At 39.3% G+C, this 72,089-nt stretch overlaps 4 protein-coding genes across 4 annotated transcripts; 1 reads left to right on the forward strand and 3 right to left on the reverse strand.

Moving 5' to 3' along the window:
- Positions 1-13,057: 13,057 nt before the first annotated feature.
- LOC121984652 (cytochrome c-type biogenesis protein CcmE homolog, mitochondrial-like) lies at positions 13,058-14,089 on the reverse strand. The gene has a single exon (XM_042537713.1). The coding sequence runs from the start codon at positions 14,019-14,021 to the stop codon at positions 13,236-13,238; it is 786 nt and encodes a 261-aa protein (XP_042393647.1). The 5' UTR covers positions 14,022-14,089; the 3' UTR covers positions 13,058-13,235.
- A 994-nt stretch (positions 14,090-15,083) lies between these two features.
- LOC121984651 (ranBP2-type zinc finger protein At1g67325-like) lies at positions 15,084-19,391 on the reverse strand. The gene is made up of 8 exons (XM_042537712.1): positions 19,234-19,391; positions 18,989-19,031; positions 18,119-18,237; positions 17,418-17,637; positions 17,107-17,204; positions 16,967-17,027; positions 16,217-16,329; positions 15,084-15,468 (listed from the first exon to the last, which is right to left on the reverse strand). The coding sequence occupies exons 1-8, from the start codon at positions 19,246-19,248 to the stop codon at positions 15,322-15,324; spliced, it is 816 nt and encodes a 271-aa protein (XP_042393646.1). The 5' UTR covers positions 19,249-19,391; the 3' UTR covers positions 15,084-15,321.
- Positions 19,392-32,303: 12,912 nt separating this feature from the next.
- LOC121984655 (cyclin-P4-1-like) lies at positions 32,304-34,161 on the reverse strand. Its single transcript, XM_042537715.1, has 2 exons — positions 33,746-34,161; positions 32,304-32,700 (listed from the first exon to the last, which is right to left on the reverse strand). The coding sequence occupies exons 1-2, from the start codon at positions 34,099-34,101 to the stop codon at positions 32,424-32,426; spliced, it is 633 nt and encodes a 210-aa protein (XP_042393649.1). The 5' UTR covers positions 34,102-34,161; the 3' UTR covers positions 32,304-32,423.
- Positions 34,162-35,627: 1,466 nt separating this feature from the next.
- On the forward strand, positions 35,628-38,705 carry LOC121984653 (putative casein kinase II subunit beta-4). The gene is made up of 6 exons (XM_042537714.1): positions 35,628-35,742; positions 35,850-36,087; positions 36,621-36,839; positions 37,746-37,855; positions 37,942-38,107; positions 38,260-38,705. The coding sequence occupies exons 2-6, from the start codon at positions 35,877-35,879 to the stop codon at positions 38,388-38,390; spliced, it is 837 nt and encodes a 278-aa protein (XP_042393648.1). The 5' UTR covers positions 35,628-35,742; positions 35,850-35,876; the 3' UTR covers positions 38,391-38,705.
- Positions 38,706-72,089: the final 33,384 nt, after the last annotated feature.

The raw sequence follows: 72,089 nt of genomic DNA on the forward strand, positions 1-72,089 counted from the left end.
GACGGGGGTCCCCTGTTCTTACAACCCAATCACATGTTGTGGGATGCAGCCAAGAGAAGGCGAGCGAGTCGACGATCAGCTTTGGTCCTGGCGACCTCGAGGGAATCGAAGTGCCGCATGATGACGCCCTCATCATCCGAGCGGTAATAGCAAACTACACTATTCATCACATCTTTATTAACACAGGGAGTTCGGTCAACATAATCTTCAAGAAGACGTTCGACGAGCTCCAAATCAACAGGGTGAAGCTACTACCGATGACCACGCCCTAATTCGGATTCACGAGGAACGAGGTTCAGCCAGTCGGTCAAATTAAGTTGGTCACGAGGCTTGGGGAAGAGCGACTCAGAAGGACGCGGACTGCTAACTTCATCGTTGTAGACGCTCCCTCTGCATACAACGTCATTTTGGGTCGACCGACTCTCAACGAGTTTCGGGCAGTCGTCTCAACTTTCCACCAGAAGATCAAATTCCCCGTGGAAGACCGAGTGGGAGAAGGTAAAGGCGATCAGTTGGCAGCGCGGCGTTGCTATGTGGAGATGGTGCGAGCAGAGGCAAGATCCGCTCGGAAGGCTCCCCGTATCGAGGTAAATACTATAACCGAGAAGCCGCCTACTTTTGTTTATGAAGAAAATGAGGAGGTACAGATTCATCCGACTCGACCGGAGGCCACGACGTTCATAGCCTCCGACCTGGAGGCAAGCCAGAAGGAGGAGCTGACTAGATATCTCCAACAAAACCTCGATGTCTTCGCGTGGTCGACACACGAACTGCCAGGAATCTCGCCGAGCGTCGCGCAGCACGAGCTACATGTTCGGCCGGGCGCTCGACCCATCAAGCAGAGGAAGCGGGATTATAATGCCAAGCAGAACGTCATAATACGGGTGGAAGTCGAGAAGCTTCTGGAGGCTGGCCACATACGCGAGGTGCAGTTCCCAAGCTGGCTCGCGAATGTGGTGCTAGTCTCCAAGCCCGGCAACAAATGGAGAGTGTGCATCGACTTCCGCGACCTGAACAAGGCGTGTCCGAAGGATTTTTACCCACTGCCCCGGATTGACCAAATGGTGGATTCCCAAATGATGGATTCGACCGCCGGGTGCGAACTAATATGCATGCTGGATGCATATCGGGTTTATCACCAAGTACCACTCGCCCGGGAGGATCAAGAGAAGATCAGTTTCATCACAGCGGACGACACTTATTGCTACAACGTCATGCCGTTCGGACTGAAGAACGCGGGGGCTACGTACCAGCGACTCATGAACAGGGTGTTCCGAAAGCAGATCGGGCGAAACCTAAAGGTATATGTTGATGATATACTCATTAAATCATTCCGAGCGACCGACCTCTGTGCAGATATAGAGGAAACTTTCCAGACATTACGGGCGTACGGGATCAAGTTGAACCCGCAGAAGTGCTTGTTCGGAGCAAAAAGTGGTCGTTTCCTAGGCTACATAGTCACCGAGTGAGGCATTGAGGCCAACCCCAGCAAGGTCAAAGCGCTACAGGATATGCCGCCACCCAGAAACTTAAAGGAAGTTCAGTGCCTTACGGGCCTCATAACAGTGTTATCCCGGTTCATCTCCCGGACGGCCGATCGGAGCATGCCCTTCTTCAAGATCCTGCGCCGGGCAACCAAATTTCAATGGGACGAGGAGTGTGACCGAGCGTTCGAAGAATTGAAGACCTACCTAAACTCATTACCTGTATTAGCTAAGCCTTCTGTCGCGCGAGCCTCTCCGCATTTATTTGTCTTCAATCGAGCACGTGGTCGGTTCAGCGCTAGTCCGACAGAACGGCGAAGAACAACTGGTACATATCCGTTATCCAGGAAACATCCAATCTCTCGGTAGCAGCAACCATTATCTTGGAGATATCCATGTCTTGCTATTTATCCAGATTAAATAATATTCATTTACATCAATATGAATATCTCTAATCTCTTATAATCACTATTATGTCAAGAGCATGTTTCATATTCAATATTCACAATCATTTCTATACATAACAGAAATAGGTTAACCCGTGAATAACATTAAAAGATGTAAATATATTTAATCTTCCTTTTTAGCTACAATCTATTCATTCTAATCAGTCGTTTTCCTAATTATGTTCTATAGATCGAATCATCCATAGTCATAGGATACATACTAAAATAGTAGACATTGATTAAAACTTCAAGTAAATAGCTGAATAATCACTAAGGGTAAAATTGAGATTAATTTATAATCTCAAAAGTCTCACATAGTAGAGAAACAGGGATCCATTTTCCTATTATCTTTATTGTCGTAATAACACATATGGTATGAATCACATGCTACAATGTTACTCTCTTTACTAAAAAGAGCACATGTTTTTCTCAATATTTAACATTATATAAATTTTACTCTAGACATATCTAATGTCTAATCCTGAATTCAACATATGAATTTCAATCTGGCCTTCAACATGTTTAGTAAATGGTAGGTTCATTTACTTAGATCATTATGTTAGAGTGTATACTAAAAGCCTACCTTTTTGTAAATATTTATTTTGAAATAAAGAATCACATTGGTCAAATGTCTACATTTATATACTAAGTGCAGTTGTTCAATTAATTTATATTATAGATAACATGTTATATGATGTCACACACAGAATATCATGTTATCCATTTCTTATAAATTATAAACAGTAGCTCACGATTAAGATGGATAGGAACAAACCATTGGAATAGTCATAGTGTAATTTGATATTACTTTATCTTGACTATAAAATTATAATAGTACACTCTGATTGTATTGAGCAGGACCATTTAAGGTAGTTTATTTTTATACTGAGTGCATACAAGAACAAAACCTTTGTTATTATGTAAGTATGTGTTCTTAATCCTGATATAATAACAAACGCATATATTTAGTATTTATTTTTTTAATTTATCAAAGGGTGCGATTTAGTTCGATAAATCAATAGGTCCGATAAGTTGGGAAATAATATTATTTATAGTGTGTGTTGTTGATTATAGAAGGAAACTGTGTCCTAGTAATCTAGGTTGATGATGTCCCCAAGAGGAGCTCATAAGGATTGTCATGTAAACCCTGCAGGTGAACTTAATCAGACATGATGATAAGGTTGAGTGGTACTAGTCTTGGAGTTAGATATTAATTGAGTTGTCAGTAACTCATTTAATTAGTGAGCATTCTTTATCTTAAACACAGGGAGATTAACACACTCATGATAAGAAGGAGCACATATAGTAATATGGGATTGGTGTGGTAATTCAATAATAACTCTTTAGTGGTATGAGTTATTATTGATGAACTCGAGTTGGATGTTCGGGGCGAACACGGGAAGCTCAAGTTCATCGGGAGACCAAAATCAATTCTTCCTCTCGGTCCCTATCGTAGCCTCTTAGTTATAAAGTTTTATACCCACTTAAACCCACCTTCTTACTCATCCCAAGGTGGTCGGCCAAGCCAAGCTTGGAGCCCAAGCAAGGGCCGGCCAAGATAAGGCTTGAATGGGTTGAAGTGTGGCCGGCCTAGCTTGAACCCAAGTTTAGGTGGTCGATCACAAAATAAAATTAAAAGGATTTTATTTTTTTAAAATCTTTCCTTATGTGGAAGTCATGATATAAAAGAGAGTTTTAAAATTAAATCTTTCCTTTTATAATTTCTACAAAAGATTAAGAGAAAGGTTTGATATCTTTCCTAATTTGTAGATTGAAAAAAAGATTTTACTTTTAGAGAAAACTTTCCTTATTGTAATCATCCACATGCTTTAATAGAAAGATTTTAATTTATAAAAGTTTCCTTTTATAACCAACCATGAAGGGATTTTTAAAGAGAAATTTTTATTTTAAAAATTTTCAGAAACAAATTAAGAAATTTTAATTTTGTGTTTAAAACTTTCCTTTTTTGGAGGAGTTGTAGGGGTCGACCACATCAACAGAAGAAAAGGAAATTTTTTTTTATTAATTAAATTTTCCTTTCATTGACAAAGAAATTAAGGAAGTTTTAATTAAAACTTTCCTTATTTGCCAAGACCGATGAATATAAAAGAGAGGATAGAGGTGTCTCACCTCACAACAATATATCTTCTATTATTCCTCTCTTCCTTGGTGGTGGCTGGCCCTCTCTTCCTCTTCTATTCTTCTTCCTTGTGTGACCGGCGGCATCTTCATCTCAAGGAGCTTGGTGGTGGCCAGATCTTGTTAAAGGAAGAATGAGAGATAGGAGGTTTTGTTTTTTAGCATCCCTTGGAGCTTGGTTGGTGGCCGAAAGTTCTTCATCTCTTGAAGATTGGTGGTGGTCGAAACTTGCTTTGAGAAAAAGGAAGCTTGGGTGGATTTTCGTCTCGGTAGATCGTCGGCCACAAGACGTCCGAGATAAGAAGAGGAATACGACAGAAGATCGTGAGGTATATAAACTACAAAAGGTATAACTAGTTATTAGTTTCCGCATCATAACTAGTTCATACTTTTGTTTAGATCTTGAAATACCAAACACAAAAGGCTAACGTTTCTAGGTTTCAAATTTATGATTTGAGTTTATGTTTCTTTTGTTTTTTCGATCTTGTGATTCGATTGTTCTTAATGGTTAAACCTAGGGTTATTATAAGGAGATTAAATATCGAATTTCGTTGAAAGACTTTATCTAGGAAGTGGTAGATGCTCTCATAACCAAGAAGGTCTAGTGTCTCACCATGTTTAACCTGGAAGTCGATCTCTGAAATAAATATTTAATCAGATTTGTAACATAGATGGATTTAGATTAATAATGTTAAGCATCATTTGCGATCCAAGTCTAAACCTTTAAGAACAGATAAATTGAATTTAGAATCAATAATGTTAAGTTCTGTTTACGATTTCAAATTTAATTTCTAAAGAACACAGTTGTTAGGAAAGGTTCAGGACTTATATAAAATTTTTGTACAGGGGAACCGGTACAATATTCCGAGTAGCAACCAACACATTATTCAACATAAATAATCACACAATTATCAATGTGATCTTAACTTATGGATCTATCTCTAATCACAGCTACGTAATCTGTTCCATAAGTAACAGTTTTACCTTTATTTGTACTTAACAAACAGAGATGATTATTCATATAGTGGACCAATCTCTACCTGTCACATGCTCACCGAGATCATATATAAATGTAACAAAAACATATACACTGAATAAATTATGACAAATTACATAATTAAATCATAATATTTGATTGTTATTATAATATTGTTACATTCTATAAAGTCCCAAAGACTTTACATATTTTTTAAATGACTCTTCGGTCATTAGCTTAGAAAAGGATCTACAAGCATAGCACGTGTAGGGACACTCAAGAATTACCTTTCTTTTATCCACAATATCCCTCATAAAGTTGTATTTTATAGCTATATGCTTGCATTTGCTGTGATATTTGGGATCCTTGGAAAAAGCTATTGCAGCTTAACTGTTACAATGGACAATTATTGGACTTCCACTATCCTCAGCAATATTCAGATGTTTCAGTAACCTTTTCAACCAGACTTCTTCTTACACAGAACATGCTACATATTCAGCTTTCATAGTAGACAAAGCTACACAAGCTTGCTTCTTGTTATTCCATGAGATCGCACCACCATTTAGCAAGAAGGCATAACCTGATGTGGATTTTCTATCATCCAGGTACCCGACCTAATTTGCATCTGAATAACCTTTCAGACTCATATCTGATTCTTGAAAACAGAGACAATAATTTGTTGTCGCCTTCAGATATCTGAATATTCTTTTTACTGCCTTCGAGTATCTCAGTCCTGGGTTTGGTTGAAAGCGACTGACTAAGCCAATATTATAGTTGATATCGAGACGTGTACACAACATAGTGTACATCAAACTATCAATAGCACTGACACATGATTTTTTATTCATCTCAGCTATTTCATTTAGAGTTTTAGGACAGATACTTTTGCTCAAACTAGTACCTTTCACAATAGGTATATGCTCTACGTTTTGACATGCTAAAATGATATAATATCTTATTTATATTAGACTCTTATGACATACCCAAAAGTCTTTTAGGACGATCTCTAATTATCTTCACCCCTAAGATATACTTATCTTCTCCCATATCCGTTGTATCAAATTATGATGACAGACAGTTTTTGACTTTATTCACATAATCTATGTCATTTCCAACTATGAGCATATAATCGACATATAATGATAAAATGACATACTTTCCTTTTTCTCTTTTTAAGAAAACACACTGATCCTCATTGTTCATCTCAAAACCATAAGATAAAATGATTTCGTTAAATCTTATGTTCCATTGTCTTGACGCTTGCTTTATCTCATATATAGACTTTTTAAGTCTACATACTTTCTCCTCTTGGCCTCCAACAATGAACCCTTCTAGCTGAACCATATAGATTTTCTCATCAAGCTCACCGTTAAGGAAAGCATTTTCACATCCATTTGATGTAATTCTAAGTCATAATGTGCCACAAAAACCAAAATAACTCATATTGATACAAATTTCACTATGAGAGAAAATATCTCTTCAAAGTCAATACCCTCTATTTGAGTATCTGTTAATCGATCCATCAGCTTTCCTTTTTATTTATTCCCAATAGCTTTCCGGCCTGGAAGAAAATCAACTAAGTCCTAAACATGATTTTGAATCAGAGTTCATTTCTTCAACCATTGCAACTTTCCATTTTTCTCTAACTCTACATTCCAATACTTCCTCAAAGAATTGAGGTTCATTATCGTCAACTGGAAGTATTATTAATGCCTCATTCTCAATATCAAACATCTTCTTAGGTTTGATTTTATGAACACTTCTTCGTAAGTTCAGTTGTTAAGAAGTCAACTCATGACTTGACATATCATTCCCACTCGATTGACTATACTCAGACATCCCTTTTGATACCTCTTGTTGATAATATCTCATCCTCCTCAAATAAAGGAACATTTTTATCAACATTACCTCTGGTTGGGAACTCTGTTTCAAAAAAAGTCACATCTCTTAAATTTATTTCGGAGATGGTTCCATCTAATTGCTCACCTATGAAAACATAACCTTTGAAGATCTCATGATATCTAATAAAGATACATTTCTTACGCCTAGGTCTCAGTTTTTCATACCTGTGAGAACTATCATGAACATAAACAACTAACCCCCAGGGTCTCAGATTACTTAAATATGATTTTCTACCTGTCCAACGTTCATTCGAGGTAAAAGGAACTGACTTTGAAGACACCTTGTTAAGTATATAGGTCGCAGTTAATAATGCATCTCCCCAATAGAAGATGGGCAAATTAACCTACGTCATCATAGATCTAACCATTTCAAGAAGAGTCTTATTTCTTCTTTCAGCAACCCCATTTTACTGTAGAGTTTCAGGAATTGTTAGCTGTCTAATAATACCTCTATCATTACATATTGTCTTGAACATATCAGACAAATATTTCCCTCCATAGTCAGTGCGTAAAGTCTTAACTTTACGTTTGTTTAATTTTCAACTTCGTTCACATAACGAATGAAGTAATCCAATGCTTCAGATTTATGAGATATCAAATACACATGATCGAAACAAGAGAAATCGCCAATAAATATAATGAAATAGGAAGCTCTATGTCCAGCCTTCACATTCATTAGACTACAAATATCCGAATGAATTAATTGCAATGATGATTCAACTCTAATAGTCTTAACAAACGGTTTCCTAGTTATTTTTCTAGTAAGACAATGCTCACATATAGACAAGTGAATCTTAGCCCGAGTATCCAATAGACCCTCTTTAGACAATCAATTCATACGTTCTTGTCCCGTGTATCATAATCTAACATGTCAAATCTCATCAGTTATATTTGCATCATTAGTTAGAGTAATGTTCAAAAAATAACCTTTAATTGCACAATTGACATTTAGTTCTATATCAAGAATCATAAAATCATTTGTTAAAAAATCATATCCGATTGATACTGAGTCAATCTTAAGTTCAACACGCCGACTGCAAAAATTAATACAATATCCTAAATCAAGAAAACACATAATGGAAACAAGAATCTATCAAATTTCAGGAGCATACAGGACATCATGTAAAAATAAAATACTACCACCACGGAGGTTTAGTTTGCAAGTATTGATTCCTTTGACTTTAACTCTTGCATTATTTTCCACTTAGATCCACTTGTTGTTAGCCGATACCTGACGGTACTAAACAAATGTAACTCGCTCCCAAGCTACATGGTTGGTTACTCCCGAATCTATAATCCACAAAGGATAAGAATCAGTTAACAACAATGAACTAGCAACAAAATACTCAGGAAAAGAAGACACACTTGGATTTACCATTTTTGGCTCAGTACACTCTCGAGCGAAGTGACCCTTCTTGCCGCATATAAAATAAGTCAACTTGTTTTTAAATTTCTTTCTAGTTTTCTTTCCTATCTTCTTGATTAGACTCTATCCTATAGTAGCAGCTTCTTTCTTCTTTCCTTTCCCTTTCTTGAACTATTTTTTTTCATGGATCCAGATGATCCAACAGAACCAACAGCCACATAGGCTAGTCCAGAAATTCTTACGGATTCAACTCTCTTCGCATCCAATTCTACATGGCGTGAGACGTCAGTGAAAGTCTTGATACTCTCACTGTGAGTTAGGATCTGCTTCATAGTCTCCCAAGAATCTGAAAGAGAATAAATAACTATTTGAACATGTTATTCATCGATCAACTCATGACCAACAGTTTTAAGCTGCCGAATCATGTTCGACATCTCCTTGAGGTGTTGAACTATTAAAACATTCAGACGCTTCTTGTAACTATCAAACTTGATCGTCAATTGTCGAAGCTTGCTCAAACTTACTCCACTGTATTTTTCCTTAAGGGCTACCCAGACTGCATAAGCCGAAAGATATGACTCATACTCAAAAGCTAGGTCATCTACCATTGAACTAATCAATATATTCTTTGCAGTGTTATTTTTTTTCCTTCCAAGCCTTATAAGCATCAATATCTCGTCTGTGTTGTGCAATGGGACCATCTACAGGTTCTACCATAATTTGATTTACAACCTCCAGAACTTCTTGTTCCTCAAGTACATACTGTATCCTGAGGTGTCAGATCTTATAGTTATCCCCTAGTAAATTTTTCATCCTTGTTGAGTTCAACTATAATATTTTTAATTGTCATAATTTATCATAAATAAACACATTATTTAGTATTCAGTATAATTCATATACATACAATTTATGATTGACTCAATATTAATTTGAGTTGATTTACAAAATCAAGTGATAATTGTGTTTTCACTCATCATTCGTATGACCAACCAAATCAATATTGATCAATTCTATTACACGCATCCCAACAAATGAATCAATCATTTATTATATTATGATTTCTTTAAGTAAATGAACTAATCATTTATCATGTAAAATAAACAGCATAAATAAATATATGAATGAACATATCATTAACATAAAAATATGTTACATATTGTTAACATATAACAAGCTGACATTAACTAAATGGACTAATACTATTCATACATAATGACAGCAACAATAACAAAACTCTAATAAATTAGATAAGCTAACACTATTCCCACTAGGACAGACACTATTACAATGACACACATTATTCCTTTCAACCTTGACTCATTTAGGGTAATCACAAATGGGACAACTTCAAGATTCTCTATCAGATCCACAATTGGATCCTCTTCTGGATCTTCCTCAATCATTTTTGGGTCCTTTTCGAACTCTACAGGATCCTCTTCAGCCATATGACGAAGTAGTTCCTCACATAATTTTAAATATGTGACGCGTCATTCATGACGCCTCCAAACATAGTCTGCTATCACCTTAGAATACTCTGGCAATAAACACATCAAAGTCCAGATCTTATAATTGTTCAGGACTGAAAACTCTTCTCGCTCAAGTTTTCAAAATAGGTCATCAAGCCGTCCAACGTATCCATCAATTTCATAAGTAGAGTTATACTCTATCTTCTGATTTTTCCTCCCTGAGCTGGCTCCGTCGCACTTCGCGACGAGTCAATGTGGTAACCGTCCGTGTCATCTGAAAAATTAAAATTAAATAAGTCGATACAAAACCGACAAACCAGTACAAAATCGACTTAATTCAATTTATACAGGTATAGAACCAATATAATAAATCAAGAAAAATAAATTTTTTCAATTTTTAGGAGTCTAAGTTGGCCGACCCATTGGGAATTCAGATCTTAAACTTGGTTCATTGTCCTCGTTAAAACTAATCTAATTAAACAGGATTTTCTATATCTATGTTATGTTATAGTTTAATCTAAGTCTGTGACAATCAATCTCAGACTTATTGATCAAACCAATACCCATTAGATTTAAATCTCTGTCACTCTTAGATTTATTGATCAAACTCAGATTTGTTTGATCCAATACACATTAGATTTAAATCTGACCTATTAGAATAAATCTAATATATCAAATTTGACCCAATTAAATAAATATAATCATTTGATCAATATCTGATTCAAGTCCAATAACTTCTGATTAGCACCAAACTGATTTGATTAAACTAACTAATAGTTTAAACCAATCTAATTGAATCAAAATAATCTAATTAAATCAACCATTTAAATTAAATTTGGATCTGATTACACCAATTTAATTCAAATCCAATTTGACTTCAACCTGACCGACAAAAGAAATTTTTAAAACTAAGTTCTGCCCATATGTTTTTAATATCAACCTGCATAGTTTTTTTTTAACACTCACGGTTTTCTTTCCATTAAATTTTGATTTTCTAAAATCAAAACACTTTGATTTATAAAAACTATTTTTTTCACCGCTTTCTTTGCCACACGATCCCACACCGCCTCTACCACGTACAAATGAGTTGTCGATCGGACGGCCACTTCGTCGGCCACTGACGCATCGCCGGCAAGAGGTGAGTTTTGGCGCTCTTCAGCACACCCCGACCACTGATGCATCGTGGCCAGCCGGGATACCTTCGCCGGCATACCTCCGTGACACGAGCCTGACCCTGATGGAAATCATGATGCTGTCATGATTTCCTTGCCCGACAAAGCATGCTGCTCTGCAACGACACTGTCGCCAGCGAGCGACTTATTCACAACCCTACAACCGCTACCTGTGACTCTTCCATATGCATCCTTCTATAAGAGTGTTAATTCGGATGGATCGAATCGGATTGGGTCGGGTTATTATTTTTTTTTTTAACCCAATCCGAACCCAACCTAAACCCGAGTTCAACCCAAAACACTTCAACCCGAACCCAAACCCGACCAACCCGATCAACCCGACCCATATAACCCGAAAATCCTATTCAAAACGACTTTTTTGGGCTATTTTCCCTATAATTCTTCACTTTTATCTCAATACTCCATCATTATCATACAAACATAATATTAATATACATAAAAACATCTAAATTTTTAAAATAAAATTTGATTTAACCCCAAAAATACCCACAAAATCCTATATTTAAGTCAACCCGGGTCAACTCGAACCCGACCCAACCCAACCCGAAACTTCTTTACTCTCCAACCCTCCAACCCGAACCCGAAAATGCCCAACCCGAACCTGATTTTTTTTTGGTCGACTCGGGTTGGATCGTCAGGTCGGATTCATTTTTGACACCACTATCCTTCTGCCATAATATGATCTCCAGCACTCCACTGGCGCGACACACAATGGCCAACCTCGAGAGCACAGGGACATGACGATTAGGGTTTGTGAGGATTTCGCACGACTTGACACCCACGTGGTCAATCCCCAATGACGAGAAATTTGAGGACTCGTTGTGATATAATTTTTAATGCTCTGATACCAATGAAGGAATTATAATTAAAATTTACTATACAAAACAATAAATCATATCTCGTTACGGTGAAATTTGAAGGAGCAAAACGCTAGATGGAAGAAGTCATCTCTTACCGTCTGCGAGAATACTACAGTGACAAATACTTCTCGACAACTCCACAAACCAAATCTCGCCGTCTAATGGATGTTCTTCTTTTCTCTTTTCTTTCTTTTTCTATCTCTCGATGAAAGACTTGGACGATTTATATAATGAGAATACCTCAGGGTATATTAGTAAATTGCCTCGTGAAAATATGGACACCATGGGTAGCCCACATTCCCATGTTCCCATTACCAACAAATTGATGTAGCAATTACAACCTAGAAATATGCAAGTTAAAATTAAACTAATCAGGAAAAAACAAGCACAATCAACAAAACATAAAACTACACTTCCTCCACTCGTATGCATCAGTTATGAAAAACATGAATATATTGAAATTTGATGAATTCCCCACTTGATTGCCAACAACTCAAGTACAGTTAGTTTAGGAGAAACAGAAAGGCATTGGAAGGTTTTGCATCTACACAAATAGCTATGGCAAATAGGGTGAAAGACGAAAAATGATGGAATGAAAACCAATGCCCATGCAAAACCATTGTACGAAAATAAGTAAACATAACATGCCATTGATGTGGCTCAATTTCATAAAAAATATCAAAAATTTATGAAGCAATTCTAACATGGCCGTGCATCTAATCGCAAACTCCACCTTGACTTTGGAGACGGTAGGAGAGGATGACCATCCCCATCATTTAAACTTTGCATCTTTATAGCAAATTTCTAGACAAGTCATGAGGATTCTTCTAATTTTAAACAAGTCGCGAGGATTCTTCTAATTTTACCAACAGTCATAGAAGAGAAGCTATCCAAGAAATGTAATCACAAAAAAAAATTATAGCAAAACTACAATGCTAGCAACTAAAAGGAACAATAAATTTAAATGGCTAAGACTGAAAGTTGCTTCAGAAAGTTTGACCAAAATAATTAAAACCATGATGAGGCATTTTAATTTGTATAGCAAGTTGAATCTAACATACAATTTCAAAAAAGCTTAAAAATTGATAGAGTAAGGAAAACAAAGTGAGCATAAAGCCATACAATCTCTACATAACAAAGTTCAGCATAGTGCTGATAAAAGTGAAGAAAACAGATAGCAAGGAATAATTGTGCTGATAAATAGCTTTATTTCTATGTTATTCTCAACCAAAAATACTATATTCTCTTTCATTCTCAACCCGCAGAAGATCAATTAAAAGTTACAACAAAATCATGATAAGATTATGTTTTTTCATCTATCGGTTGGTGGCAACCAACCAGCATAATCAATTGGAAAATTCAAAACTTGTACTGATAGAATAAACCTGAATTTGGAATGTGTTTTCAACTCGTAGTCTCTGCGGCTTCTGCTTGGGATTTCGCCTCAATTAGCTTTTTATTCCTCTCGATCGCCTCCGCAACTTCCTTGGGCATGTACTTTTCGTCGTGCTTCGCCAGCACTTCAACAGCCCTGAAGTAACAGTCATGAGCCCTCGCCGTCTCCGACACCACTGATCCACGCGTGGCAGGCCCATCAGATTCATCGAAAGGTCTCAAGAAGCCCTCGACGACCGCCGAGTGGCCCTCCCGGAAGAGGTCAGGGACGGATCCCTCGAAGCGGACGAGGATTTCTGTGACGAGATCTGTGATGACGAACTCCATCTCAGGAAAGGTGGAGGTGGGCTCGACGATGCTGCCTTCGAGGACGAGGCCGCCGAGGCGGAAGCGGTTCTTGGTGGGGTTAGCGGCGAACTGATCCATGGCTTCGGTAGGGGTGATATAGAACACGAGCTGGTCCTGGAAGGTGCTAAGGACGATGACGATGAACCCGGCGAGGCAGCTGAATGTAAGGCCGTAGTTCAAGAGGCGGCGGTTCTGGAGCTGCCGCGCGCGGGCACCGATATCGACGGTGCGGGGGCGGGAGGAGGGGTGACGACGGGAGGCGGTGGAGAGGTGCCGAAGGAAGAGGGCGGCCGGGGAAGAAGAGAACTTAGGGTAATTGGAGCGGCACAGGTCGATGAGGAGGCGAGGTGGGTCAAGAGGAGTAGAAGAGGCGCACGCGGCGGAGGGACGGAGGAGAGAGGAGAGGCGGGAGGAGAGGCGGGACGAGAAAACCCTAGACGAAGCCATGGATCCGATATGGAAAGGTCAAGGCGCAAAGGAAGTATGATTCGAGTGAATTAAAAAGACGCTCCATATTTGGCCGAACTCGATATTAGTAAAATATGGAAAATGTAGTAAAATCTCTCTTAATTATTTTAGTTTAATTTAAAAAACGGCCTTAAATTTCTGAAATTCTAAAATTATTTCTATCCTTGCAAAAATATATGTAAACTAACTTGTCACTCCAAAGAATTATATTTAAGTAAAATATAATAAAAACTATTTATAAATTGTTTACATATGAACTCTAATAAAGTTTTATATTTTATTTTTAAAAAATGTGACATGGAGGTTTTATTTCAATTTTCTTATATAAAATATAATTGAATACTAGGCAGAAAAAAAAAATTATGTACAGCCGATCGAATTATCTCATAAAATTGTGTGCAAAAAAAATAGAATTACCATTTGTAAAAAAAAAAAACAAAAGGGAAAAGAAAATAAGATTCATCATGTCTTATCAATAGAAATAAATAAAACCCTAGATTATTCCTCAAACGTATTTGTACCCCTATCACAGACGAGCACAGATCTCTTGAATCACTTTTTTTTATGATCCAGAGGATGATCCACTCGTATTTACGATCGCATCACGACCATGATCCGACCGCAAATGATTACGATCCCTTCCTGGATTCATCGTCCCCATCAAGTTATAATTTTTATTCAAAACGGACGACCGAAAACCTCTAGTGGTGGATAAGTGGCCAAGTTACTGGACACCGAACGAGGGTATTCTCCAGACGGCCTCCGACCGTCCGTTTCAAATAAAACTTATAATCTGGTGGAGACGATGAACCAGAAAAAGATCGTAACCATTTACGACCGGATCACGACCGCAATCCAACCACAAATACAAATGGCGCACCCCCGGACCATAAAAAATGGTCAAGAAAATCCTACCTCATCACAGATTGCGTACTGTTTCATGCCGATTCTTTGATAAAAGAGATTGTATTTGAGAGTGACAACATTTGTGATGGCTTTAACATCGTCATTCCCAACAGTTGTAATAAAATTCAAGCACTATGAACATAAATTGTGCCTAATGAAGATAAAATTTAAAAGTCAGCCAAAAATACAACTAATCAAGGTGAACATAGTTCTTAGCTCTATGACAGCTACAGTTTGCCAGGTGTGCATGTCTTAAAGCGGCAGGGAACTAGCAAATGTAAGGCATATATTGAGTACATTGCAATGCAATGGGTGATCGATCCAACTTCATGTAGCATAGACAGTGCAAGGAGGGAGGTATTTGTTCCTATAGTTATTTGCTGAATGAGGGTTTCTCACTTCCACATCCCTTCCTGTTGCACATGTTGCGGAATGGGTAGTTGAGATTATTGCAGTTGTCACAAGTCCAGCTGCCTTCAGGAGCATCAACTTTATCCTTCCCGCTGGTTCGGTTACTCGACTAAGATTCATCCGAATCAATGTTAACATAAATGGATGGTCGCGATAGAAACCAAGATTTGCAAGAGATTCATATTTTGTGGAAACAAATGATAAAAGACGAGAAACCAAACTAATTGATAATCCCTATTCTTAAGTACATTAATCGCCAATACCATCAAACAATATTATCATCCTATTTATCCAAGTCAATACCATCAAACAGTAATATCCTATTTATCCAAACTAATTGGAGTCCGCTAAATAAAATTTTTGCCTTATTGAGTTCTGTGCAAGAGTATATTCTTAATACCGTTTAATTAATTAAGTTATTTTTTTAATCATAAATTAAAATTTTTATTTCTCTCCATCTACCTAATACACCTACAACTCATTTATTCAATTATTATAATAGATTCCATCATGTTTATATTATCTTCTAATACATCAATGATTTTTTTTTTTCATTTTACAAGTTCCAGCTGAATCAATGTGTTTCTCTCATTATACCATCTTACACCTAATTGTCCTTATATATATATATACATCTTTCTAATAACTTAACCATTTCAACATTCTTGCTATATTATTATCAATCCATGTTGATAATATAATTTTATAAAATTTACCATGACATCAAACATCCAAGACTGCAACAGCTCCTTTCCAGCTTATATGGTAACTTAGACCAAACTACCATGCAAATACGTTGAGCACCATACATTATGCCTTTGGTGATAGTGAAGAATAACAAGGGTAAAAGAACTTACAGAGGCAGGTCTAGGAGCTCCACATTTCTTCATGTTACAAGTTGTTCGGAAAGCAAAGTTAACATTCTCACATTTGGGACACACCCAATCACCCTCAAATAACCCATCAGGACCTACACACAATTCAATTAAAATAGTAAGATGTCAGATCGTATAAAGTACAAATCCTTTTTTCTCTCCGGTCATCAATAAATAGACAAATGGAACCAGAAAAATCATTTAAAGTGCTCCATCAGATAACTAACACAAAGCAAATGAACAAATCACATAGAATTCCATTAAAAAGAAGTACGCACAAGAAAAGTAACAGAAGTTGCACCATTGAAGGAACAACCAGACTTATGTCCAAAAGTATATGCAACAAGGAACAGCTATATAAAATCCTGTTAACAAGATACATAATTTAACAAATAAAGTACTGTAGATAAAGATTTTGGTTTGCAGACTAATGGCTATACAAAGCCATAATGTTTAAAGTAATTTAAAAGGTTGAAATAAAAATCCAGCTTCTTCTTCTCTGTAACATCCTGCCTCAGAGGCATATGCTAACAAGTTTAGTAGATGTGCTTCTTTGTCAAATTATGTAAGACTCTTAAAAGCACATCAGTAAAAATATTGTCAACTCATCACACTACTAGCCATCTGGTACTAGTTTGTAACTTAGAAACTAATGTGTTGGCGCATGATATTCAAATACTAAACAAGAAAATTGTCCCACGCTAAATATTTAAGAACAAAAACTGAAATCACCTCCACGACGTTTACGAGAAGCACTATTATCCAACAGCTCTCCAGATGTTGAATCTGGGACCTACACAAAACAATTTTAATTAAACATCATAGACTTTATGGGGATATGGAATTAGCAAGTGGAAGAAATTAAGGCGTACAGGCATAGGCATTGGGGAACCTCGATAACCATAACCATATCTGTCCATAATGGGATGACCATATCTATCCATGATAGGTCCAGGCCCATAACCATAACCTACAGAATACAAATGCAAAAGGGAAAAAAAAAACAAAATAAAGCAATTTTAGAGGTGTTAACATATTATATCCACCTATGTGCAAGCAAAGAAGTGGGCGACAATATTATGGCAACCGGCATTAAGAAAAATTTTAAACAAATACAACAAGTATAATAAATCATAGGTACACACAAAATGCACAGGCATGAAGAAAAAAGGCAAGCAAAGACCTCTGAGTGGTCCTGATGGGCCATATGGAGACATAAGACTGTATGGGCCAGGAGCACCTGAGGGTGGCCCATAATCATAGCGCATCCCATGAAAAGGAGGAAGGGGAGAGCCATATCCACCTGACACACCAAATGGCGTAGCGGGTGGAACTCCCATACCCCCATAATAATTGGGCAATGGACGATCAAAACTGCCAAGATAAGGTACCGGTCCAGTTCTCTGCAGTACAGAAAAATTGAGTTATACTAACCAGACCAACTTGAACATATCATGAGTAAATTTGAATGTGAATAAAACTCTCTGGTCCAAGCTGAGGATATTCCAGGAAGGAACACTTGTCGAAGCATATACACTGATAAAAGGTCATAATGAAAAAACACCAGAAATTTACACATGAAGCAAAGTCAATTTGTTGGTCGTTAACCTCAACTTGTGCAAAAAAAAAAACTGATTAAAACCAAATAACTGTGTATCTCTATGCATTGTGTAACAACTCATCCTAAATAATAGGGAGCTGATGTTTAAAATTTTCAAGTGAGATGCTTCTGTTACTTTGCTAAACTAAGAATGATGTCTCACGCTGACATATTTAATGGACCAGTATATATTAGAACCAAGAGTGTGGAATCATGAGAAACTCCATTAAACTAATAATGCAATGAAAATAACCAAAACCATAACAAGTAAATTACAAACTCACAGGACCAGGACTGGCTGACGGACGCGCAGCACCACAACTTCCACGATTACATGCTGTTCTAAAACTGAAATTCACATTTCCACATTGAGGGCAGGTCCAATCTCCATCACGCCTAAAACCTTAAACCATCCATCCACAAAAGAAAATGTTAACAGCAGTACAAATAAATTTTTTTGAATGATTTGACTGAAAGAGCACAATGGAACAACAACAAACAATGAAATGGAAGCACAACGACAATCAAGAAATTACAATTCATAAACTGATGAAAATATGGAATGAACAATTTAATCTGCAACTAGATCTATCGGAATACACATGCAAGTTAACACCAACATGATGATACAATCTCACTATTGCCAAATTTCAAATTTAATTATTTCGCAGCTCTGTGGACTCAACCAAATTTGATCACTACACACACCAGAATTCGTAACTCAGTATCAAACCTGTCCAGTAAGGAAACATCTTAGAAAAAAAGTTCACTGACATTAGTCCTAATTTTGCAACCAACCAAGAGTAGTATCCAAATTTATTTACAGAATATGACAACTACCCACAGACAAACCATTGTGCAATTGCTAGATGCATTAAAGAATAAAAGATTCCTGAACTAACCTACAGACTAACTATAGTGAAATTGCTTATTGGGTTCTTCAACTATATAACAAAATGTGAAGAAAAGATGGCGTAATCATTCCTTAAATGTGAGTACGCTGATCCAAAACAAAAACAACCAAATCAAGTGAGCATGAACTCTACAAACTACTAACCACAGGAACAAAGAGGCATACAACAAATGTAGGGAGGAAAAGTCACATCAAGTAAAAGAAAGGAGACTTGCGACGACTGTCTTAATAGAAACCCTACCCTCACTGCGCGACCTTTTGGACCCTAAGCCACGATCATCCACCTAAACAAACAAACACGAGAAGAACCAAACGTTACGACGACAAGTAAACCCCTGAAGCAGAAATATGAATACAGCTGACTGAAGAAGTGAACCAAAACCCTAAATTTTGGCAGGCCACCAAATCAGAACTCCAAGTAGCACTGGCATGAGAAGGACCGAGAGATGAGGTCGGGAAAGGGAAGAACGAGGGAGATCAGATCACCTTAGCGGAGGCCATCAGGCAGAAGGGTATCGCGGATGGCGCAAAGCGTTGAGGGAGGGGAAGCCACCTATGAGCTGACCGCTAGCCCTAGGGCAGCAAACCGAGATGCGGCGAAGGAGAATATACGGAAGGGGCCAGAACTCTCCTTTTATCGGCGGTTGATGAGCTTCTTGGGCTGGATCAAAGACCGGCCAGATCGTTTGTCATACAAAATATAGAAAATTTTAGTTATAGATATATTTACGCTACAGTGCACGACGGTGCATATCGTCCGTTTTTTGTTTTTTGTTTTTTATTTTTTTTTTAAATTTTGAATTAAAAAATAATTAAAATATTTTTTAAGATTTTATTTTAGGATTCAAATTTCTTAATTAAATTATAATTTTTAAACTAATTTTTTTAAAGATTTTATTTCTAAGGTTTCTAATTCCCAATTGAATTATGTTTAGTTAAAAGAAAATTTAAAATAAAATAAATTTAAGTATTTAGTATTGTAATGTGTTTAGGAGCTATACTAATGTATTAGGGATTTATATAAAAAAAATATTGATTTTTTTAATTCAAAATTGGAAAAATAATAGATATTATTTTTTTAATTTTGAATTAAAAAATTAATTAAAATATTTTTTTAAGAGTTTATTTATAGGTTGAGGCTGAATTATAATTTTTAAGTTTTTTTTTTTTTTTAAGATTTTACCTTAATTCAAACTTCTTTATAGTGTTTAGTTAAAAAAAAATTTAAAATGAAATAAATTTAAGTATTTATGAAGTATTGTGATATGTTTAGAGGATATATCTATGTATTAGGGATTTATATAAAAATATTAAATTTTTTAAATTTAAAATCTTTTAAAAAATTAAAAAAAAAGAGAAAGTTGATATGCTGCGCACGCATGGGAAGCTTGAATTTAAAATTAAAATCTTAAAAAAAATTTTAATTAATTTTTTTAATTCAAAATTTAAAAAAACAATATCCATTATTTTTTTGATTTTGAATTTAAAAAAGTCAACATTTTCTTATATAAATCCCTAAACAGTAATATATCTCTTAAACATATACAATACTTCATAAATACTTAAATTTATTTCATTTTTAATTTTTTCTTTAAATAACACTATAACTCAATTGGGAAACTTAAACCCTAGAGGTAAAATGTTTAAAAAAAATAGCTGAAAAATTATAACCCAATTAGGAAGCTTGAACCCTAGAAATAAAATCTTAAAAAAATATTTAATTATTTTTAATTAAAAATTTAAAAATAAAAACAAAAAAACAAAAAAGCTGATATGTTGCGCGACGTGCACAGTCATGCACTGTAGTGTCGCACAACATATCACTATATATATATAGAGAGAGAGATTTGATATGTTAAGCGACGTTTTGTGCGCGACTGTGAGTGACATGCAGACGTGACGTTGCCAGCTCGATTTCTTTTCAAAAAAAATATTTCATTTATTCTCTCTCCCCTTTGACCTTCTTTTCAAAACATTATCGAGCGAAATTTTCCAATTTCTAAATTTCCCTCGCCGCTCTCTCTCTCTCTCTCGCGTGCCTTCCTTCTTCGTCATTCGTCGGACCTCGCGCTCATGCTAGGAAAGTAAAGCAAAGGTGCTGCAAGCTACTTGGCTCGCCACTCTCTATCTCGCCACTCTCTCTCTCACTCTTGTTTCTTCCTTTACCGGCAACGCCACGTCTGACAGTTGTTGTTGTGCTTACCAACTCCCTCCAATCTCGATCGTAAGGATGACGTCTTTAATTCCTTCTATTTCATACCCAATGGTAATTCATTTCATTTTAATTTGTTATTTCCCACCGTGATCCAAACATATATTAGAAGGATTAATATTATAACGTGCAAGCATGACGCTTGCTACAAACGCCTACAGGCTGCATCCACTTGGAAAGGTAGCTGCTACATGTTGTAGGAGCTACTTCGACAGTTAACTGCTACATCTTGTAGCAACTAATTGTCCATGTAGCTGCTACAATGTGTAGCAGTCACTTGTTAAGTCGTTTTTGTAGCAGCTACATTTTTTAGCAGATATTACCCCTAAAAATATTTAAGTTGATGTATATCAACTTGGTAAAAAATTATTTGAAATTTTTTTTTTGATGCAGCGCCTTTACTTTGCTGCTAAACATTACAGCAGCAACTTCGCAGCTAACTATCCATATAGCTGCTACAACTTGTAGCAGCTAATTTAAAATGGTGGTCGTAGAAGGAAGGAATGATTTATACTACGACGTGCAAGGACAACGCAAGCTACAAACGCCTGCAACCACTTGGACATCGAATGCTACTACAAGTTATAACAGCTATTTCGATAATTAACTGCTAGCTGCTACAACATGTAACAACCTCTTGGTAAGTCATTTTTTTAGTAGCTACATTTTCTAACAGATATTACCCCTAAAAATATTTTTATAGTTGTATATCAACTTGATAAAAAATTGTTTAAAATTATTTTCATTGTTGTAGCGCCTTTGCTTTGCTGGTACACGTTGTAGCAGCTATTTCAACAAATAACTGCTACACCTTGTAGCAGCTAACTGTCCATATAGCTGCTACAACTTACAGCAGCTAACTTAGAATGTTAGCTGCTACAACGTTGTACTAGATCTTTCTTCATTTACGCTCAATAAGATATTAGTCTGCATTTTCAACCATTAATAGATCATAGCAATCTCAGTTTTTATTTAGATCAATTAAAAGAGGTTCTACACGTTATATCAGTTAATGTATAAATAGTTAGAAGCTGCTACGCGTTGTAGTAGCTACTGCAACACATTGAAGCAGCTCTGCTACACGTTGTAGCAACTTCTCAAAAGTAGCTGCTATACTGTGTAGCAATTGCTACAGATTAGCTGCTACACATTGTAGCAGCTACTCCAGAATAGCTGCTACAATGCCTAGTAACTACTGCTGATCTCCAAATAATCTTTTCTTACCAATTATAATTTTACAATTATTATGCACAAATATACTATGCAATTACCTTTTTACCCTTATCGGCCAAAGTTTTACTCCCAAACTCGCTGTGTGACAAATATTTCAAAAGAATTTTAATCATAGTAGATCGGTGCCCACACAGTGTCTTTTGACAAATATTTCGCCGAATCTCGAGAGTATCAAAGTAGATACTCCTCTATGTGTATCCGCACAAGCAAGAGATGGAGAAACCAAACAAAAAGGTGTGCTAGCACCTTTGAATGGTTCGGCCAAAGAGGAGGAGAGGGAGAGAAGAAAGCTTGAGAGGAAGAAGAAGAAATGAATGAGAATGAATTCTCACCTTGTGTAACTCCCAAGTGGCCGACCACTTTAGGCTTATAAACTCCCATGGAATATCAAGAGTCAAGTCTCTTGATCTCCTCCATGAGGTGGCATTTGGTCAAGTCAAACTTGACCAAATGAAGAAGCCTTGATGATGTGGCATTGGTCAAGTCAAAGTCAAGTCAAAACTTGACTCTTCATCTTCCTACTTAAGTCAAGTCAAACTTGACCACTTCTCTCCCTTGGTTGATCTAATCTAACCATTGGTTCAAGTTAATTTTAATTTAATGAATCTCTATTCATTGAATTAAATTAATTAAATGAGTCTAAGTCCAAATTAGACTCACTTAACACATGAACCAACTTGAGTCCAACTCAATTAGCTCAATTTGAATTACTCTTAATCTAATTTGGTTCATCACATGAACCTAATCCTTTAGGTTCATCAAATGAACCTAATCTCCATCTAATTGCCCTTTTGTGTGTGACCCTATAGGTTCTTGTAACGTTGGCAATGCTCCTAAACCCATTTAGAAGTATAAGTAATGAGCGGTATCTAGCAACACATCATTACTACCCAAGTTACAAGAATGTTGAGATCCAACATCACCTTGTGACTACTAATTGTGACTCTTCACAATATATGACATTGTCCTTCTATCCTAGACATCTAGATTGATCAATATGAGGCATAGACCGTGTCATCCTCTAATCAATCTAAATCTTGAACTCCAAGTAGACTCACTCAATCAAATGAGCTCAATATCTCATATTGACTCATTTGGGCATGGTCATGCACTTAGTGGTCTCACTCTATCAAGAATATCGATGTCACTCCTGTCATATAGGAAGAATAGATCCCATCTACATCACTCACATCCCTCCGCATAATTTGTTACATACCCAGTAATCGCCTTTATAGTCCACCCAGTTACGGGTGACATTTGACGAAGCCAAAGTACGTAACTCCTTATGTAGGGAACCATGGTGACTTCAGGTCCAAGGACTAGTAGTCATACTAATAGCCACATGAGAAAGTATATGACACTCATATAATGATCCATGATACTTTCTCATGGCAGGTCATTCAGTATACATTCTCCAATGCATACCCATGTGTCAACTTGATATCTCCATATCCATGACTTGTGAGATCAAGTCATCGAGTTGACCTACATGCTAGTCTCGTCACATTAACATTGTCCTTGAATGTTAATACTCGACTAGGAATGATTAAGAGTTGTGTTCCCTATATCATCTCACTATCGATTCAACTAACCAATTGATATAGGTAAGAATCTTCTACTCAAGGACGCTATTATACTTAGTTATTTAGCACCAATACAAGTAAACATAATAACCATAAACAAATGCCTTTATATATATAAGAATATGATACAACGAGTCCATACAACAATCATAAAATAATTGGCTCTAGGGCTCTAACTAACAATCTCCCACTAGCACTAGTATCAATCAGTATAGGCTCTAAGGCCCAATGACCTAGTGTGACCATCATGCTTTCTCTGTGCCAAAGCCTTGGTCAAGGGATCTGCGATGTTAGTCTCAGTGGATACTCTGCAAATCTTCACATCTCCTCTCTCGATAATCTCTCGAATGAGATGGAAGCGCCGTAGTATGTGTTTGGTCCGCTGGTGTGAGCGAGGTTCCTTAGCCTGTGCTATTGCTCCATTGTTGTCACAATAGAGCTCTATGGGATCAGCTATGCTAGGAACCACCCCAAGCTCAGTAATGAACTTGCGGATCCAAACTGCCTCCTTTGCTGCTTCTGATGCAGCAATATACTCGGCCTCTGTTGTAGAATCAGCAACTGTGTCCTGCTTCGAACTCTTCCAGCTCACAGCACCACCATTTATGCAAAACAAATCCTGACTGCGATCGATAATCATTCTGATCGGTCTAGAAGCTGGCATCACTGTAACCCTTTATAGCTAGCTCATCATCACCTCCATATATCAAGAAATATTCTTTAGTCCTTCTCAAGTACTTAAGAATATTCTTGACCGCTATCCAGTGACTTTCACCTGAATCTGACTGGTATTTGCTCGTCATGCTCAAATCATACGAGACATCAGGACGAGTACATAGCACGGCGTACATGATAGATCCTATGGCTGAAGCATAAGGGATCTGATCCATGTGGTCTCTCTCCTCTCTAGAAGAGAGACTTTGAGTCTTCGAAAGACTCACACCATGTGACATTGGCAGAAATCCCTTCTTGGAGTTCTGCATGACAAACCGAAGTAATACCTTGTCAATGTATGTACTCTGACTTAGGTCAAGCAACCTCTTAGATCTATCTCTATAGATCTGTATGCCTAGAATGCGGGATGCATCACCTAAGTCCTTCATTGAGAAACAAGTCCCTAGCTAAGTCTTGACAGACTACAGCAAAGGAATGTCTTTCCCAATGAGTAGTATGTCATCCACATACAATATAAGGAAGACAGCTGTGCTCCCAACAACCTTCTTGTAGACGTAAGGTTCATCTTCTTTCTTGATGAAACCAAACTGTTTGATCGCATCATCGAATCGAAGATTCCAGCTCCGAGAAGTTTGCTTTAGTCCATAAATAGACCTATGCAGCTTGCATACTCTGCCAGTATGCTGTGGATCTACAAAACCCTCAGGTTGTGTCATGTACACATCCTCGAGCAGGTTTCCATTCAGAAACGCGGTTTTGACATACATCTGCCAGATCTCATAATCGTGGTACGCTGCAATAGCAAGCATGATCCGAATGGACTTAAACATCGCTACTGGAGAAAAGGTTTCATCATAGTCAATACTATGAATTTGCTTGAAACCTTTAGCTACTAAGTGACCCTTATAAATAAGTTCATCCATGTCAGTCTTTCTCTTAAAGACCCACTTACACCCAATGGGTTTGACCCCTTCAGGTGGATCAACCAAAGTCCACACTTGGTTAGTGTACATGGATTCCATCTCGGATCTCATGGCCTCTAGTCATTTCTCAGAATCTGGTCTCATCACAGCTTTTTGATAGGAGGTAGGCTTATCCTCAATGAGCACAACGTCATCATGGTCAGACAAGAGAAATGAGTATCTCTCAGGCTGACGACATACCCTATCAGATCTGCGAAGAGGTAGGTCTACTTGAACTGGTTGTGGTTCCTCAACTACTTATGGAACACCATCATCCACAACACTTTGTGGTTCCAGTTCAACTTCCATCGAGGCTTCTGTGCTATGGTCCACATCTTGAACTTATTCAAGATTGAACGTACTCCCATTAGTCTTTCTAGAAACAAAATCCCTTTCTAGAAATACCTCAATCTTAGCCACAACTATCTTGTGTTGACTGGGAATGTAGAAGTAATATCCCTTCGTTTCCTTAGGATATCCAATAAAATAGCACTTATCGGATTTGGATCCCAATTTGTCCGAGACTTGACGTTGAACGTAAGCCTCACAACCCCAAATCCTCATAAAAGACACATGAGCATCTCTCCCAGTCCATATCCTATATGGTGTCTTTATTACAACCTTAGATGGAACTCGGTTGAGAATGAAGGTTGCTGTGTCTAGAGCATAGCCCCAAAGATACAAAGGAAGATCTGTGTGACTCATCATAGATCGTACCATATCTAATAAGGTACGATTCCTCCTTTCAGATACACCATTCCACTGTGGTGTTCTAGGAGGAGTGAGTTGAGATAGAATCCCACACTCCGCTAGATAGTCACGAAACTCATGGCTAAGGTATTTACCACCTCGATCTGATCGGAGTATCTTAATACTCTTGCTAAGCTGGTTTTGTACTTCATTCTTGAATTCTTTGAACTTTTCAAAGGATTCCGACTTATGTGTCATCAGGTACACATAACCATATCTACTGAAGTCATCAGTAAATGTAATGAAATACCTATAACTACCTCTAGCAGTGATATTGAAAGGGTCACATACATCACTATGTATAAGACCTAACAAGTCAGTCGCTCTCTCACTGTGTCCACTAAAGGGAGTCTTGGTCATCTTGCCTAGAAGGCATAACTCGCATGTCTCATATGATTCAAAATCAAATGAGTCCAGCAAACCATCTTTATGGAGCTGGGATAAGCGTTTGTCATTTATATGACCTAAGCGACAGTGCCAGAGATAGGTTTGGTTTATGTCATTTGACTTGAACCTCTTGGTACTTATGTTATAGATAGGGTTCTCAAGGTCTAGAATATAGAGTCTGTTCATCAGAGGTGCACTACAATAGAACATATCATTTAAATAAACTGAACAACATTTGTTCTTTATTATAAATGAGAAGTCTTTCTTGTCTAAACAAGAAACTGATATAATGTTCTTAGTCAAAGCAGGCACATAACAACAATCATCCAATTCTAGTACAAGCCCAGAAGGCAGAGATAGAGAATAAGTTCCTACAGCAACAGCAACAACCCGTGCTCCATTGCCTACTCGTAGGTCCACCTCGCCCTTCATCAATGCTCTGCTATTTCTCAGCGCCTGCACATTAGTACAAATGTGAGAAGCACATCCGGTATCTAATACCCATGATGAAGAAATAGAGAGGTCGACTTCTATAACATGTATATCTGAAGTAGAAATCTTATTTCTTTTCTTCTTAAGATCTTCCAGGTATCTTGTGCAGTTCCTTTTCCAGTGCCCTGCTTGTCCTTGATACAGTTGACGAAGATGTTCAACCATATCATAAACACCCATCAACTCGTGTTGCTTCTGAAGCTCAGAGTTCATGGTTGCGAGCATGAGACATGACACATCTAATGCGTCATCTTGATGCTTCTTGAAAGCATCTCGGTTAGCTTGCGTGGCAGTGGTAGGAGGTGCCTCCGGAATGGGCTACTCCAAAATGTACAGTTTACATTCTTATGTGAGAACAATTCTCAGATTCATGTACCAGTCCAGGAAATTAGCTCCGTTGAGCTTGTCCTTCTTAAGGACAGAACGCAGGGAGAAAGAGTTCGTATTTGACGTCATGACAATCTACAACAGAAATTGCAGAAAATAAATAAACATCATATTCTAGTAATCATTTAATTAGGCCTTTAATTAAATGATGCTCCCACTGAATTTTATAATTCATGTGGGACAAGATCCACATCATACTATACCCTGAGTTAGCTTTGGCTAAAATGCCCAAGACTTAGTATGATCGGTAGGTAACTAATTACCAATTACATCTCTATGCAACTCTTGTTTATATGATCAAGATCCGCATTTATATTAAAACTCGAGTTAGCTTTGGCTAATACGCCCAAGAGTTAATATAAACATGATTTTGTCCTATCTACCAACAATTGGAAAATGTCTATAATTAAACTCGATCCAATTGAGTTAACTAGTTACTCAATCTAATTGAGTTGTACTCACCCATGTGTTGATAGGCGGGACCAAGATTGTCCCTCCGCACCCTACCAAGATAGTATGCGTTGCTCTGCTTTGGCAGATTCAACAACAACATGTGATCGAGGTAGTGATGGGTATCACGGCATGGTAGGCATTTCGAGTTGACGCGATTGAGATCTAATCTAATCGACGAGGTGTATCATATACGCGATTTAGATCTAATCTAATCGTTAGGGCACATCATATACGCGATTTAGATCTAATCTAATCGTCAAGACGCTAATTAATTACTATTCTAGCATGGATCACATATACACACACAAGCAATTAATTAAATATTTTGTGATTAGTCATGACCCTACTACGATCTTCTCAAGCCAATGAGAAGATCGGATGGTCAACCTGAGGTCAACATCTTCTCAAGCTCCTTCCTTTGACCACCTTATGTTGCTCGCGCCCTCCTCGTAACTCCGTCTCGAGTGGACCTTCCACCGCTACATTTTGTACATTACAAAAGTGAAACTCGAGTTACATTCGAGTCTAAACTATTTACAACAGGAATAAATAAATAGAAAGGCACGACGCGCAGGTCGCGTATCAAATATACAACACGCACAATCACATGACGGCACGCAGACCATATTATGAATTACAACACACAATATCTAATTAAATTGGGTATTTTGGGCCATGACCATCACAAAATAATACATAATTTTAAATTATGTAATTTCTATAAATTTCTGTAATTTTTCTTACAATTTTTACAATTTTTATAAGTAAAAAAATTCCCAGCGGTCCCGTTTAGCGATTTTCGGGCGCAATCGCGGAACGAAGCCCCTTGCGGGGTCAGGGGCAGCACCCCTACCCGCGATATAACCATCGCGAGTGTTCCTAAGCGATCCTACAACGCCTTAGCCTGCTGTCCCAAAATGATTTGGGGCGAAACCTTGCCGTTTCGGAAATATTTTCTCGGTAGTCGAAGCCTACAAGTGTCTAAACACTTGTGCTTCGCTTCTACGAGAAAATTACCCACAAAATCTATAAAAATCATAAAAATACAGATATGTAGAATTTCATAAAATTCAAAATAAAACTCGTACGCGCTTCGCACGTGACTCTGATACCACTGTTGGATTTTTCGGACCGCAAAAACCGCTTTTTGGGTTGTGGAAACCCCGAAACCCCGCCAGCGGATCTGTACGAAGAAATAAAATTTCGTAAAAACTTTCACGTACGAGTTTTCTAAGCCTAGATCTACTTTAGATCTACAAGATAAGAATTTACCCTTGATGCAAAGCCCTTCTCTTAATCCTGCTTGTCCAAGGTTCGCCGGATCTCGAGAGTATCAAAGTAAATACTCCTCTATGTGTATCCACACAAGCAAGAGATGGAGAAACCAAACAAAAAGGTGTGCTAGCACCTTTGAATGGTTCGGCCAAAGAGGAGGAGAGGGAGAGAAGAAAGCTTGAGAGGAAGAAGAAGAAATGAATGAGAATGAATTCTCACCTTGTGTAACTCCCAAGTGGCCGGTCACTTTAGGCTTATAAACTCTCATGGAATATCAAGAGTCAAGTCTCTTGATCTCCTCCATGAGGTGACATTTGGTCAAGTCAAACTTGACCAAATGAAGAAGCCTTGATGATGTGGCATTGGTCAAGTCAAAGTCAAGTCAAAACTTGACTCTTCATCTTCCTACTTAAGTCAAGTCAAACTTGATCACTTCTCTCCCTTGGTTGATCTAATCTAACCATTGGTTCAAGTCAATTTTAATTTAATGAATCTCTATTCATTGAATTAAATTAATTAAATGAGTCTAAGTCCAAATTAGACTCACTTAACACATGAACCAACTTGAGTCCAACTCAATTAGCTCAATTTGAATTACTCTTAATCTAATTTGGTTCATCACATGAACCTAATCCTTTAGGTTCATCAAATGAACCTAATCTCCATCTAATTGCCCTTTGTGTGTGACCCTATAGGTTCTTGTAACGTTGGCAATGCTCCTAAACTCATTTAGAAGCATAAGTAATGAGCGGTATCTAGCAACACATCATTACTACCCAAGTTACAAGAATGTTGAGATCCAACATCAACTTGTGACTACTAATTGTGACTCTTCACAATATATGACATTGTCCTTCTATCCTAGACATCTAAATTGATCAATATGAGGCATAGACCATGTCATCCTCTAATCAATCTAAATCTTGAACTCCAAGTAGACTCACTCAATCAAATGAGCTCAATATCTCATATTGACTCATTTGGGCATGGTCATGCACTTAGTGGTCTCCCTCTATCAAGAATATCGATGTTACTTCCGTCATATATGAGGGATAGATCTCATCTACATCACTCACATCCCTCCGCATAATTTGTTACATACCTAGTAATCGCCTTTATAGTCCACCCAGTTACGGGTGACGTTTGACGAAGCCAAAGTACGTAACTCCTTATGTAGGGAACCATGGTGACTTCAGGTCCAAGGACTAGTAGTCATACTAATAGCCACATGAGAAAGTATATGCCACTCATATAACGATCCATGATACTTTCTCATGGCGGGTTATTAAGTATACATTCTCCAATGCATACTCATGTGTCAACTTGATATCTCCATATCCATGACTTGTGAGATCAAGTCATCGAGTTGACCTACATGCTAGTCTCGTCGCATTAACATTGTCCCTGAATGTTAATACTTGACTAGGAATGATTAAGAGTAGTGTTCCCTATATCATCTCACTATCGATTCAACTAACCGATTGATATAGGTAAGAACCTTCTACTCAATGACGCTATTATACTTAGTTATTTGACATCAATACAAGTAAGCATAATAACCATAAACAAATGCCTTTATATATATATAAGAATATGATACAACGAGTCCATACAACAATCATAAAATGATTGGCTCTAGGGCTTTAACTAACAGACAAGCACTACACGACAATCAAGCTAGAGAATCATAACAACCCGTCAGAGAATAATCACCACCTGTTAGGGAATATGCTAACGGACTGTGGCTCGTTGCCCTTTGATCCCTCCTCAGACCTATAGAAGGATGCCACATGTCATTCACCGCCAGACAAATCCTGACACCCGACATTTCCTGACATTCGTCAGATTCCATAAGCATCCACTGCCGTATAAAAAGGGAAGCTTTGTCTCTACGCAGATACACTCACTCGTCATTTCTCACTCGTCTTTTATTTTTCGTCCTTTCACTGTTTTTCTGGAGAAAAAGTACCTGACTTGAGCGTCGGAGGATCTGACCCGGGGACTTTTTCCCTGGTTCTGGGTTTCTAACGTAGAGGCGACTTGTCTGAGTGTGCGCAGGACCCTCGCTTCGTCATCCCCGTCATCATCCCCCGTCACCCGCCAGTGTAGACCTTTCCAGGGGGGTACCCGGTCAACCGGACGTCTCAACGACTTTCCGTCAATACCAGCGACAGCGCGACCAACCTCTGTCCGACTCAACTTTCGGACGGGATCAACCGAAGATGAAAAATTAAGTTCAAAGTAGGCACCGTGATGATACCAATTCACGAGCACTAACTTTCTTTGCCGTACACTGTTCCTAATCTGGAGAAATCCTTGCTTTTCCAATACCTAAGCAAGAAAAGAAGAGACGAAGAGTGCAAAAAGAGGGGAAATATCAACTCACTGTTGATTCACTGGAGATTCCGCTCCAAAATCGCTTTCGCTTGCTCCCCACGACGCCCATCAGCTCTTGCCCCTTGCATTCCTCCCAACCGAAAATTCTCTCCCTCGGATCGCGTGAATCTTCAACACAAAGCGTCACAGGCACGAAATCGAGAACAAGAACATAGACTCAAAGTAAACAAACAAGGTAAAGCAACAGATACGGATCAAAACCAGATCTATTAAGTCAAAGCGAGAGATAGAGGGGAAACAAAACAACCGAAGATGGAAAAGAGGCTCGCCCTTCAGCCGCTTCTCCATGCTCCTCATCATCCCTCTGAAGGATCTCGAAATCAAGAGCAGAAAGTTGGGGTCCTTCCCTTGACCAAAAGCCCAATCGCTTCTCGCCAGACCTCCCAAGGAAACTTGGAATCGGATGTGCTCGTCTGTCCAGGAGACCTCAGGGGTTCCGTTTATATCTCGTCGCGCGGGGAAGTAGAAATGAATTGTACGTCAAGATTCGTGCAGGCGTCGGAACGAATCGACGGACGATGGACATTTTGGATAATTGGTTAAAAACTTCGATCTATTTTCTAGAATTATGTACGAATTTTAAATATTTCTTTTAAAAATATTAAATTTGATTTTAACAGACATATAATTATAAGTTCATTAGTTTGGTAGCATTAAGGTAATACTAATCCATCCGTGCTAAGTCTAATATTCTAACAAACGCTTGTCGTTGTAAAACGAAACCTTCATTCTAATCACATTATTAAATCATTATGCAAAGCTCAATATATAGCTAAGGAAAAGCGAAATACACAAGTCGATCTAACTTGCTTCGTATTTGATAGACTAAGACTCGAGGACTGTATGTTCGTCATCTAACAGCCGATCTATTTAGTGTAATCTATATGCCCAAAAAACCTGCTGAGAACTTGCTGAATGCTTCTGCTGGCAGCAGTTGGATTCTTCCTCTGTGATGTAGCAGTGCAGCTTCGAGGGAGGAGGTGATTCAAGGTAAAATTCTCTCTGGAGAATTGAGCAGTAGGAGCTGAAGGTAGCAGGGGTCACATTCAATTCAAAGCCTAGGCCAAACAAGAAATCGACTTCCAAGTAGTTCATCTCGATCAAGCTGATTCCACCAAGCTTGGCAAAGTAAGCATTGTTGTAGTGTCTGAAACGCAAACAATTGGCAAAATAGTATTAAGTGTTTTTCGTCAATGGACAAGATAGATACAACGCATAATCAATGAGTTGTGTGCCGAATTCACTCTATTGATAAAAGGTGTGCAGTTTGACTTCCACGTTATGATCATTAGTTTGCAGATGTAACATTCTAACAATAATCGCAGAAGATCTTTCAAGAACATGATCATCAGGTGGACTTAATTTAAAGATGTTGACATGGAAATGACCAATTGTGATGCATTTGCAGGTAAACAGTAACATCAAACCTACTTCTCGAGCACTTGCTCTTTTTTATTGTACAAACAGATTGTAACTTTGTCTTATTTCTCAAAATTCCATCTACTATTAAATTTGAGCTTCTTAGGCTCTCAAATCTTGTGCTCAGGAATTCCAAAATCTAACAAAGTAAATGATTTTGATGGTTAAATTGATAAAGAGGAACAGAATTTAGGAGGAACAACTCAAGATCAGCCTAATCTTTCACCAACTTATGGCATCTCCACCATGTTCTTGGTTGGCAAGAAGGTTGGCCAAAAGAATCTCAACACATGGTTGAATGAATCTGTTTCACACAACTCTTTATTTCTTTCCTTAAAAGAATGCTAGGTTTATATCTTTCTCTCTATGGAAAAGAAAAGGAAACAAAAAAATCAATAATTTCCTAAAATATAAGTCGGCGCCAGCTCCTCCCCAATTCTCAAAGGCCTCAAATTGAAATATGGAACTACAAACTAAGAGAAGAATCACGAATATCAACGAGAACCAAGCAAGGAACATTCGAGATAGGGTTCATCAGCTCTTTGCTGCCATGTAAATCTTAGATCTTCGAGGAAAGAATCAAGTTTGTAATCGTGAATTTATAATCTCACATGAGAAATATCAAAATGAGAAGAATTTGCCTCTTCTACAAGAAGAGCAGCTTGATTGCGTTCGATTCAACCTCATAACTTTTTGCTGATTCCGGGAAACATAGCTCAATAGCAAGTAGCTAATAAGAAATTTCGTAAGCAATAGAATTAAGGGGGCCTTACATATCTTCGGTGAACTTAACAGCTGCGAGGACGGCGGCGATGAGGAAGCGGTGGAGGTTTAAGGAGTGGAGGGCGACTGCAGGGTGGCGGTGGAGGAAGCGGAGGAGGTAGATGTAGGCAACGGCGTAGCAGGAGGGGCTGCAGTTGGCGTACCGGAAGATGCGCTCCAGGTAGCGGCGCGCCGAGATGTCCGGCTTCCGCACGCTGTGGAAGGCCGCCGTCCGATCCGGCAGGGGGCGGAGGCCGACGGCGACGGCCGCATCATTGCGCTCCACCACCCGCTCGAGGAGGGAAGAGAGGACCAAGACCATGCTGGGGACCGCCTGGGCGTCCTCCTCCACCTCCTCTTCCTCCATCGATTGGCAGCGCAGCTTCTCTTCTCTGCGTCTTCGAGAGAAAGAAGAAGCCCCCAAAAATATCTATTTATCAACCTCTTAATTTTGATATTTTCGTCCAAAAGTTTCAAATAGGAAAAAAATAGGAAAAGTGATTTTTTTTTCCTTTTCTGTTTTTTTAGCTTCATTTTTCAAAAAAAAAAAAAATCTATTTCATGTTTTATCTAAAGATATTTATAGTAATTTTAGTTTTAAAATCACTCGGTCAAATTCACATTTTAATAAAAAAACCTCTGGATAAAATTGTTATAAATATTGGGCAAAAGTTAAAATAGTGACTTATTTTTTTTAATCATCAATTTCCATTTTTTATTAGGTGCCCTTTTCCCCTTTTCAGTCAGGTACTCCTATCTTTTTATCTTCGATTATTATTTTCTACTTTAATCTGCTATTTAAATTTTAATTTAGTCGGACGTATTATGATAATTATAATTTCATAATTATTATATATATTTTATTAATTATATTTTATAATTATTATAATATAAATTTAATTTATTAAAAATATTTATATTGTACTAGGTATAATCTAAAATTGTAGTTGCTATACCTACATATTTAAATCAGTTGCAATAGTTATAATTTTATAGCTATTACAATTATAGATTCAATCAAGTTATGATAATTATGTGACCCTGTGGGTCATTCGAGATGGCATGGAGCAGAAGTTGTTGCAAGGAGGCTGTCGAGTCGAAACTCAGTGGTAACGGGGGAATAAATCTCCTATCCCTGTATCCCACTCGGTCCGTCCCATGTTAGCTCGGGTGCTGCAATTTACTTCCCTCATAATAACCGTAGGTCCGGTCGGTGGGAGCCCTGGGGGCGAGGATTACATCTTTTACGGTAAGTTATGATAATTATAATTTTATAGTTACTATAATCTTATATTCAAATCAGTTGTAATAGTTATGATTTTATAACTATTATAATTACATATTTAATTTAATTATAATAGTTATGATTTTATAATTATTATAATTACATATTCAAATTATTCATCTAATATTCATATTCTAATAATTATAAATTCATATTTATTATAATATATCTGACTATTTCACTATCGAAATGAGAAATTTAGATAGAAAATAATAATAAAAATAATACGGACAATACACTGAGACAAAACACGTATAATATCTTTACGATTTAAAAAAAAATTAGGACACTTTTTTATTTTTGCGCATAAATATTTTAAGTCAAATTTTTTAATATTATAATAATTTAAAATACAGTTAATATCAAATCTAATATAATAATATTATAATAAGAGTATGACTTTAAAAATAAAGGTTTTTTTAAAAAAAATCCCTAATTTTTTATATTTTATTTTAAAAAAATAAATGTCAACTAATTGTTAATTTTTTTTCTTTTTTATTTTCAAAGGTAAAGGCGTAAAATGAATCGTCGGCTGGACCGTAACGAACCGTCCAGGATGGAACTCAACACGGATATTAAAGCTGACCTCCAATTACATATATGCCCCCGCTTCCACATCCTTCGTCCCTTTCGGTTCTCTTCCGGAGGCGCAGGGCGCAGCGGTGCTTCCCCAAATACGCATCTCCTGTCTCGAATCCACTCCTCTTCTTCTGCAAATCGAGGGTACCATGTCACCTGCGTTGGCGATTTCTTCATGTTTTAGGGTTTCTGCTTGCTTTCATCGTCGGAATGCTACGATTAACTGGTTTTGAGCTGTGGTTTCGGATTAGGGTTGGGAGGATCGGAGGGGGCGAGATATGTATAGGGCTGGGAACGGGTCGAAGTTGGAGAACGGACCGTTAGATCGGAAGCGGATCAACGATGTGCTCGACAAGCACCTGGAGAAGGCCTCGCCGTCAACCTCCAGGGGTTTGATTGGGAAGGACAAGGATAGGCTCACCGTGCCCCCTTCAGCCTCTATGAAGCAGCCGGAGCACCGTTCCTTGTCCAAGAACAAGGCTTCGGATGGTAAAGTTTTCCTCTTTTATTACTACTTTTTCGGGATCATTTGCTGTTATATGTTCCTCTATGAAAGTGAATTTTCGAAAAAATCTCTTATTTGTAGAAATTTCTTATCTTTTCATTTTCTTCGTTTCTCTGCTAATTTGGTTAGGCTTTTGCATTTTTTTACACTGAATATGCAATTCAAATAGACCTAGCAGCTCCAAAACATTTGAACATATAAAGACGTCCTTTTTTTTCAGAAAGAACAAAAAAGAAGGAAAGCAATGAATGCTAGATTCAGAAAAAATATTAATATATAACTTGCATCAAATATACCTTCTGGAGAAGCTGAGATACGGTTTACCCCTGAAATTGTTATGGTATATTTTCAGAAATTATGATAGCAAAGCATCATACAAAAGTTTGTTTCATATGTTATAATTAGTGTCGATTGAATCTTGTGGATTTTGTTTATTTTGCTGCTTGTAGTGATTGTTATTCTTTGTGTTTTGTTGTTTGCCATTTGTATAACCTTGGTTCAATAACTGATTACACAGAAGAGTCAGAAACAGATAGTGAAGAGTCTGACGTCAGTGGTTCTGATGGGGAAGACACCTCTTGGATTTCGTGGTTCTGTAATCTAAGAGGGAATGAGTTTTTCTGTGAAGTTGATGATGAATACATTCAAGATGATTTCAACCTGTGTGGACTAAGCAGTCAAGTTCCTTATTATGATTATGCTCTTGATCTGATCTTGGATGTAGAGTCTTCCCACGGTAAGTGACTAAGGTGTTTATAGAATTTTGTGGCTGACTACTATTTGGCTATCTGAATCACCAATTAGTCAATACATTGTTAACGTTTCCTAGCTTTATGATCTTAACCGTATTTTATGTTCTTTACTAGCCCTTCATAACCTCTCTAGATCCTTTATCAAAAAGAAGGGAAAAAATTTCCTTTTCTAGGTGAATTAAAATGCTGTTCTTTTTTATGATTGAGTTGCGTTGCTCTGATGATAATGTTTCCCTGTATGAGTGTTTTAAATATTCTCCTGCTTTATTTGTTTATTTGTATTTGTTGTGCATGTTTTTTTTTGGGTCAAGCAAGTTTGCATGACATGGTTTGTATACGCTACGGACAGAGTGTATGAAGCAAACTAGGTCATCAACAGTGTAAACAAGCTCAAGGAATATAATTACTCTTTGAAATTTCTGAAAGCTGAGAGAGTTATTGCTGTTTTCAGAGTAGCTAAGCTCACACTTAGTGAATAAATGTTTGCTAACTTTTTGCCATGACTACTGAAATAAAGCATTCTATACAGTTTCAGTTTCTCAAATGCCATGTCAAACAACTGTTATATTTGGTATCCATAACATCTCTGCACATAGCATCGGATAGCATATTAATGTGTGTACTTGCAATGAGAGAATTACACCCTAAAAGTAATATCACATCACTTCAATTTTTTATTCCTATAACAGTATTATCATACTTTGCTATTCATTTCCTATGATTCTACAATCCTATCCAAAAAAAAAAAATCTGTGTACGGGATATGTAACCAGAACCATTCAACAATTACTTAGTAAATTGTATTGCAAAGTAATATTCTACAGCTCTCTGTAAACCCACACAGATTGGGTCTTTGCCAATAATCTCTTCCTGGATTTCAATATAAACAGGAGACACTTTCACTGAAGAACAAAATGAGTTAGTTGAATCGGCAGCAGAGATGCTTTATGGCTTGATACATGTTCGATATATACTAACTAGTAAAGGGATGGCTGCTATGGTAAGACCTTAATTGTCTTAGTAATTTTTAATTTCATAATTGATTGGTCATGATATCGTTTGGTAACAATTTATCAATTTGTATAGCTAGAGAAATACAAGAACTATGATTTTGGAAGATGTCCTCGAGTTTACTGTTGTGGCCAACCTTGTCTTCCGGTCGGGCAATCAGATATTCCTCGATCAAGCACTGTGAAGATTTATTGTCCCAAATGCGAAGATATATACTATCCAAGATCAAAGTACCAAGGCAGTATCCTTTTTACCAACTAATTACTTATTCCACTAGTTATTGCAACGACTTCTACATGTAGTTTAGTATTTGAGAAACAAGTATTTATCCTGCCACAGCACCTTCAATTTATCTTTTTGGTCTATGTATCTGTGTTCACTGACCTTGTTTAGATATCGATGGAGCTTACTTCGGGACAACATTCCCTCACCTGTTTCTGATGACATATGGGCACCTCAAGCCGCAGAAGCCATCACAGCGGTATGTTCCGAGGGTGTTTGGCTTTAAACTTCACAAACCATGACAGAAGTAAAGCTATCGCCGAACACAGGGAGGGATTTCAGAATGAAGCAAGCATAGACCATTCTTAATGACTGAAAAAATATCAGCTAAATTCTAGGGTCGTCTCATGTAGGCATAATGCTGCTTGTATCTGAGATCTCACTAAAACTATTGAACTGTATTATCCTGTGATTGGTTTTTTTTCCTTATGCTTTAACTTGCGAGGTTTAGCCATTATATTGTAAAGCAGTATCTTGGCTCTATGAACACTGGCCATCCCCTAGTGTAATTTTGGAGATTTATGTTAAAAATCTAGAGGGTGTTTTTTGTTTGGTCATTAAGAGGGTGCTTAATTGTACTTTTGGCAGCTCGCCCGGCCATCATGGAGGCCTGGTGGAAGGTGACCACCCAAGAGCACCTGCTTCTATCCCCACAAGTCCACTGTCAATTTGTCCTTCCCTACGAATCCGAAGCACGCACATTAAGAGGCTGACCTTAACCTTCGTAATTGTTTTTACGGTATTTTATTGAATGGTGCATGTAAGTTTCAGATTTCTTATTTCATAATATCCAAATTAAGTAGCGTGTATATATATATATATATATATATATATATATATTCTCTGAAGAGATTCATGAGGCAATTTTATCATAAATTGTTTAATAGATTTAGAAAATTTTAAATAATTTTAAATCAAAATTAATATACTTCAAATTTTTTTTTAGATATTTATACCTTTAGATTTTAATTTGATAATGTGAATTGAGAATATTAAATTAAATTTCATATTTTAATTTGATAGTTGATCCTGTCTGAAAGTTAGGGAGGTGGATGTTGGAGACGTAGTGTTCTTGTTGACCTCCGAGGGATTTTGCTATTGCTTGCAACACAAGCAGCGTCAGTGCCGAGCTAGAGAAGGGATCTCGGTGATGGCCTTCCAACGCTCAAGTCAGTCTCCGGCGAAGCAAGAAGCAAGGGAAACTGTAGCGCAACTGTAGAGATCACGAGAAAATTATACCTCCGTCGATGCCTAGACCCCCCTTTATATAGGGTTCCTGTAACATGCGCGCATGCTTCTTAAAGCGGACGCATTGTCCCAAACCTTCCGTGAATAGTCATGTCAGTAAAGTGTCTCTGACACAGTACCTTATCTGAGCTTGGAAGGTGCCTCCAACAGGTTGGAAGGCGCCTTCAAAGAGGCACTAAAGGATAAAGTTTTATCCTTTTGCAACGGTAATATTAGCCTGGTCGAAGGCGCCTTCCACAGTGAAGGTGCGGAGGCGCACGGAGGCGCCTTGGAGGCATATTTAACTCCCTTTGAAGGCACCTCCAGCAGTATTTTCAGCGTTCTTTTTGCTCTTCTGCTGCTCCGATCGCCTGGGTGATCGCGGCCATCCAGGAAAGGGCTCACCCGAACTCATTTTCCATCCTTCTCCTCGAGTAGGCTTCCGCTAGCTTCTCGTCCCTCAAAACATCGCACACGTCCTTCTCGTCCATCGGCATACTCTTCCGCAGCACCTCGTTCTTCGGATGCACCGAGCCCGTTGGCTCCCTTCTCGTGTCATCCTTCTCGCTAGACTTCTTGTGTTCATAAGCTCCTGCACACTTAGACACAAGAATCAAACACAACAAGACCTAACTTAACATGGTTGATCACATCAGAACTACCACGGGTTTCCAACAATATAATATCCCCTTTTTGATGTGCATCAATCTAAGTATAAGTTAAGGTAAAAACAATCCAATAAAAGTATTGTAAAGAAATTACAATAATAACATTTTAGGAACATTAAGTATAATGTTGCAAAATTCAAAATTCACAAAATTAAAAAAAAAAAATCTTCCCCAAAACTTATACCTATTCCTCCCCCTTTGATCACATAAAAAAAAAAAGAAAAATAATATAAGAAGTTAGAAAATTAATTTTAGGGGTACTTAAAAACATTCCATAAAGTCATACTTTGTATTTGACAAGAAAGAATTTTAAAGAAAATATTTTGTCAATTCTAAAAATATGACTAATCCTTAAAAAATTTTAAAACTTGTTAAATGACTATGACAGTAAATCGTTTAACAGTTAGTCAATTAAACATTAAATTCAATAATTGGCTTTCAAGCTGTGGCGAGGCACTAGACTTTCTTGGATATTGGAATAATAATCACTTTCTTAGACAAAGCCTTTTAAAGCAATTAATATTGAATTTCCTTTCTAAAATTTTGACCATGTTAAAAAAATTTAGTTTGAGCATGACTTTGGAACCCAATATAGGTTCCTATCTACTGGATTAATCATAAATTTTGGAGGTATATAACTTCTAGGGATTTTTCTAATTTGACCCTTGTGAAATCGTAAATACCAATTTAGCCTACCATAATTTCTAATTTTTAATTTTTGACAGTTAATTAATTTCAAACATGCATGGTCTTTTTCCAAAGTTTCGATTTGTATTTTTAATTTATCATTTTCTAATTTTAAACTATCTAATTGTCTTTTTAAATCAATGTTATCTTTTTTTTTTTTAATTTTACCAAATCCTTGGAAAGAATCTTAATGAAATTAAATGGCTACTTGGGAGATAGTCTACGTACCTTACTTACCTCATGTTCTGATGCTCCCCCTTCATCGCAGTTTTCTTATGATGATTCTCCCCCTTCATCGATACTCATTTCTAAGCTGCTTTCATCATCTTCTTGATGATCGACCAGTAGGGCTAGTCCGGAGAAGGTCTCGATCTCAGACTCAGAGGATGATGATTCATCTCATATGACCTTCAAGTTCTTGTGATTTGGTTTGTTGCCTTTGTCTTTCTCTTTCTTCTTTAGTTTAGGGCATTCATCTTTGATATGCCCTTCCCCTTGGTAGTTGTAACATCGGACCTTTCTTTTACTCCGAAAGTGTTTCTTTGCCTATGACTTATTAAATTTATTAGATTTAATGTATTTACTAAATTTTCGTACCATTAGAGTTGCTTCATCTCCATCAATTGACTCTTCAAAGTCTGGATCGTCCGTTCTTGCCTTTAGGGAAATGTTCTGACTCGGTCTTTTTCTTTATCCTGCACACCGAGATTCATGTAATTCGAAAGTGGAGAAAAGATTTTCTAAAGTACTCACCTCAAGATCTTTGGAGATATAGTAGGAGTCTACTATAGATGTCCATTCCGGTGTTCTCGGGAACGCATTTAAAGCATACCTTAGCGTGCCCTGATTGGTTATCGTTTCTCTGAGGTTTGTTAGGCTAGTGATTAGCTCCTTGATTCTTTTATGTAGTTGAGCAATCGATTTGCCTTCTTCCATTCGGAGATTGCTGATTTGGTTTCGGAGTAGATCCTGTTTTACGAGTTTGGCTTCGGACGTACCTTCGTGTAGTTCCAGGAACATCTCCTAAAGTTCCTTTGCTGATTTGTAGGCGCCGATTCTGTTGACTTCTTACGGAGATAGCACACTCAGTAGATGGAATTCGGCTCGTCCATTTGCCACAAAATCTGTTTGCTCCTTTTTAGTCCACTGATATTCTTCTTTATCTTTCGGTGCTACAAATCTATATTTTAATATTAACAATAAATCAAAATTGGTTTTAAAAAATACCTCTATGCATTTCTTCCAAGACGTAATTTGTCCCTCTAATTTTGAACGGTAGATTGTCGGTCCAGCCATTGTTTTGGTGCTTCAGTCGGCAATTAGTCATTCTGAGAATGTTGGGCTCTGATACCACTTGTTGGCACAGCGGGGTCGACAAGAGGGAGGGAATCGCCTGTCAAAATAAAACAAACCTTTCCCGTTCTTTCAACTATAATTAAAAGTAACTATAATAATAAATGAAAATAACAACTTAAAAGATGAGGCACAAGATTTTCTTGGTTACAACCTAGGTGGTTATTAATCCAAGACCAATGAAAGCACTAAAAGAAAATCTTCTTCGTTGAAGGCGGAGAAGCCTCTTACACTCGTTGAAAGCTTAGAAAGTTGCTAGGAAATTAAAACTAGAGTTGATTAGTATTTCCTAGGTCTAGAGGTCTTTTTATAGCCCTTGGGAAACTTTATCCAAGGCTGGAAGGCACCTCCAACAGGCTGGAAAGCGACTCCAGCAAGGTGCCAAAGGATAAAGTTTTATCCTTTGGCAATGACAATATCAGCCTAGTCGAAGGTGCCTTCCATAAGGTTAGAAGGAACCTTTGTACTGTTCATCGAAGGTGTCTTTCAGCCATGAAAGGCGCGCAAAGGTGCCTTGGAGGTGCCTTCAACTCCCTTTGAAGGTGCCTCCAGCAATATTTCTAGCCTTCTTTTTGCTCTTTTGCTTCTCTGGTCACCTGGGTGATGGCAGCCATCCGAGATAGGGCTCATCCGAATTCATTTTTCGACCTTCTCCTCGAGCAGGTTTCCGCTCTAGCTTCTCGTCCCTCAGAACGTCGTGCACGTCCTTCTCGTCCACCGGTGTACTCTTCAGCAGCACCTCGTCCCTAGGATGCACCGAGCCCGTCGGCTCCCTTCCCGTGCCATCCTTCTCGCTAGCTACGTCTTCCTCTCAACTTCCTGTGTTACTAAGCTCCTGCACACTTAGACATAAAGATCGAACACAATAGGACTTAACTTAACCTGGTTGATCACATCAAAACTTATACAGGGTTCCAACACACATAATGGCCATCATCTACTTGCTAACTGATGAGTGGAGCCACCCAGACAATGTCGAGCCCCACTCCCCTAAACATCAAATCAAGATTCAAGGACTGCTAACACAAGTTTGGGCCAATGCTCGAGCCCGTATGACGACCATTTTATCGGGGGAGCTCGCGAATTGCCATACCTAGAAGGCCACTAGTGTTAGATTTTGAGGAATGTCATAAGACAATTGCCTTACAATTTTTACTAAATATAGATTCACTATTTGAGTGCATATTATATATTTGATTGTCTTAGACTCATTTGCTGGATGTCCATAATACAATTCATAGTATTAGAGAAATTATGATTGGATCACAACTAGTGATTATCTCTACATATGTAATTATGAACGTATTATAATTTCTCTAGTCGCTGAATTGATGCATTCTGACATCATCAATTTTGTAAGACTAGTACGGGTTATACTCCTTGGTTCACCAAGCAGCTATTTTCTCACTGGCTGGAGACATTGGGATGTCGAGACTTAAACGTAGATGTTAGTTTTGATAATTAGTTCATTAGAGTGACCCGTTGTAAGACTTCATATGGTTATCTATATATATGGATATGTCTATGAAGCTCTTACTACAGCTCGAGTGCAAGTTTCCTTCGACTTGAGGTATACAAGTCATCTTGGTCATGGAGACTTATACTTTGATATGTTAAGCAAGCACCTCATTGAGGTGTGGACCCGTGATGATTGGGTATAAGTTAAAATGCCCGAAGATATTTGGATAGACCACAAAGGATTCATCGCTCCTTGCGAAGAGACATATACCCTATGACCACTCGTTAGAATTATTACTCAAATTTTTTTGCTAAAGCATCATATGTTAAGAGTCCGAGACTCTTAGACACATGTACGAGTAATTTGAATCCGTATAATGAGAAAGTATTACTTGGGCTAAGTGTGACATAGTTAGTCTAGTGGGGACAGAAACATAGACCATGTCCTGAACTAAGTGGGTATAAGATGAGTGAAAGGAACAAAGTACGATTCACTGTAGTTGCTGAAGGGTTTAGAATTAGTTCTAAAATTAACTATAATTTTCTGGCTAATTAGGGATCATGATGTACTACTAGGTGTCACTCATGGTCATTCTATAATTAAGTAATTAATTATGGATGACCAAGATAAATCAGGAATCTATTAGGTCACACGTACTAACGAGTCTCTAAAGATGTAAAAAGAGTTAAAGAATATGATTCTTAGATCAAGAGATAAATATTTGATTGGACCATACATAAGATAAATATGAAAATATTTATTACAATGGAAGCGTGGATGGACTACATCTCTTATGGTAGAGTTAAATTAGTCATGAACCAACTTGGTTTAGTTGTGAACTAAACCGAGGGGTTAATGGACTAATTTTTTGTTAAGAGATAATGGGTTGGATTTGAGTTTTCTAATCCAACTCATTAAAGAGGATTATATATAGATGTAATTAGGAGAGAATTAGATACAAGTTTTATTATTTGGTTGATTGGCTTTTGGAAAACCCAATTCTCCTCTCCCTCTCCTCTCTCTCCCGTCGCCAACAAGAGGGGGTTACCTCTTGTTGTCGCGACAACCACAAGGGAGAAAAACTCTCCCTTGTGTGCTTCTCCTCTTCCTTTTGATTCATCTTCTTCACTTGTAGCTAGTAACTTCTAAAGGAGAGGTTTGTACTTATGGAGTTGTCTTGAGGTGCTCGGCGTGGATACAAATAGAGATGAGGTTCAACAACGTCACTGTGGTTGATGCCCTTCTCGTCACAGGTCATCCATAAGGTATATCTAGCGTAAATTTACTTTCCGTAATATTTTAATTATGTGATCATGTTTGACATGTTGTATCCTTGTATGCGTGTGTGGGGTGTGATGTAATAATTAGAAAGTATTATTATTTTATTTTCCTCTAAGAATGTTTACAAAACGTGTTCTAGCACGCACTCGCATCGGGTATATCCCAACAACTAGAGTACGTAGATCGCCCTCATGTTAATTTGCTTTTTTCCCCATCAACATTTACTAACTTATTTTTTCTGCAGTTCTGGGTCGCGAGTCTGACCATGTGTCAGAGGCTGGCCTTTTTGGAGCATGAAGTCTAATAGCTACGCGCCACGAGCAGCCCCTCTGAGGCCTCCTAGGCCTATGAATAACTGACTGTCAAGGTGGCTCAGCCGAATGCCAACCTAGAAAGGAGCTCCGTGCAACTTAATATGGAGAGAAGCAAGAATGCCAAGCATGCCTCACAACTCGAGTGGCTCATCAAGCAAGTCAATTCCTTTGAGGCGAAGATCAACTCCGCCAACGCCAGGAAGCTTCGAGTCATTGAAGATTTGGATAGCAAGAATAAGGAGGCTCGGGTCTTGGCACAAAATCTCAAGGAGGTGGAGGCCGCTCTAGCCACTAAACGAGAGAGTCGATCGGAGGAGCAAGTAGCCACTAAGCTTCAGCTCGATGCCAAGGATGCCAAGCTGGCTTTGCTGAAGGCTGAGTTAGAGCATCTCGAGCGGCCTTCAAAGCTTACCAAGAGGGAGAGCCAGGATGATTTGAAGTTTTCAAAGGCGATTATCTCCGGTCGGACCCCTTCAACGACCGGCTCACGGATCGGACGCTTTGCCTCTTCAATTTTGGCATCAATGGGACCCTCCAATAGTTGAAGGATGGCGGCTATCTCCCTCTCGTGATGACTAAAAAGATTATAAAGTGGGAGAAGCTCACCGAGTCATTGTCAGATGATGTAATTGACTATCTTGACTAGTCGTCTGACTAGACTTTAAGTTGCTTCTTGTGCTCCTCTCTCATGTCCTGTAAATTTTTTTTCTAAGTATCAATGAATGTACGCATGTTTGGTGCTTCTTCATTTTTGTTAAATTTTACAAGTGTCCTTTCATGCATCGTCGTTCAACTCTCGTGAAGTTGTCCGGTGTTTTAACCATCAGTTTATGCTATGTGAAAATTTTCTAAGTATGAATCATTGCGCTTCTGCTCATCTATGTATTTAGTCGATGAGACGTCCGACCACCCATTTCAGCATAGACTGAACGACCTTTTAGCCTTTGTAAATAATCCTGTCTAAGAAGCTAGGCAAGACGGAGAGCCGGCAAGAAAAAACCTACTGCTGATGGAGAATAATACCTGTAGAACAATGATCCGAGAAACCCAAAGCGGATCGGGAAAAATAGAGTCACCGAATGCCCTCCTTGCACGAAGATCCAATGAAGAGACACCCAGATTCGGAGCTTCCAAGACTTCCTGCGCACAAGAGACCAGCCAACACTATCGTCAGTGACCTAAGACCGGGGTGGGAATCCCTGGCTAGGCCCTCCGACGCTCAAGTTAGTGATCTCTCTTGGTGTGGAAGAAGGAGGAAGATGATGAACAGTAGTTGAAAAATTAAGGGTTATGAATGTGCACAATGATATGAACTAGTGAACTTGTCAACTTACCTGGCCAACGGAGAGGATTCCCCTTTTTATACCACTTCATATAACCTCCGTAGTCATGAAGTGGACCCCGGTTTGTTAGAGTTCGTTATGAGATGGCGTCAGCTGCGTACTTGTGGTAGATGATTTTTAAGGAATCTTTTTCGTACCCCAGATATACCTTCTTTGTCGTTTAGTACCTGCAAAATAATCTGGAAGCATATTTCCCGTCAAAATATAACACCTGTTATGTATTTACATATTACAGATATCTCCATTAATTATCTTATTTGAAATATTCATCTATGATCTTTCCTCATACGTCTTCTATTTACACCTCTTTCCATGTTAATATTCAGTATCTTTCCAAGGTATTGATCGATCGACCCGTACTGGCTCTCCTATTGGGGTATGTCCTGACCGATATTAGCCTAACTTTGCCTGGGAGATATGTCCCGGCAGATATTAACCTAACTTCGCCTGGGAGGTGTGTTTCGGTCGATATGGACTTATCTCCTATCGGGGTATATCCCGATCGATATTAGCCTACTTCCTCAAAAGTATATAGGTCTTTTTCCTGGGAGGTTTATTTCGGTCGATATAGACTTATATCCTATCGGGGTATATCCCGACCGATATTAGCCTAACTTTGCCTGGGAGATATGTCTCGGCAGATATTAACCTAACTTCGCCTGGGAGGTGTGTTTCAGTCGATATAGACTTATCTCCTATCGGGGTATATCCCGACCAATATTACCCTACCTCCTTCCTGCAGTTATGTCCCGGCCGATATTACCCTACCTTCATCATGAAGGTATGCCCCGACCAATATTAGCATATTTCCTCAAAAGTATATAGGTCTTTTTCCTGGGAGGCTTATTTCGGTCGATATAGACTTATCTTCTATCGGGGTATGTCCCGATCGACATTAGCCTAACTTTGCCTGGGAGATATGTCCCGGCAGATATTAACCTAACTTCGCCTGGGAGGTATGTACCGGCCGATATAGACTTAACTTTGCTGGAGAGGTATGTTTCGGTCGATATTATCCTAATTCCGCCTGGTAAGTATGTCCCGACCGATATAGACCTAACTATGCCTGGGAGGTGTGTTTCGGTCGATATGGACTTATCTCCTATCGGGGTATATCCCGACCGATATTAGCCTAATTCCTCAAAAGTATATAGGTCTTTTTCCTGGGAGGCTTATTTCGGTCGATATAGACTTATCTCCTATCGGGGTATGTCCCGACCGATATTAGCCTAACTTTGCCTGGGAGATATGTCCCAGCAGATATTAACCTAATTTCACCTGGGAGGTATGTACCGGCCGATATAGACTTAACTCTGCCGGAGAGGTATGTTTCGGTCGATATTATCCTAATTCCGCCTGGTAAGTATGTCCCGGCCGATATAGACCTAACTATGCCTGGGAGGTATGTCCCGGCCGATATTGGCCTATCTTCTTAGTTTCCTCTTCTTCTTACCAGGGACCTATAAAACCTTACCCATATCACTAGCCTTCCCTTCAAGTCTAGTCGAAGGAGGTGTAGACGACTGACTAGACATAAGTTTGGTTTTATCTTTTCCTACCCGTGACTCTGCTTCAGATATTGATATGACCTCACAGATTTTGTGTACAACTGTCCCGCTAACTCAAGTATAGTACTCCTGTGAGCCTTTTGCTCATTTAAATAGGGCTACAACCTTCTCTTCATCCACCACCCATCTCAGTTCTTTTCTTTCCTTGCCACCTTTTATTGCTAAGGCTATGGTCTCGGATCCTCCTCTTTGGGGGAGACTTTTGTTGGACAAGGTGAGATCTATATATGAGTTTATTGGGATATTTGCTCCGGTTACCTCTAGGGTTCAAGGGATTGTCTTAAGAGATGAAGCCTCACCATTCATATTTTTCATCCAAAGATGTCGATGCTCTGAAGGACTCAAGAAACTTCAGAGAGATTTTTGCTACTTATAGAGGGGTAGCCAAATGACCCAAGGGTGCTGTGTGAAGGGCACAGCACATGTTACCCTTGGGCTATACCTGGTTGCCTCACTTGCCGAGCTCAGACGGCTTGAGAGGGGAAGTGGTTTTTACATTTACTTTTCCATGATGGAATGAATAAATGTTTCCCTGTCTCGTTACCTCTGAGCCTTTCTGCTTTTGTTGCTTTCTTCGTCCCAGGCAGAATATTGCCACTTATTTGCCTTGACAAGCCTGGGCGAAGTAAACTATTTCCCTCTCTGCTCCATGGTAAGTTTGACTCCAGTGGGACTGAAATTTTCTAAGCGTTTCAAGAGCTTGTGTTTGTAAACTTTGTTATTTATCTGAGGCTTACTGTTCCGAGGAAAGATGTAATGTTATGTACTTGATCAGATTCTAAGTGTAACAACAGACTCTTGTATTAAGTCAAATGATTCTATGGAATCCTTTTGTAATTTACAAGAGTAAATGTAATGTTGTATTCTACATGTGTATCATTTATCATGACCGAGGCTGTCTTAACTATGGGCATACTTTTATATCACGACTAATTTTATAATTAAGATCATATCGGCTAATACAACATTATTTCGATCAATATTAGTTTGTATTTCATAAGGACGTTAATTTGAAATCTGTCATTCGCCTAAATCTTCATCCTTAAATATTTTTGTCTTTAGCCTGGGCTTAGTCAAAAGTTCAATCCCTTTTATTTTATTATACCCAGTTATGCATGTCTTCTTTCGAAGCTTCCTAGCTAGTGATTGGTTCTTCTTCGGGTGAGAGAGTGTTAGAAACGTACCCCGAGATGCTACCAACCCCAGTGTGATCCGACCTATCACATCCGATGTGAATGTTTTTATGATGGTATGACACATACTTTTTCTGACCGTCACGTCACGTAGGTCTTTTGCCTTTCTATTGCGATCCTCAGTGTCTGCTGAGATACCAGTGTCTTGATCTGATGATAGTTGTGCGCTTTTCAAACCCTAAACCCTTCGTCTCCTTTTAAACCTTGTCCTTCCTTTTTTCTTCTCTAGAGTTCTTTTCTCGTTGCTGCCTTCAATCATATCCTGGGCTCATCGTTTCTCGACGATCTCTTTTCTTGTCTTCAGTAAGTAACCTGTTGCTTCACTAGCTTATACTTTTGTCCATGGCTGCGGAAACAATTGCTCCTTGGTATGTCCATATGTCTTCTACCTTTGATAAGAATGCTAGATTATCCATCCGTCGTCAATATGAAATTCCTAGGGAATATAGAATCATACTCCCAACACCGAATGATCGACCTCATCATCCCCTTGATAACTGCGTGACTTTTTTCAGGGACCAGTTGATAGGGGGCTTAAGGTTCCCCATTCCTCCTTTCTTGATTGAGATAAGTCAGTATTTTGATATTCCTTTGCAGCAGTTCGCCCCTAATGCATTTCGTTATCTATGCGGTACTTACATGTTGTTTCGTCTACGGGATATTCCTCCTACTCCTCAAAATTTCTTCATGTTTTCCTATCCCAAGTGCTCGGAGCCTGGTGTCTTCTTATTCCAGTCACGAACTAAAATGGTCCCTTTTGGAGATATGCCGTCGTCTCTCAAAGACTGGAAATCTCGTTTTTTCTTTTTAAAGTTTCCGGGACCTATTCCTTGGTCTCATGCTTGGAAATCTTTCTTGCCTCCCTTGCCCGACATTAGAGAGTTTCATCTTCTTCCCTCTTTTCCTATTTATTGTGAGAAGTTATTAGGTCACCGACTCTCGATCCCGAAATGGTTGAAGGTCGAGCTTCTATACCTATTTGGTTTAAGCCCCGTCAAACCTGATACCCACATTTCCTTAGGTAACATCTTGTTCCTTTCTTCTTGCTTTTAACTGCCTAAACTGTTTTTCTTTTCTATACAGTGGAAAGTTTTTATGATGCCTTGATTGACGAAGAAATACGCGTGGAAGAGGACCTACTTCGTGCCAAGGAAGCCGAGTTTCTGGCCGCTATCACCCCTCCACCCTCAATTGAAGAGCTGACTTCTTTAGCCGAAGTACCCAGCTCTTCAGGGGTTCGTGAGGCTCCTGAAGGTTCTCCTGGGGATCCTGCTGCAGAGATCCGTCCCAATCCTATACCCACTGTTACCTCTCCAGTGGTTGCTGCTATCTCCTCATCTACCTCTCTTCCTTTCATTGAGCTCACGTCTCCTGGTAGCTCTGGTAAATTGATAGCTGAAATTTCCACGGGCAAGCGTCCAGGACGCAAACTAACCAGGGCTCCTCCCTCAAAAAGGAGGCTCATTCTTCCTGCTGACGAGTTGATTTCAGAAGGCTTTGCTTCGACTGGCCTTCCTTCTGATGAGCCGACGCTGGCAGAGCTTTATCCTTCTCTTAATTTTCCTGCCTCGCCTTTCTCCAGTGCCAGCGCCTTTGGGGATGTTTCTTTTACTTTTCCTCTATCTATACCAACTTCTGGGTCTTTACCTTCCTCGCCTTCTTCTTACTTAATCTTTGCTCCCCCCTCTATTCCTACTTCTTCCTTCTCGGCCGGTTCCTCTGCCATTCCTGTTCTCCCCATATTATTAGGGGGTTCTTTTGCCAGCTCTTGGGATGAAGTTCATCCCCTTTTTGAAGAGCTCTCTATTCTTGAGGCAATTGATCGCTTCTCTCACAAGGAGAATCAGGTATGCTTATTAACGCCTATTTTCTATTTCTCAACTATTATCTTATGACTTTTCATTATATTTCCAGCGATGGATAGAAAATATGGGTTTCTCTCGACTACTACACAACCTATACACTGAGAACAAGAGGTTGAGATCGGAGAATGATAAGTTAAAGCAAGAGGTTGTTGAATTATCTTCTGCTGCCGCCGAGGAACAATTCGAAGTATAAATTGAAAGTCTTCAGGCAAAAATTAAATCGGTTACGGACCTCAACCAAGAATTGACTTCCAAACTTGGTGAGCTGAAGGATAATTATGAAGCGTAATTGACTGAGAAGCTCAAAGCCTTGCAACTGAAAGAGGATGAGGTAGCCTCTCTGACCACCTCCCTTGATTCGGCTAAAGCCGAGGCTTCTGCCAAAGAAGATGAATTAAAGACCTCTCAGATGGCGTTGGTAGTCTACAAAGGGAACGAGGATGTTCGTTACAAGGAACGAGCCACGACCATGATTGAGTCTCCCGAGTTCAATAGACCGATCGTGAGATCCATTCTATTTGCTTTTACTGCAGGAGCTCAAGGGGCAATTCAGCAATTAAGAGAAGAGAGTTATTTATCTCGTGACCCTCCTCCTAATTTCTTAAATAGGCGCAAATTAATTGAGAACAAACCTCCTGATCTGTACCCTAGGCTGACTCTAACTTAGATTCAAGTTATTGAGATTCTGTAATGATAAGCTCGTGTGACTTTGATTACCCCCTTTGGGTTGTGAATCTTACTCTTTCTCAGGATAACTATCTATTTTCTGTAAATGTATCTAATGTTATTTGGTTTGCCGTAACGCGACATTTCCCTACGGGTCGTTTCTTAATGATCGATCGGTATATATTAAGATTGATAAATACCGCCCGATATTTTATAACTTAGTTATGTCTCGCCCGATTGGACATATTTCTATCATGGTATTCCTAATATTGGTCAATCTTTTCTGATTGATCGGCTTGCCCTCACTAGCTATCTATTCTGTATGAATGTGTTCAATGTTGCTTGGTTTGTCATCATACCATCTTTCCTAACAGCTCGTCTCTTAATGACTGGTCGATATATATATTAGGATCGATAAATATCGCCCGATATTTCATAGTTTAGTCATATCTCGCCTGATTTAACACAGCTTTATTATGCTATTCTTAATATTGGTCAATTTATTTTACTCGGCCGGTTTACCCTTGTGTCTTCATATGTCTTTTTCCACATAGTAATTGGTTCTCACGGGGTTTTATTATAGCGTATATTATTCGCCTTATTATAATAAGCCTTTGGTCAATATATTTTGAGTGATCTTTATCTCGGCCGATTTATCAAAATCGTCCGATTTTTATCTATGGATCTCGTCTATTAACTACTATCTGACGTTCAACTTCCATTTTATTATACCCACGCCTTAAACTTATAGTTACTGTACTAATTTCTATCTGTCCTTGTCAGGGTTTCCTAAGAATATTTCTAAGGAAACTCACACCTTTTCCGAGGTAGCTTTTTTAACTTTACTTCTTTCTCTTGATTTTATTCTTTAATATTATTACCTATTTATGACGATTGATACTCCAAGCACCTTTTACTCTCCTTTTTCCCTTTTTCCGTTTCAGCTTAGGGGTTTTAGCACAAGGCAAAAAAGAGAGATAAGGGTTTACGAAGTTTTCTCCTGTTTTTCTTCATCTTTCGTCTTCTTTCTTGATTCCTTCTTCTGTGATTGCTTCTCCCTATGGCGGTTTCTTCTCCTGCGTGGTTTCTCTCATGCTCTTCCGACCTCATAGATACAGAAGAAGTGGACTTACAGGCAACCTATGGTTTTCCTTCCTATATCATCCGTCCCGCTCCTCATGAGGGTCCACATCTTCCCCCATTAGGATGTATCTCCATCTTCAGGGACCAAGTCTTACAAGGTTTTAGATTTCCCCTTCATCCTTTTTTCTGCAATGTCAACCGTTATTTTGATATCCCGCTTAACCAGTTTGTCCCTCAATCTTTTTCTATTCTAATGGGTTTCATTGGGGTATCAAAACTGTTGGATTTCCCCTTGTCTCCCAGTCTTTTTCATCACTTCTTCATTCCTCGCCGAGTAGATGTTGGCGTTTTCAAGTTCCAGTCTCGTCCCAAGGCCATTCTGTTTAACCGTATTCCTCCTCAAGGTGAATGGTATCGTAAATTTTTCTACATGCGTCTCCCTTCTCCCCCTCCGTTTCCTATTCAATGGATATATGATTTACCTCCGCTTCCTGACACCCACGATCTTCTTAACGATCCCTCTGTTGCTTCTGCTCTACCCAAACTGTGAGGAGCAAAATTCAGTTTGCCACATCTAATCGAAGAGGGCTTGATGTTTCCCTTCGGGATAGGCAACATCGACACTCCTTTGGATAGTTCCTTTGGTGAGTATAATTATTTCACTTCGCCTTTACTGATTAGCATATCTCTTTGATAATGGTGTTTATCCTCTGTATTTCAGGTGATGCTCTTCTTCCAGCTTTTATGTATAAGAATTCTGCTATGACTAAGTCTTTTGTCAATAATCTTGGAGAAAAATGATTATTTGCTCGCCGATCCAATCCTAATCCCTCTACTTTGGGCTTGCTTTCCGAAGAAGAATGACGGGCAGAGGGTGTTGCACTCATGGAAGAGGAGGAAGAAGATCCTTTTGTTACCTTAGTTAAAAAGCCAAACCTCACTAAGGACTCTCCCTTCGGCGATTTCTTTGGTACTTTTGCGCAAGCTCCTCTTGTCCCGGCGCCTATTTATTTTGAGAGAGGTAAGGCACCGATAACTCCCACCCATATTATCTCCAATCCTGCTCTTAGGATGATGAGGCCCGGTCTACTTATCCCTTCTTCTTCTATTATTTCAGCTCCTCCTGCTCCTGCTTCTGAGATGGCCGTTATTCCTCCTGTGTCTTCTGCATCCTTGGCATTGGCTTTGCCTCCTTCGGCCTCTAAGCCTCGAGCAAAACGGACGCCTTGCCGGAGATCCTCTCCAAGTGTCAGTCTTCCAGTCGTTAGTGTTCCCACAACTACTACAGTCCCTCCTACACTGTTACCTTCTATTCCATCTGGTTCTTTCCCCGTTCCTCTTGTTCCTACTATTCCTTTCCCTTCTATTGCATCTTCTTCTTCTTCCCCTCCTTCTTCTTCCCTTCCTCGTCCTTTATTTAAACTGGCCGCGGGCTTACCTTCTCAATTGGGATAGCCTTCTAGTCCACCTATCTATGGCACTTTGCAACTACAAGGTTTATTGGCCGAATCTTGGATGCAGGGTTATGAGCAACTAAGAGGTCTTAGTCTCCCATATCGAGCTGATCGCCATAGTCGTCAGGCAGTAGCTGTAAGTATTCCTAGTTATATGTTATCAACTTTATATCTTCATCTTTAACTTACATTATCCTTTTGTTTAGTTTCTTGCCACAAGTCTACATATCGATCAACTACTTACAGCTAAGGATCATGAGAACAATAAGTTGAAAGCTCAACTGGAGACATTGAAGGCTGCTTCGCCTTCTTCTAACAACGATATGGCTCAGTTGCAAGAGAAGGTGGCCTTGCAAAATCAACAATTGGGAACCTTGAAACAAGAATTGGAGGAATGTCAACAAATGTTGAAAGACAAAGAGCTTGCTAGAAGGACGTTAGAATTACAGGTGGATAGGTTACACTCTGGTCTTCGACTAGAGATTGCTTTGAAAGAGAAAGCTCTCTCAGATGCTTCTCAAAAAAGTCTTATTTTAGAGAAAGTAGAGAAGCTCCATAATGCCTGTCTTTCTGATCAAGCTCAGGACTTAGCCTCTCATGATTTCATTCTCCTACAGGAACAAGAGCAGAGAAAAGCTCAAGAGGTTGAATTATCACTGCTTCAGAAGGAATTGGAGCAGCTTAAATCAGAGAAAGATGCCTTGCAAGATCAGAACGCGAGACTACAAACTGATTTTCAAAATTACAAGGACTAAGAGAAGAGCCGGTGGGAAGAATGGCGTCAGACTTATTTGAAGTCTTCAGCCTTTGCTCGAGAATTTGTTCGTAGGATAGTAGGTGCTCTAAACCATTCTGTATCGGGAGTTCTTCAACAATTAAGAGAGGGGGGTTACCTACCCAAAGAACCTCCCCTTTCTTTCATAAATCGCCGCAAGCTTAACGAAGAACTGCCCGCGGATTTAAAAGGCCCTTTTCCGAATGTTTAAAGAGATCATTTATAAAAGACTTGTACTATAGGAACTGCTAATGGAAAAAAAAAGTGTGGTTAAAGCTGTGTAACTAAGTACTTGCAGTATATAAGAAAATTTTGATACTTACTTGCTTCTTTATCATGCTGATTTGAGAATACCCCTTCTAAAATACTTTTGAGTATTGAGTATAAACTTTATTCGAGAATTCCCGGCTTATCTCTGGAAGTTAATCTTTGTCCTGATGAATTCTTCTGCAGACAACATCCGGTATACTTCATAATCCCAAAAGAATGCATAATTTCAATTGATCTCTAGATAAAGAGATGTGTAAAATTCCTGAGTTCCGAGCTGAACATATTATTCCAGGCAAATTTTAAATAAAGACTTCCAAATGGATAGGCCTCCAAATGAATAATGTATCATATGTATAGCATCCCTTTTGAATTCCAGCCTCATGTCCGCATAATCTCGGTTGATTAGGTCTTGAAATTATAAGATCTCTTACTGGTGATTTGTGATGGTTTAGAAGACCCGTTCAAGTTACTTCATAGAATTTCCCGATCAATTTCTACTTCTGAGATGGTTTAGAGTCTCTGGTTCCTCCTATGAAGACCCGACCGAGTTACTTCATAGAATTTCCCGATCGACTTTTGCTTCTGAGATGGTTTAGAGTCTCCGGTTCCTCCTATGAGGACCCGACCGAGTTACTTCATAAAATTTCCCGATCGACTTTTGCTTCTGAGATGATTTAGAGTCTCCGGTTCCTCCTATGAAGACCCGACTGAGTTACTTCATAGAATTTCCCGATCGACTTTTGCTTCTGAGATGGTTTAGAGTCTCCGGTTCCTCCTATGAAGACCCGACCGAGTTACTTCATAGAATTTCCCGATCGGCTTTTGCTTCTGAGATGGTTTAGAGTCTCCGGTTCCTCCTATGAAGACCCGACCGAGTTACTTCATAGAATTTCCCGATCGACTTTTGCTTCTGATATGGTTTAGAGTCTCTGATTCCTCCTATGAAGACCCGACCGAGTTACTTCATAGAATTTCTCGATCGACTTTTGCTTCTGATATGGTTTAGAGTCTCCGGTTCCTCCTATGAAGACTCGACCGAGTTACTTCATAGAATTTCCCGATCGACTTTTGCTTCTGAGATGGTTTAGAGTCTCCAGTTCCTCCTATGAAGACCCGACCGAGTTACTTCATAGAATTTCCCGATCAACTTTTGCTTCTGAGATGGTTTAGAGTCTCCGGTTCCTCCTATGAAGACCCGACCGAGTTACTTCATAGAATTTCCCGATCGACTTTTGCTTTTGAGATGGTTTATAGTCTCCGGTTCCTCCTATGAAGACCCGACCGAGTTACTTCATAGAATTTCCCGATCGACTTTTGCTTCTGAGATGGTTTATAGTCTCCGGTTCCTCCTATGAAGACCCGACCGAGTTACTTCATAGAATTTCCCGATTGACTTTTGCTTCTGATATGGTTTAGAGTCTCCGGTTCCTCCTATGAAGACCCGATCGAGTTACTTCATAGAATTTCCCGATCGACTTTTAGTCTATGCAAAAATATGACTCTTGTACTAACCTCTTGACAGTTTTTAAGGTTTCTTGACTTTGAGGGGAGCTAAATAGGCCTTTTAGGATTTCCTCCTATTGATTGCTCGAAATAGAAAATGAAGGTTCTCTGGATATTTATCAATCTGTGTGAACCATACTTATTTTCAGTGATGATATTTGTCTTGCCTGGCTTTCATTAAAAGAAATAGGGTACATAAACTGTAGGTATACTCGTCCTCAGTTCACCAGGGACTTCAAATAATTGTGAACACCTTCTTAAATAGTATGATTTGGTCAGGTTCGATAAGGCTGTAAATGATTAGCGCTCCAGGGGCGTTCCAAAATTCTCCCTTCAGCATCTTGAAGATAATATGAGCCTGATGCGAGCTTTTCTACCACTTTGTAAGGTCCTCTCCATTGTGGCACCAGCTTACTGACATCTCCAACAGGTTTAATTCGTTTCCATACCAAATCCCCTACTTGAAAAAAAATCTGGGGATCACTCTTTTGTTATAGTTTTGCCTCATCCGTTGTCGATATGATACAAGACGGGTAGTAGCTTTATCTCTTATTTCCTCTATCAAATCTAGCTCCATAAGTCGTCGACCTCCATTGTCCTAATCATATAATCGCCGTCTATCAGACTCTACCCCCACCTCGATGGGAATTATTGCTTCTCCTCCATAAACTAACTGAAAAGGCGTGATTCCTGTAGCTTCCCGGGGTGTAGTGCGGTAAGCCCAAAGAACACTGGGTAATTCATCTACCCAGCTACCTCCAACAAGATCCAATTTGGTTTTTAGACCTCTAATAATCTCCCTATTAGTTACCTCTGCTTGGCCATTGCTTTGTGGGTAAGCTACGGTGAAGGCCTGTAATATGCCATAACTTGAACACCAATCTAAAATTCCCTCCCCTTGGAATTGCCTTCCATTATTAGAAACTATCTTGTGAGGAATGCCGAACTGACACACTATATTTTGCCATAGAAATTTAATGACAATCTGCTTTATTATCTTAGCGAGCAATTTTGCTTCCACCCATTTAGAGAAATAATCCACCACCATAAGTAAGTATTTCCTTTGACCAGACGCCATTGGGAAAGGCTCTATGATGTCCATGCTCGACTGGTCGAACGGGCATGAGACAATCGACGCCTTCAAAATCTCCATAGGCCGGCGAGGTATATTTTGGTGCCTCTGACATAATAGACAAGTGGCAACCATTCGAGCTGATTCTGCTTATAGAGTGGACCAAAAGTATCCGGCTAGTATAAATTTACGAGCAAGCTATCGACCACCCGGATGGCTTCCACCTAAACTTTGGTGCACTTCTTGTAAAATAAATTGAATATCTTCCGTTCAATACACTTAAGCAAAGGTCTGGAAAAAGCCCTTTTATATAACTGTTCTCCCACCATAGTGTATTGAGCGGCCCTCTTCTTAAATACTCTTGCCTGTTATATATCACTAGGAAGAATACCTTGCTGCAAGTATAATATGATCTGAGCCCTCCAATCGCTTTGAATCTCTGCTTCAGCATGTCTTTCAATACAAGATACCAACAGAGTTTGTTCCACGGGCCTATCTAAACTCCATGGTACTATAGCAGAAGCCAATTTAGCCAATTCATCTGCTACTTGATTTTCAGATCTAGGAACCTTTTGTATATTTACTTCTTGAAACTGGGACTTCAACTTATCAAACGCTTCAGCATATAACTTAAGCCTATCATTATTGATTTCAAAATTACCTGATAGTTGTTGAGCTGCTAATTGAGAATCGGAATAGATAAGAACTCGAGCTGCCCCTATATGACGAGCAACTTGCAAGACGGCTATTAAGGCTTCATAGTAGCTCTGTAATTCAACCTGATGGAGAGTTGCAGTCTGTCTTCCCTTGGAGATATAAGAAGAACACCAATTCCGCTACCTTGTCTAGTTGAAGAACCATCTACATAAACCTTCCAGGTGTTTTCTTCCTCGGGGCCTTGAACTTCTATGATGAAGTCTGCTAGAGCTTGTGCCTTGATGGCCGAGCGAGGTTGATATTGGATGTCATATTCCCCAAGTTCAGTTGTCCATTTGATCAGCCGTCCTGCTGCCTCTGGGTTGAGTAACACTCGCCCAAGAGTGCTGTTAGTTAATACAATAATCTCATGTGCTAAGAAATATGGGTGCAACCTCCGAGCAGTCAATGCTAGGGCGTAAGCTAATTTTTCTAGTGTAGTGTATCTACACTCAGCTTCTTTTAATAAATGGCTAGAAAAATATACAGGTTGTTGCTCCTTTCCCTCTTGTCTAACTAGTACAGAGCCTATGACGTTTTCATTAGCCGACCAGTATACCCACAGGGTTTCTCCTACTATAGGTTTAGCCAACACAGGGAGAGTAGCCAAATAATCTTTCAATTCTTGGAAAGCCTTATCACACTCCTCATTCCATTGAAACTTATTAGCCTTTCTGAGTATTTTAAAGAAATGGAAACTACGATCGGCCGATCTAGAAATAAATCTAGACAAGGCTGTGATTCGGCCTGTCAATCTTTGAGCTTCCCTCATGTTGCGCGGTGGCTCCATGTTTTGCAGTGCCTTGACCTTGCTCGGGTTGGCCTCTATCCCCCGTTCGGACACCATATATCCTAGGAATTTTCCTCCCTTCGCGCCGAACAAGCATTTGCTTGGATTTAACTTGAGCCCATATTGTCTTAAGGTCTCGCAAGTTTCCTCTACATCCCTGCACAGATCAGCAGCTTGAAGAGACTTAATTAAGATGTCATCAACATATACTTCCATATTTCTACCAATCTGCTTCTGGAAAACCTTATTCATAAGCCTTTGATAAGTTGCTCCTGTATTTTTTAGTCCGAAGGGCATAACATTATAGCAATAAGTACCTTCAGATGTTATAAAACTGACCTTTTCCCGATCTTCTTTGGCCAAAGGAACTTGATGATAACCTTGATAAGCATCCAACATAGAGATATATTCGCATCCAGCGGTGGAGTCAACAAGCTGATCAATCCTGGGTAACGGATAATAGTCCTTCGGGCAAGCTTTGTTGAGATCCCGAAAGTCAATGCAGACTCGCCATTTATTTTTTGGTTTAGAGACTAACACCACATTAGCCAACCAGCTTGGAAACTGTACTTCCCTAATGTATCCTGCCTCCATAAGTTTGGTTATTTCTTCTTTGATGATTTGATTTTGTTCCGTGCTAAAACTTCTTTTTCTTTGCATGACCGGGCGGGCATCTGGGAAGACATGCAAGGAATGTTCCATGATGGTAGGAGAAACGCCCGAGACCTCTTTGGGAGTCCAGGCAAATACATCATTATTCTTCTTCAAACACTGTACTAATGCAGCTTTCAGAGTAGGCTCAAGATCGGCCGCGATATATGTAGTAGCTTCAGGTCGACCGGCCTGGATCTGAATTTCTTCCTTCTCTTCATAAACCAGGACGGGCTATTTTTCCCTAATGGCGTTAACCTCCATTCTTTGAATCTTTCGGGCGGTGTTAACTTCAGCTCGAATTATCTCTACATAACATTTTCGGGCTGTCTTCTGATCACCCCGTACCTCTCCAACTTGATCATCCACAGGAAATTTGATCTTTTGACAAAAAGTAGAAACGACCGCCCTAAACTCGTTTAAGGCAGGTCGACCCAATATCACATTGTAAGAGGATGGAGCGTCTACCACCATAAAATAAGATCTCCTGGTTCTCATCAAAGGCTCTTCTCCCAGTGAAATGACCAACTTTATTTGACCTAAAGGTTGTACTTCATTGCTCGTGAATCCATACAGGGGAGTAACGATTTGTTGAAGTTCACTTGGATCAATTTGTAGCTGATCGAAAGCCTTTTTGAATATAATATTGACGGAACTACCCGTGTCTATGAAGGTACGAGCAATGGCATAGTTGGCTATCACATCTTTGATGATCAGAGCATCATCATGAGGTATTTCTACCCCCTCAAGATCTCTGGGCCCGAAACTTATTTCAGGACCGGCTGCTCGTTCCATGCTGCACCCTACTGCATGAATCTCCAATCTTCGGGCATGTGCTTTTCTGGCTCTATTAGAATCCCCATCAGTGGGTCCGCCCGCAATCATATTGATATTGCCTCGAGCAGCATTGTTTCTGTTTTCTTCCTGTCTAGTCATCACAGCTTCAGAAGGTGTTTTTCCTGATACTTGACTAGTACCGGCCGGGACTGGTATTGCCTCCTGCCGAGTCTTGATCGGGCGATATTCCAATTTGGGTGGACTTTGCTGCCGGGGGTATTGCTGTCGATAGTAGTTCTGCCTCTGATATCACTCCCTATTGACTCGTCTATTTCTTAAAACAAAACAGTCTTCAACATGATGACTGCTAGTTTTATGATAAGTGCACCACCTCCTTGGTGCCTCTGGTTGTATCTCCACATGTTGTACAGCTTGTGGACGATACTCTGGTTGTCGATGGGGTGGATGAGTTATTATAGGACCTCTTGGTGGAGGCACAGGGGCTGGAGCTTTCTCTTTAATTTGGGTAGGAGAAGAGGTGACACCCTCCTTTTTACAAGCAGCTTGAGCTTCTTCTACATTAATAAACTCAGTAGCCCGCTCAATCAAGGAATCAAAATTAACAGGGGGATTTCTTACCAAATCTTTAAAGAAATAATTATCATTCAAACCTTGAGAGAAAGCGCTTACTAATATCTCAGTAGTAGCATTAGGCACATCAATAGCTACCTGATTGAACCTTTTGATGTATGCTCGGATAGATTCTTTAGACGACTGCTTGATTGAAAACAAACTCCAAGGAGTCTTATGATACCTCTTATTGCTAGAGAAATGGTGTAGGAAGACTTTCTTGAAGTCCTTGAATTTTCGAATAGATTTTTCTGGTAATCTCTTGAACCAGCGCTGTGCAGCTCCTCCGAGGGTAGTGAGAAACATCCGACACTTCACTCCATCAGAGAATTGTTGTAATAATGCTACGTTCTTAAATTTCAACAGATGATCTTCTGGATATGTTGTTCCAGTATATTTCCTGATCTGCAGATTTTGATACCGCTTAGGAAGAGGATCATCCAGTACACTTTGAGAGAATGGGGAGATGACCTTCTCAGGTGAGCTATCACTAGTTATCATTTTGATCTTACGCTTTTCTTTATCGGGTGCTTCACCAGAGGATTCTTGGAACACAGGCCTTCTACCCCCTGCTCCATAGGAGTGCGAAGGAAGGCTAGGGGACGCCTCGTCGGAGAAACAGCAGTTGGAGGAAAATACGCATGTTCCTCTTCTTCTAATTCCTTTCCTTTCCGATGCTCAGTAGTTGATATTGCCGGATTATGAGCTGTTGGCAGAGTAGCTCCGGTGTGAGCTTGAAGTTGTTGTTGTTGTTGCTGCAAGGCTTTCTGGACATGGGAGTTGATGAGAAAATCCAAATCCTCCCGACTGATAGTAAGTAGGTTTGATTTTCCGGCCTCTTCCATCGTGTAGTCTCAGATTCAGGTGAGATTCCCACAGACGGCGCCAAATTTGATCCTGTCTAAGAAGCTAGGCAAGACGGAGAGCCGGCAAGAAAAAACCTACCGCTGATGGAGAATAATACCTGTAGAACAATGATCCGAGAAACCCAAAGCGGATCGGGAAAAATAGAGTCACCGAATGCCCTCCTTGCACGAAGATCTGATGAAGAGACACCCAGATTCGGAGCTTCCAAGACTTCCTGCGCACAAGAGATCAGACAACACTATCGTCAGTGACCTAAGACCGGGGTGGGAATCCCTGGCTAGGCCCTTCGACGCTCAAGTTAGTGATCTCTCTTGGTGTGGAAGAAGGAGGAAGATGATGAACAGTAGTTGAAAAATTAAGGGTTATGAATGTGCAAAATTATGTGAACTGGTGAACTTGTCAACTTACTTGGCCAACGGAGAGGATTCCCCTTTTTATACCACTTCATATAACCTCCGTAGTCATGAAGTGGACCCCGGTTTGTTAGAGTTCGTTATGAGATGACGGCAGCTGCGTACTTGTGGTAGATGATTTTTAAGGAATCTTTTTCGTACCCCAGATGTACCTTCTTTGTCGTTTAGTACCTGCAAAATAATCTGGAAGCATATTTCCCGCCAAAATATAACACCTGTTATGTATTTACATATTACAGATATCTCCATTAATTATCTTATTTGAAATATTCATCTATGATCCTTCCTCATACGTCTTCTATTTACACCTCTTTCCATGTTAATATTCAGTATCTTTCCAAGGTATTGATCGACCGGCCCATACTGGCTCTCCAATCGGGGTATGTCCCGACCGATATTAGCCTAACTTTGCCTGGGAGATATGTCTCGGCAGATATTAACCTAACTTCGCCTGGGAGGTGTGTTTCGGTCGATATGGACTTATCTCCTATCGGGGTATATCCCGACCGATATTAGCCTACTTCCTCAAAAGTATATAGGTCTTTTTCATGGGAGGCTTATTTCGGTCGATATAGACTTATATCCTATCGGGGTATGTCCCGACCGATATTAGCCTAACTTTGCCTGGGAGATATGTCCCGGCAGATATTAACCTAACTTCGCCTGGGAGGTGTGTTTCGGTCGATATAGACTTATCTCCTATCGGGGTATATCCCGACCGATATTACCCTACCTCCTTCCTGCAGTTATGTCCCGGCCGATATTACCCTACCTTCATCATGAAGGTATGTCCCGACCAATATTAGCCTATTTCCTCAAAAGTATATAGGTCTTTTTCCTGGGAGGCTTATTTCGGTCGATATAAACTTATCTCCTATCGGGGTATGTCCCGACCGATATTAGCCTAACTTTACCTGGGAGATATGTCCCGGTAGATATTAACCTAACTTCGCCTGGGAGGTATGTACCGGCTGATATAGACTTAACTCTGCCGGAGAGGTATGTTTCGGTCGACATTATCCTAATTCCGCCTGGTAAGTATGTCCCGGCCGATATAGACCTAACTATGCCTGGGAGGTGTGTTTCGGTCGATATGGACTTATCTCCTATCGGGGTATATCCCGACCGATATTAGCCTACTTTCTCAAAAGTATATAGGTCTTTTTCCTGGGAGGCTTATTTCGGTCGATATAGACTTATCTCCTATCGGGGTATGTCCCGACCGATATTAGCCTAACTATGCCTGGGAGATATGTCCCGGCAGATATTAACCTAACTTCGCCTGGGAGGTATGTACCGGCCGATATAGACTTAACTCTGCTGGAGAGGTATGTTTCGGTCGATATTATCCTAATTCCGCCTGGTAAGTATGTCCCGGCCGATATAGACCTAACTATTCCTGGGAGGTATGTCTCGGCCGATATTGACCTATCTTCTTAGTTTCCTTACCCCCCTTTTTTCTTCTTACCAGGGACCTATAAAACCTTACCCATATCAGTAAACAAAAATCTTAACTGTTAATCGTCTGTTGAACAGATGTTTATAGTCGTCGCTCGACTTAGTTGACGTAGACTCTCAGGTTTATATAGGGGTGTCAAAAATGAACCTGATCCGAAGACCCAACCCGAGTCGACCCGAAAAAAATTAGATTCGGGTTGAGTATTTTTAGGTTCGGGTCGGGTTCGGGTTGGAGGGTTAAAATTTTTTGGGTTAGGTCGGGTTGGATTCGGGTTGACTTGGGTTGACCTAAATATAGGGTTTAGTAGATTTTTTTAGGTTAAATCAAATTTTATTTTAAAAATTAAGATGTTTTTATGTATATTAATATCATATTTGTATGATAATGATGGAGTATTGAGACAAAAGTGAAGAATTATAGGGAAAATAGCCAAAAAAAAAAAAGAAGTCATTTTGAATTGGATTTTCGGGTTATCCGGGTCGGGTTCAGGTTTGTCAGGTTTGGTTTCGGGTTAGGTTAAAAAAAACTCAACCCAACCCATCGCAACCTGACCCACTCGAATTGACACCCTTAGGTTTATAGCCATTGCTCGGTTGTTAAATTCGTCGCCTTAAAGGTTTATAGTCACTGCTCGACTGCTAAATTCGTCGACTCAAGGGTTTATAGTCACCGCTCGACTATTGATTTATAGACAAGGGTTTATAGTTGTCGCTCAACTGTTGAATTCATAGACAAGCATTTATAGTTGTCGCTCGACTATTGATTCATAGACTCAAGGGTTTATAGTCTTCGCTCGACTTTGTCAACGTAGACTCTTGGGTTTATAGCCGTCGCTTGGCTGTTGAATTCATCGACAAGGGTTTATAGTTGTCGCTCGACTGTTGATTTGTAGACTTAAGGGTTTATAGTCGCCACTTGACTTAGTCAACATAGACTCTTAGGTTTATAGCCGCCACTCGACTGTTGAATTCGTCAATAAGGGTTTATAGTCATCGTTTGACTGTTGAATTTGTAGACAAGGGTTTATAGTCACTGCTCGATTGTTGAATTCATAGACAAGAGTTTATAGTCATCGCTTAACTTTTAACTTGGCTGAATGATACAAAAGTCTGGGACACTTGGAATTTTTATTCATTGTTCCCCTACACTTACAGGACATACGTTTGTACAATTATATCTGGATTTAATTACACACTTCTCACCCAGCCCTATAGGGCTGGAGATGATTTACGCTCCAAGGCCGCTCAAGCTTTCTCTTATCTTTATCTTTAACCTCCCAAGCGGAGCTTCTAAATGACTTTGTAGGATCCTCTCCACGGGGTTTCTAATTTGGTGATGTTGCCGACCGATTTCACTCTTTTCCATACCAAGTCGTTGACTTGGAACGACCTCAGGATTAGCCTCTGGTTGTAGCTCTGTTTCATGCACTGCTTGTACGCCATAAGTTGGATGGTGGCCTTATCCCATACTTCATCTACTAGGTCAAGTTCCATGAGTCTCCTTTCGGCGTGTCCATCGTTGTAGAGCTGCACACGGTCGGACTCTACTCCGACTTCCACTGGAACCACTGCTTCACCCCCGTACACCAGATAGAATGGGGTTATGTTGGTCACCTCTCTTGGTGTGGTGCGATGAGCCCACAATACGCTAGGGAGTTCATCGGCGTAGCTGCCTCCAACATGATTGAGTCGAGCCCGGACTCCTCTGAGGATCTCCTTGTTGGCGACTTCCGCCTGGCCATTATTCTACGGATAAGCTATTGAGGTGAAAGCATGTACAATGTCATAGCCTTCACACCACTCCTTGAGCCTCCGTCCTGCGAACCATCTTCCGTTGTCCAAGACAAGCCGACGAGGGATGTCAAACTGACACAAGATGTTTTCCATATAAATTTGATAACCATATGCTCGGTTATCTTGGCTAGCGGTTTGGCTTCCACCCATTTTGAGAAATATTTTACCACCACAAGTAGAAATCTTTGTTGACCGATAGCTATGGGAAATGGACCAACGATGTCCATGGTCCATTGGTCGAATGCATAGGACACCGTGAATGCTTTCATCTCCTTAGTGGGTCGGTGTGGGATCTTATGATACTTCTGACATGATAAGCAGGTGGCCATCGTCCAAGCTGCGTCATCTTGCAATGTGGGCCAAAAGTACCCCACCAATAGAATCTTTCAAGCTAGTGATCTACCGCTCGGATGACTAGTGCAGAAGCCTTGATGAATCTCTTGCATGATGTACTTAATGTCCTCCAATTCGACGCACTTGAACAATGGCCTTAAGAAAACTCTTTTATATAACTGATCTCCAATTAGAGTGAACCATCCGTGTTGGGGATAGGTGGTCGACTTGAAGGGGGTTGGATAGACGGCACCCCCAAATCGATAGCTTCCTACACTATTGTTAGCTTGCGTAGCGGAATAATACAAAAACAAACAAGTAAACCCTAAAGGAAAGAAACAAGCAAACCGCTAACACGTTGTTTAACGTGGTTCGGAGATTAGGGCTCCTACTCCACGGTGTGTCCTTGAGGTGGACGATCCCGATCTGTCGGTGGATTAGCCCCCGGCAAACTTCGACTATCTCAAGTAGCTCCTTGTGGGTGGAGAAACCTCACCACAACACTCACAAACACTTGAGAACAAGTAGACTACTAATTAGGGTTTACCACCACTAATTTCGTCAGGGATAACCAAGCTTCCAAGCCTTGGTTATATAGGCCGCGGGTTGAAAACCCCGCCTACCAGTCGACTGACAAAACATGCAGTCGACTGCCCTCTATGGAAATTCGACCGTTACATCCCAACGGCTCGATACCAGTCGACTGCTAAAACTTGCAGTCGACTGCTAAAACATGCAGTCGACTGATCCACACCGACCGAACGAACAGAACCATTCTGTTCGCACCCAGTCGACTGCGCGGTCGACTGCACTAGTCGACTGCTAAAACATGCAGTCGACTGCTACAGTATTGCTACAGTAACGCTACAGTACTGCTGCAATACTGCTACAGTAAAACCTTAAAACTAGGATTTTACTCCGAGTACAATCTCTCGTGCACTCGTACCCTCACCCTTATGACTCACTTGACGCTTCTTTGCAGCCTTGACCTCTTACCTTCAAGCTTACTTCCTTTGGCTCTCGTCCCTCGGATGCATTCAAGCCCGTGGCTCGTCCCCAATGCCATCCTTCGCGTATGCCTCGAAGTCGCTTCCCTCTGTTAGGATGTATACTAAAAGTCTAGCTTTTGGTATAAACATTTATCTAGAAATAAGAATCACATTGGTCAAATGTCTACATGTAATTGTTCAATTAATTTATATTGTAGATAATATGGTGTGTGGTGTCACACACGGAGGATCATGTTATCTGTACCTTATAAATTATAAACAGTAGCTCACGACCAAAATGGAAAGGAACAAACCATTGGAAGGTCGTAGTGTAATTAGGTATTAGTTTATCTTAACTATATAATTACACTAGTACACTTAGAGTGTATTAAGTAGGACCATTAGAGGTCGTTTCTTTTATACTGACTTTATAAAGGAACAAAGACCTCAGTTATTATGGAAGTGTGTGCTCTTAATCCTAATATAATAACAAACACATATATTTGATATTTATTTCTTTAATTTATCAATGGGTGAGATTTAGTTCGATAAATCAATAAGCCCGATAAGTTGGGAAATGATATCACTTATAGTGTGTGTTGTTGATTATAGAAGGAAACTGTGTCCTAGTAATCTAGGTTGAGAATGCCCCCAAGAGGAGCTCATAAGGATTGTCATATTAAACCCTGTAGGTGGACTTAGTCCGACATGACGATAAAGTTGAGTGGTACTACTCTTGGACTAAGATATTAATTAAATGAGTTGTCAGTAACTCACTTAATTAGTGGGCATTCGACATCTTAAACACAGGGAGACTAACACACTCATAATAAGAAGGAGCCCAAAATGTAATTTGAGATTGGTGCGGTAGTTCAATAATAGTTCTCTAGTGGAATGAATTATTATTGATAAAATTAAGTTGTGTGTTCGGGGCGAACACGGGATGCTTAATTTTATCGGGAGACAAAAACCAATTCCTCCTCTCGGTCCCTATCGTAGCCTCTTAATTATAGAGTACTATACCCACCTTCTTACCCATCCCATAAGGGCCGGCCAAGCTAGCTTGGAGACCAAGCTAGGGCCGGCCAAAGTTTGGTTCATGGGTGCTTCAAGGTGGCCGGCCCTAGCTTGGGTTCAAGCTTGGTGTGGCCGGCCCAAATTAAAATAAAAGGATTTTTATTTTTTAAAATTTTCTTATGTGGATAACATGATTTAAAAGAGAGTTTAAAAATTTAAATCTTTCCTTTTATAAGATTCTACAAAAGATTAAGAGAAGAGCTAAATCTCTTTCCTTATTTGTAGATTAAAAAGATTGATTTTAATTTTGGTAAAAACTTTCCTTTTAACCATGTTCATGATTTAAAAGTTTAAAAATTAATAATTCTCTTTTATTAATTTCTACAAAAGATTAAGAAAAGATTTGATATCTTTCCTTATTTGTACATTGAAAGGAGATTTTAATTTTTAGAGATAACTTTACGGAAATTATTCACATGTTTAAAGAAAGATTTAATTTATAAAATTTCCTTTTAACCAATCATGAAGGGATAAAAATTATTGGAGAAATTTTTTATAAAATTTCCGGAAGCAAAATAAGGAAGTTTTAATTTGTGTTTAAAATTTTTATTTGCTTGGAGATTTGGTTTGGCCGGCCATTATAATAATGAGAAGAAAAATTATTTTTAATTAAATAAAATTTTCCTTTTCATGGCAAAAGAATTAAGGAAGTTTTTATTAAAATTTCCTTATTTGCCCAGACCAAGGATTATAAAAGAGGAGGTCGAGGAGCCTTCATGTGTGAACAACCTTTATTCTTTTCCTCCCTCTCTTCCTTGGTTTTGGTGGCCGACCCTATTTCTCTCCTCTCCTCTTGTTGGCCGAAACCTAACTTTTTGGTGGAGCTCTTGTTTGTGGCCGGATCAAGGAAGGAGAAGAAGAAGAGAAAGCAAACCTCAGCTCTAGCATCCCTTGGAGCATTGGTGGTGGCCGAAATTTTTCATCCTTGAAGAAATTTATTGTGGCCGAAATCTAGAAGAAAGAAGGAAGGTGGAAAGGTGGTTCTCATCTCGGAAGATCGTTGCCCACACAACGTCCGAGGTTAGAAGAGGAATACGGTAGAAGATCAAGAGGTCTTTGTCTTCAAAAGAAAGGTATAACTAGTAATGTTTTTCCGCATCATGCTAGTTTTATTTCTTTGTAAAAATACCAAATACAAGAGGCATGCGATTCTAGTATTTCGAATTAGTTTTCAATGTTGTGTTCTTTTGTTTTCTTTTCGAACTTATGCTTCGATTGCTCTTTTTGGTTGACCTAGAGTTATTTAAGGAAATTAAATATTAGCTTTCCTTAAAAGGCTTTGTCTAGTCGGTGGTGGTTGTTCCCATATCCAAGAAGGCCATGTGCCTCGCCACGTCAGTACTGGAAGCCAATTTTGGAAATAGATATTTAATTGTCTTTGTAACCTAGGTGATTTGGATCAAACGTGTTAAGTTCCGCAGGAGATCCAAGTCTAAACCTAAAAGAACAAATAAGTTAAACTTAGGATCAAACGTGTTAAGTTCCGCAGGTGATCCAAGTTTAATTTAAAAGAACACATGGTAGCTAGGAAAAGGTTCAGACCTTTGTACAAAATTTTTGTACAGTGGAACCGTTAGGCTTTCCGAGTAGCAACCAACACCCTCGGCCCTTGTCCTCGCTGCCTTGTCCACGGTCCCTCGGATGCTCCTTCCTTCACCGGACCCCGAAGCCATCAACCTGAGTCACATGTGTATCCTGCATACCTGCACACTCACATACACATATCAAATACAAGGGTGAACCTAACTTAAACCCTTTGCCCAAATATCAAAACACATGGTCGCATGGACCATTGGGATTGCTCCAACAATCTCCCCCTTTTTGATGTTTGGCAATACGTTTAAGTTAGGGAAAACATAATAGCAAAACAATACGCTAAAATAAATGGACTTACGTTGCCAAGGCTACACACTTGGACTTACACCGCCGAATGGACTTACGATGCCAAGACTACACACTTGGACTTACAATGTCGAATGGACTTACGATGCCAAGGCTACACACTTGGACTTACAACGCCGAATGAACTTACGATGCCAAGGCTACACACTTGGACTTACTCCATCGAATCACAAACAATGAAACATGCATTTGAACCTATTCCAAGGCTCCCCCTACACCTACGCTCCCCAATGAGCTAGGATTTTTACAACAAGCTTTTTAAGAACCTATCCCAAGGCTCCCCCTACGCAAAGACACTTTCAGGTTTTCCCAACTAAACCTTACTTCTCCCCCTTTGCCTAACATCCAAAAAGTTCTCCAATAATATCCCAATTGTTGAAAACTTGTCATCCAAATTGACCCTAAACTCATGTATTAACCCCCCATGGATTTCATACACATATAAGAGCTGACCCGGTCAAAATACAGTGCTGAAAACACTTTCAGACTGGTATCAGTCGACTGACAGAAGTACCAGTCGACTGCCCCCATGAAAACGAGTTTACAGAGACATTCTGTGTTCATGAACAGTGTTACCAGTCGACTGGTAACTGTACCAGTCGACGGATACACTGTTCATGCAAAAAATTAACCTTTTCTGGCCAACTTCAGAAATGCGCCAGAAATTTCACAGACCTCCAAAAATTCTCAAATTTTATGGAGAGGTCTATTTTATCAATGTCTAATTGGGAAAAATATCTATAAAAATATATTTATCACAAATCCCAAGATTGACACAAAACACAAAACTAGCTAAAAAGTTCAATTGAACCTTGACCTAAAGTCCTAGTTTTGGCTTCCTCTTGATGTATTTGCCCATACTAACCCACAATGCATCCCTAGCATTGGTTTATATGACATCTATACATCCAAAACCAATTATCATGCTATATAACCCTAATGTCATATTTCCAAGCATGAAACAACCCATGTGTGCCAATTCCCTAGGTTTGAGACTCAAATCCGTCTCCAAACCACTTGGCACATTCCATGACCCAACCTAGAGCTCAAACCCACTTGAGATCCATTTTCCATGGGTCCAAAATTGACTCTTTAAGCTCCCCCTAGAGCTCTTAACCTTAGCCACCTCCCTAGGTGGCTCACCCACAATGGCTAGGCCACATCGGTGCACCTCCGGTGACACTTGACCTACAAACCTAACTTTCTTAACCTTGGACACTTTTTCCTTGGTTATTTTTCCTTACCTTTAAATGACTTTCCCTTGCCATTTATTGGCTTTTCCTTGCTGTAGTCATATGCAACCCTAGCATAAGACTTTCCCTTAGCTTTGGATGATCCTCCCTTGCCATGATCATTTGCCACCCTAGCATATGATCTCTCTTTGGCCTTTGAGGTGCTAGATCGGTATCCTAAACCCGATCTATCATTGTTGGGTCTTTGGCTACCCAACACCATACCTAAACCCTTAGATCCAACATTGAATCTTTCTAGGGTTTTCTCCAACTTATCAAGCTTTGCCTTCAAAGCTTGATTTTCCCTTTCTAGGTTCCTAACCCTAGAGTCAACATGTCCACCATGGACATTCCTAGACCTACCCACTTTTCTAGACATATGTCTCCCCTTCTTGGGATTAATGCATTGGGTCTCTTTAGGTCTATTGTTTCTAGATTTTTCATGCATAGATTTCCTAGGGTTTTGATCGACAATTACCCTACTTCTATCATGATATCTAAATCCAAAATTTTTCATTGCTACATGATGATAATCATTATTTTTCCTAGCA

The sequence above is a fragment of the Zingiber officinale genome, chromosome 5B (assembly GCF_018446385.1).
Source record: "Zingiber officinale cultivar Zhangliang chromosome 5B, Zo_v1.1, whole genome shotgun sequence".
NCBI classification, from domain to species: domain Eukaryota; kingdom Viridiplantae; phylum Streptophyta; class Magnoliopsida; order Zingiberales; family Zingiberaceae; genus Zingiber; species Zingiber officinale.

Coding starts and splice junctions, on each gene's coding strand:
- LOC121984651 (XM_042537712.1), bottom strand. Junction 17,028..17,106: donor GTTCCCCAATGCCTATGCCT/GTACGCCTTAAT, acceptor TGTTTTGTGTAG/GTCCCAGATTCAACATCTGG. Junction 15,469..16,216: donor GAGCTCCTAGACCTGCCTCT/GTAAGTTCTTTT, acceptor GATGAATCTTAG/TCGAGTAACCGAACCAGCGG.
- LOC121984653 (XM_042537714.1), top strand. CDS start 35,877: ATGTATAGGGCTGGGAACGGGTCGAAGTTGGAGAACGGACCGTTAGAT. Junction 36,088..36,620: donor CAAGAACAAGGCTTCGGATG/GTAAAGTTTTCC, acceptor CTGATTACACAG/AAGAGTCAGAAACAGATAGT. Junction 37,856..37,941: donor GTAAAGGGATGGCTGCTATG/GTAAGACCTTAA, acceptor CAATTTGTATAG/CTAGAGAAATACAAGAACTA.
- LOC121984652 (XM_042537713.1), bottom strand. CDS start 14,021: ATGGCTTCGTCTAGGGTTTTCTCGTCCCGCCTCTCCTCCCGCCTCTCC.
- LOC121984655 (XM_042537715.1), bottom strand. CDS start 34,101: ATGGAGGAAGAGGAGGTGGAGGAGGACGCCCAGGCGGTCCCCAGCATG. Junction 32,701..33,745: donor GTTAAGTTCACCGAAGATAT/GTAAGGCCCCCT, acceptor TTTGCGTTTCAG/ACACTACAACAATGCTTACT.